We start from the raw sequence: 67,868 nt of genomic DNA on the forward strand, positions 1-67,868 counted from the left end.
AAATGAATAAATGGATATTCGCCACTCTCTGCTGAGGCCCATTCACTTTGTGCTGGTCTTTGATTTGTGGTTAATGAATCACTTTATGGTTTGTTTGAACAGCAGTAAACGATCTCTGACCCACAGAGGACGAATGTGAGTCACAGGCCAGGTGGAAACAACAATCTGTCTTATCTACAGTTTCTTCTGTTCCTTTAAAATAAAGTGAAGCTCACACTGGATACATCTGTATCCTTGGTAAGAATCTCACTTTGTGAGCGCCTGGAAAACCACCAGGCGATGAATAATTTGTCCCTTTGTGAGTGATGATGGTAACAGTGCGGGGGGGCAACAAGTGCTCACCCAAACAAACTGAACATGTTCTCGAGACGCTGAAAGATTCATGCAGCGAGTTTTAAATATTTTATTACAAATTAATTCAAGCTTTTGCACAAGTGAAAGATTTATAACAAGCTCCTTACTTTTAGTGTTATGTAACGTGTTTTTCCTCGATAAGGCTTTGTAAAAACAGGGTTCGGTTAAGTAACAGTACAACAAGTGGCCGAACCAAAATTGCTACCTCTACCAGCACGAGTCAGCTCAGTGTCGCAGCGAGTGCTGAGGCTCAAAGGTCACGCTGCAAACGTTCAGTGCTCTGCTGCGTGACAGTGATCAGCATTAGTGACGACATATTTGGCTTTAGAGTGTATGCAGCAGCAGCAGCGTTTCATATAGACCGAGCACTCTGAGGATTACAACATCATTGTTACTGCTGAGTGACACAGCAAACGTGAAACAGACTGTCCTACTTTCCATGAAACAGCTCATTCTGAGCTTCGCCCCTCCATTATTCACAACCGACTGTACTACGGTTACATCAGCACCGGTGCAGTCACTGGCCTTTAAGCTTTAAAAAATGCCTCCCCGTAATGTTTGCACACAGATACACAGTTACATAGATACATTACTCATGCTAAACATAGACTTTATCCACGGTGACTGTAAATACAGAAGCTTCCCTGACAACCCGTCTCTGCTGCTTTCTGCCCCACATTTATGTGCAAGTCAGTAACTGTAGCACAGCTGCAGCTTCACATCCAGGAGGTCCGTTTGGGAAGGAGGGCGTTCCACAGTTAAAGCAGCTGTCAGAGGCCCCACTAGTGTTCATGGGCCAGTGAGTCCTGACCATTAAATCAAATTAGACAGTACGGAGACACCTCTAACCTCACGAGGACAGCATGAACTACAGGCGTTACCGAAATATAAGCAGGGAATGACGCATAACTGCCCTCCTTCTCTTAACCCTTTGTGTTTACTAAAGATGGACCAATGCTTTGGTTTGGCGTGTCACCTCATGGTTTAAGGCATATTAACTGAGTCATTTCTGTAACTGGGAGACACCTGCTGCTGCCTATCTTGGCCAGGTTTCCCTTGAAAAAGAGGTTTTTAATCTCAGTGGGATCTTCCTGGTTAAATAAAAAAATATATTATGCCTTGACATCTGTTTACAGGTAAAACCCTCATTGGAGCCACATGCAGGCTCCCGGCCCACCACGAGAGACCGGCTGGTGAATAATGTCCTTTCTCAAAAGTCTGCATTATGTTCACTTATGATCGAGTCACACACGGCAAATGTACAACCACAAACTTGTGGATGAAGTATTTTGACAAGGACGTATTCAAAGATGAAAAACAAATGATGTGACGCCGCCCACTCGGGTCTCAAACTGGCATCAGTCGGTACCGAGCGCCACTAAAGCATTGGTCTCACACCTGTGATACAAACCCTGTTTGTGAATCTGTAGCTGTGACACAGCGTGAGGAGAAGCAGCAGCGTGGTATTGCACCATCACTCGTTCCTTCAACGGTTAGTGCAACTTCTGTTCCAGCACTGATGATTGCATTAGTCCACTGACCAAACAGTTATTAGTGTTTCTGTCGTGTGTGTTGGATTGCAGGGGGGGGCTGGTGAAACCACAGCAGTAGCACTGCTAAACAATAAGTCTTAGTGTGTGTTAGGGCTTTTGTTAGGCTGCTGGTTAAAAACACGTTCACTTCCCTTGGCCCCCACTGACACTAACAGAACTGCTGTTGACTATGTCCTCATACTGTGGGGGCGGCTCAGTCTCTATTTGGACGTCCGTGTGGCCCACAGCCTCTTCGTAAGATGGCGGCGGGTCGCCGGCGCTTCCGCGCCCTGACGTAAACTCTGAGCCTGGATACGCTGGGCTGCTGTGGATGCTGAGTTCTGATTGGTCACCGTGGTATTCCCTCCCCCAGTGGTCCATAGAGACCACTGACAAGACGTTGTTGTGATGCGAGAGTCCCATGCTGGGGCTGCGCTGTGAGCGTTTGCGGGAGTGGCAGCGCCACACAGTGATTGCGACGCCGGCGATGATGACCACGACCAGCAGCAGCGGCACAATCAGGTAGAGCGAGTGGATCCCGCCCACCGCCGCCTCCGGGCCTCCAGGCGGACTGCTTTCACGCACATATTCTTCCCAGAACTGCCTCTGCACACAGAACATCCACACTGTCAATAAAACAGCCCAAACGTGCACCCCCCCCCCCCCCCCCCACTGCAAGCGCTTTTTATCCACATTACTGCAACGCAAGGAAACCGACAACAGCACCCAAACAAACAAAAAGAGACCACGTGAGCGCACACATGACCTAGCTCCAGCCTCCACACAATGCTGCACTGGGCTGTTCTTCCTGCTGATCGCAATCACTTTCTGACAAACACCCTCGTTCCGCTCTCGGCACAGGATTTCACTGCTGGACACATGAACGCCACAAAATATCACTTGTAGTTAGAGCGGCTGGCGTGGGTTACTCTCCACCGGTGATGCTGACCTGTGGGATTTAGCTGCAGTGGAAGCCATGTTTTCATGTTTCAAGTTTCCCAAGTGCTTTTAAAAAGGGCGAGCAGTTTCAATTATCCAAACATCCTAGTTTTTTGGATGATCATGTTATTTTACTACCAGGGTCAAAATGATTAGCTCCCCAATGCTAACACGTGTCTTCTTCAGTGAATCTCCCAAGATCCTCCAGACTTGATCACCTTGGCCTAGATCTTCAGGCCCCCCACAGACTGGCACTGGTGTCAGGGCTCCGTGCAGACCAGCTGTTCTTCACCAGGCATGTTTTGGGTTGTTGTCGTGTTGGAAGACATTAGGACCCATGATCGCCCCATGATCGGAAGGTCGGCGGTTCGAATCCACTTAACGGCTACCCTGAGGTACCCCTGAGCAAGGTACCGTCCCTACACACTGCTCCCCGGGCGCCTGCTTAGTGGGCTGCCCACTGCTTCACTGAGTGAATGGGTCAAATGCAGAGAAAAAACAAGTAATTTCCCCATGGGGATCAATAAAGTATCCATTATTATTATTATTATTTCCTTCTTTCTTCGCGATTCCTTCCATCCTGAGACTCTCTGTTTAAAGTGGGCTGAAGCATTCCCACGGCATAATAGTCCCACCCCCGTGTTTCACTGTGGAGCCAGCGCTCTTTGGTTGTACACCTCTCACTTCTCTCTCCAAACATAAGCATCGTCTCTGCTTTCTACTCTGGAAACTCTGTATGCTTTCTCAACTGATAGCTCAGACCCTCGCTGAAGTTTTTATACTGAGTGAAAATAGGAAAATAACCTTCAGTTTTATCCTGATTCTAGAAGCTCTGAGCATTACCAAGTTAAATCACATCATTTCCCAGCAGTGCTTTGTGCGGTGGCACGATAAAAAGGTCTATTTTTCCAGAAGGGCGAATAATACTGACCCCGGTCAAACTAATCTGAAACAGTTCTGTTATTGTGCACAAACATGCTCTGTTGAAGAAGCACCCGGGAAAGACTTTAAATTTCATAGGTGGGCTAATAATTTTGTCCTCATCTATAAGAATCAGGAAAACTTTAAGCTGTTTATTTCCAGCACTCCACAAATGTGCCCCAATGGGAAATGATTTCCTGTTAAAGAAAAACGACGCGTGGTTCATGTTGGAGTTCTGATGTGCACTGTGTGATGCGACACGCCTCCTCATCCTCTCACCGTCTTCTCTTCGTTCTCAAAAGCTTCCCGGGCCTCCTCATAGGTGCAGGTCTCCTCCCGACACTCCCTCTGGATGTTACCCTGCTTTATTTCCTCCAGAAAAAAGTTGGCCCTGCGCAGCCTCCGCAGGACCGAGTGGGCCGCTTCTGCTGGCAGGAACACTGAAACGAGTGGAGGAGGGAGGAAGCAAAGACAGGAGCGAGTAGGGGAAAGAAAAAAATGCATTAATCAACAAGCAGAGACAGGAAAGGAATGAAGATGACAGGAAAGTGAGGGCGAGTCAGCAAGCAGAACAGCATGGGGGAGGAATTTAGACAGCATTGAAAGGGCGGCAAAAAGGAAAGAGATGCTGGGAAAAGAATAATGAGGAAAATGGGGAGAGGAGCGAGGTGGGGACTGAAACAAAGGCAGCCGAGCCGAGCGCTGGTCAGTGCCCACATTTCTACATAAAGACAAAAGCTCCTTTGATTTAGGCATCCGTCCCTCTGCCAAATAAAAGAAACTGGAAGAACGGACTTGAAGAGACAAGGTGGCTCTCTGTTTCTCACACCCAGAATATAAACATAAACTCCCCCAAGGAAACAGTCAGATGCCACAACATGCCCAAATTAACAAGTAACGGCTGTCTGACTCATAACTTCGGGAATGGGATCAGCAAAAGGCTTAAAAGCAGAAAAAAGGACAAAGAGCAAAATCCAAACAGGAATTTCCCCCCGGACAGAATGGGAATTGTTACTGTGTCAACAAGGGGGGGCACTGCAGTGGTTTAGTAGCATGGACAATGAGGAAAATCAACACAATGGAACAGGAAAAACAAGCGAGAGTAGGAAAAAGAGGAATCCGTGTTTCCGTCTCTGCTTGTGGGTAAACTTACCACTCCCCATGATTCCCGCGGGTCTGTTTGGGGGGGTTTATCTGCAGAAAAGCAAACAGGCATTAAGCTTCAGTTTGAACCTGCTGATGGAGTAAGATGACAGTTAACAAGAACTTCCACCTCAGCAGCTACACCCTTCCTTTGGTCCTACTTAAAGACGAGCAGCACGGTTTCCAAGCTCCTTCTCAGACACCACATCTCTGCTGTTCTCACACAGACCGACGTTTTCTAACAGGGACACGGTAAAGGGCGTCGTTACGCCATGACCACGAGACATCCGTGGCTGAAGTGACAGCGACCAATGGCGGCTGCCGTCCAGCGCTCCGCACGGATCCAAAAATAGATGACCATCAGCACAATCATCCATCACAAAGCGCCTCCGCCCCAAACAGCCACCGGGGACACGGCGCTGTGCTAACGGTCTCTATCGGGTTAGGTTAGCTTCGGTGGTGTGTGGCTGAGCGGGTTAGTGTCCTGGCAGGTCGATTAGTGGGCTCACGGAGCCTTCACCTTTAAATTCAATCTGGCCATCAACACAGGATCCAAACAAAGACTTCCCGGGAGAGAGTCCCGCCAAACGCTACGGGCTTCACTGCTTCTCGAAACCGCGTGTTGCTGCAAACACAACGCCTATCGCTGCGACTTACCTTTTTTCGTCCCCAAATATGCGCATTAGCGACCGTTCGTCTCCTCCGCTGCCCGAAAGATTTGTTGTACAAACTGCGCAGGCGCACAAGGTCTGTTTGGTATCGCGGCTTCACGAACTGCCCCGAGTTAAAGAGACACACCGCCGTTAGCACGAAGAATAGCAGGTAAATGTGGAAAAAATAACTAAAGATACATAAATGTAACCAATAATCTAATTATGCAAGTTAGTTCACAAATAGGCCACCCAATAAAAATCAAAGGTCATCGATGAAAGGCGGCAGTTCTTGCTTTCTCCATCCTCCGCAAGGTTAATTAAACGAAGCTAAAATCGTATGTGACAAAAAAACATAAAGAATAATGAAAAATAATGAAACTATTTTGTGAACTTGGAAAACTAGCTCAAATAAAATAAAAGAAAATAAAGAGGAAATATTCGTAGTTTTAGGTAAAACATTTAAATCTTATATCTAACATTTTTCACGTTTCTGATAAGGCTTTGATTGACATGTTTATTGAGAGTTTGGACGTCTAAGACTGAGTCAGCTGCTTAGATCTTTCCGCACGACAATAAAAAGACTGAAACTAACGAAAACCAAACCTACATGCCTTCAAATCACAGACGCTAAAATGAAACTAAGCAGAACAAAAAGTGAAAGAAAATATTTAAATAGAATAAATCGAACCCTTGCTATTGTAACCGTGTGTTCTTGCGTGCCTGACAAAGAAAGGTAAAGGAAAGAAAGACGTCCAAGTCATTAACTTACTCGCTCCAGCTCCTGCAGCCAAATACAAACAGGGGGGGTTAGCTCAGCCCATCACAACTTCCAAGCTAGCCAGAATTATATATTCAGCGTTAACGGCGCCTACAACACATTTGTGGCACACACATACTACACATTTATCTAACAAAAACAGGCACAATGATGACAATAAATGAACTAAAATAACAATCAGAAACATCAGGGTGGCTAAATATACGTTATATGTGTGTTGTACAGTGTTAGGAAAGCAATGACGCCAACCGCTCCCACAGGAGAATTGTAGAGGCCAAAGGGGTACACTGTATTTCAAACCCAGTGGGAGTTTCCCCCCAAAGAGGGACAAAGGACCCCCTGATGGTCCTCTTTGGGGGGAAACTAACACTGGGTTTAAATCTGGGACTCTCCACCAGTTAGAACTGAAGAAGCTTCTCGGATGAGAGGTGAAACGTCTTCAAGCAACTTAAAGAAGTCCAGACGCTTTTCTTTCCAAGCTCCTTAGACTACGATGACCTGGATCACTGAGAACCTTCACAGAGACCTTCTGTTTGGTTTGAGATTTTGGGACGTTAATATTTGCCAAGCTGAGACAAATTTCACTTCAAATCTCAGATAGTGAGGATGATTCTAAAATGCAGATCCAGAAAACCATCCTCTTTCACACACCTAGTCAGTTTTGAAGATTAACAATGGCTAACACTGAGCAGTGCTGATTTTCTAACTCTGGAAAATAACTCAAAATGTTAGAAATATTCCAGTGTTAGAAAATCAGCACTGCTCAGTGTTAGCCATTGTTAATCTTCAAAACTGACTAGGTTACTTTTAAACATATAACACTGTCAACAGTGTTAATTTAACACTCAGAGGTGTGGACCCATATAGACACTCTCCAGTGTTAATTTAACACTGGAGATTTTGCTGTGCAGCGACGTTAGTATTAAAGAATATATTTATCTCTAGCGTTTGCCTGACATTTCATTTTTTGCTCACGTCACCACATTTTCCAATTCCTCGTGGCAGAGGAAGATACAGTTGTTCATTTCACTTTGTTTCCACATGGTTTCCCTCGTGCTCAGTGTTCTGTGTCAGTCATCAGTTCAATCTAAGCATTGATATTTTGTGCCTTAGACGTGCAATCAAATATGCAACTCCGAGCAGTATATTAACACTGATGAGTTATGATGTCGTGTGGTGTGTGTGTGTGTGTGTGTGTCTTACCAAAGTGTAGGTCAAATGTTCCTGCCGGCAAAGTCTTTCAACATCATTACTGATGAAAACAGATTGTAATCAGGAGAGGCTGGATGGGTAAATACACACACACACACACACACACACACACACACACACACACACACACACACACACACACACACACACACACACACACACACACACACACACACACACACACACAGTACAGTACAGACCTGCATATAATATCAATGTACTGGTTCATGAAACTTCAAACGTTGTGTTTTATTTTCAGTTTCCTTTCATGCTAACTGCGGTCTACAACCTAAAACTAACAAGGACTCCAACACAGATGCTGATGGTGCATTTCTAATTAAATGTAGCTATGAAGTTAATTTACTCGTCTACGTCTCTCTCAGGGTGCATTTGTGATCAATATGAATTAATTCCAAGATTCGTCCCTGGGGACAAAAATCACTGAGTTCAATTAGAAAGAACACGAGCAGCCTTCTAACCGTAGCTCTGAGTCTGTGTGAGACAGAATAAAGGTTTGTCTCACAGAGTGTTTAAAGTGATACAGTCGGTGTCTGCGCTGTGATCCACAACCTCGCACTGCTCAAAGCACTCTTGATGATGTCATTGTGTGGAGACGTCCTTAAAGTAGTTTTATCAGCACAGCAGCTCCACCTACCAGCTTCTCTGTTTGGGAAGGGCAGCCAATCAGAACAAAGCTGGCCTAAAGGGAGGATGCTCTTAAAGCCAAAGTGAATGAACAAAAGCCGAGCCCTCATCTTCCACTTCTGGTGACTGCAGAAGATTTGCTGTGGGGTTCACCGTAGCAGATCATCTGCCTCCATCTCACCCTGTCTCTAGTATCCTATACCGTCACACCAACCTTCTGCATGTCCTCCTTCACTACATCCACAAACCTTCTCTGAGGTCTTCCTCTTTTCCTCTTTCCTGGTAGCTTCATCTTCAACATATTTTGTCCAATATATCCACGACCCTTTCTCTACACATGTCCAAACCCTCTCTGCCTTACCTAAGTACACCTCTTCAGCTGCTTGTTAATGCAAATATCCAATGAATTAATCCCATGGGAGCAACATACAGGCATGTAGACATAGAAACGAAAACCTCCTAAAGTTCAAACTGAGCATAAGAATGAGGAAGAACAGAGGATTTAAGTGACTTTGAGCATGACATGGTTGTTGGTGCCAGACGGTCTGCTGGGATTTTTCCCACATAGCAATATCTGGCATTTACAGAGAATGGTCTGTACACGTCACGCGGCTGCAACTGTGTGATGCTATCATGTATGAACCAAAAGCTGCGGGGAATATTTCCAGCATCTTGTTGAATCTATGCCACAAACAATTAAGACTGATTTGAAGGCAAAAAGGGGTCAAACCCAGTACCACCAAGGTGTACCTAATAAAGTGTCCAGTGAGTTTATATTGAATGGTTATATAATGCAATTTGAACAATGATTTCATATAACATAGAGATCACAGACAGCATCTCAGGAATATTCAGCTATGCTTTTTGGACTTCCTGTATCCTACAATAAAACACACCTACTGTCACACTCACACTATGACATGTATTTAGGCATCCAGTGAAAACTGATGATAAATTGTACACAATACTTTAAATTTGTAAAATAACACACAGTTAAAGAATAAAAATTAGTTAATTATTAGCTCAGATTCTTGCACTAACATGCTGCCTTATGGATGCATTGGGCATCCATTGTTGCAAGAATGTAAACTTTCAGAAATTACTTCTTGGCCTATAATCCGTCAAACATATGTCAAACATGCCTCTCGGGAATAACATCAATGCCTTTTGAGCCAGAAAGAACATTCCTATCACCAGGTAGAAGCTGCAGTCAGTTTTTGGAAAAGTGACTTAAGGGAGTGAAAAACTTAACAAAACAACATCGGAAGGCTGCGTCATTAAAAGGTTTTAAGTTGGGGCTTTTATTTGTAAGGTAAAGACCCTACAATGATAAAGAGAAAAGAGAGAAAACTGCACCCAATCAGATGAGCCCCTATGAGCACGCACTTTGGTGACAGTGCGAAGGAAAAACTCCCTTTTAACCGGAAGAAACGTCCAGCACAAGCAGGCTCAGGGCTGTGACGGGTCCCTGGTGAGGGGAGGGAGACAGGACAAAAGACAAGGTGTCGAACAAAGCCAGGGATTAATAACAAAATACAGAGGGGTGTATAAACACACAGGGCGGGGAGAAAAAACACTCATAGCATCATGGGAAGCCTCCAGCAGCCTAGGCCTTCTGCAGAATAACTGAGGGAGAATTCAGGGTCACCTGATGCAGCCCTAAATATATGCTTCATGAAAAATGTTTTTTTAAGCCTAAGAGGGTGTCTGGTGCCCAAATCCAAACTGGGCTAAAGCTTAAGTCTCCCATTCTACTTTTAAATATCCTGGAACCACAAGTAAGCCAACAGTCTGAGAACAAAGCGCTCTACTGGGGTGATAAAGCGCTATAAGGAGGTGTGTGTGGTGGACCCAGGTGCGAACACAGGTGAGGAGACGGGAGTGAACTTAAACTGAAAGCGAGCCTTTATTTGGGCTGATATAGAGGGGAGTAGACAAAACATAACAGGGACAGAGAGGCAACTAACCAGAAACCTAAACTGGAAAAACACTAACACGACTGAAAGGGAAAACTATGATCACTGTGAACAGAATGCTGTGCAGATGCATGGAAACTGTGAACCAAATGGCGTGACGAAACAGACATGAACATGACCTGCACGGAACCTCATCGTGCGGCTGCATGAAAAACAACATAAACCAAATGGCAAACACGAACTGCACAGAATCCTGAAAAACACTTAACTTGACCAGAGGGAAGGTACACAGACTAAATACCCACAGGGGTGATCAGGGGAACACATGAGGAAGAACAGCTGCCACACATGAACCTAATGACAGGACAGGGGCACTAAATGCAATGAGCAAGAACACCAGAGCCTTTCAAAATAAAACAGGAAATATGGAGACAGACATGACACGAACTTGACAACAAGGACCACACAGACATGAAACATGACAGGTAGACAGTACAGGGGGAGATGCCAGAAACAACTAAGACACAAAGGACTAAACTGCAACTTAGAAATTAACTAGATGAGCTAAACTAGAAACCAAATTAATACAAAAGATACATAAAAACTCAAACACTGGGTCACACGACCCAGTACCGTGACATTAAGGTCTGTAACATAAGTACACACAGATTTAACTGATCTCAAATCAAGAGCAGGACCACAACAGCTGGGAGCCCCCAAATATCTGAATATGGAAACATAAATCTGTCTGGTTATCAGTGAGAGCATTAGAACACACACACACACACACACACACACACACACACACACACACACACACACACACACACACACACACACACACACACACACCCTGGCACTAGGACCCAGCAGGTGCAGCCCCGTTATTTTAGAGCTCCGTGGCACGGTTCCGTCGGCAGAGCGCCGGATCCACAGCACACACCGCGGCAGCGTCCTCTGGGCTCAGGACGCAGAGTGAGCGGAGGCTCGCCACCACACTGTGCGCGTTCAAGAGGGAACAACCGCAAGTTATTACTGGTTCAAGGTTGGCGATTTCCCGCATTTGTTTCATTGTTTTTTGCTACTATTTGTTATTTAATGAGTAAGATACTTTAGACATGGCTTCATCCGTGAGCGGCACAGAGGAGGTGCGGGTGACGGCGTTGACGCCCCTGAAGTTGGTGGGACTTGTGTGCGTCTTTCTCGCTCTCTGCCTGGATGTCGGTGCCATGTTGAGCCCGGCGTGGGTCACCGCGGATGATCAGTACTCCCTGTCCTTGTGGGCGTCTTGCTGGAAGCCCGTCAGCTCCGAGGATTGGTCCTGCAACAGCACGCTGGCCACGGGTGAGAAAGACGCTCATGTGCCCGCACAGACACGCTTAACACTGGCGGCTGCTGGCGTGACGTGCCACCATGTTGGCTGAAAGTTTTAAACCAGTTGGGTGTTGTAGTTTTAAGGGATGCTTCACCTTCGAAATCGCAGGGTTGTGGGCGCAGACAGACACCTACATTCATATTCAAATGAAGTGCGATGCACAGCTCTCAGGGATAACAAAGGGTCCCCGCGGAGAGTGCGCTGCTGAACCAATCTGTTCTGTGGGTGAGAATTATAAAACATCACCCCAGAGAGTGCTAGATGTTAATTACTTTATAATTAGCTATTGCCTGTTTAATTTAAAGTGCCGACATTTTCTGCATGAAATAGGATCTAGAACGGTGTGTTGCGCACTGCTGTCCAATTGGGAAATAATCGAGTACAGGAAAAAGTGAAGTCTCACAAGTCTGATGAATAAGACGCGTTGGTTTCTTTCTAGGCCGTTTGACTCTTTTTTGCTTAAAGCGTTTGCTCAGTGCGCCACAGAATGATGTGGGAATGTTGCCTCGCCAGGAGCGGTCCAGCTGGGGTTTCATTTGGCCTTTTGTTGCGATCAAAATGAGCCTTTGTGTGGGTTTCTTCACCGGCCAAGGAGCAGGGGCAGCTCAGAGCAGAGAACTCCCCCGAGATCCAGATGCCTGCAGATTAGTAACCAGGGAAACAAGCTGAAACACTCCAGAAATTTTCTCTATTAGGGAAAAAAAAATATTTATGGAGTCCCCTCACTTAGCTTTTTTTTCTAGAAGCATTTCATATTTCCATCATAGCTACTAATCCACCGAGAGAAAGGAAGAGAGAAGCTGGCTGAACTCTCAGAAAATTGATCCTATCGCTAGTTGAGTGTTTGTAGCGCTGTGCAAAATATCTACTGCATATGTAAAGCAGTGCAACAGCCCTTTATGACATTTCTAACGCACTGGCAGGCTTTCAAGCCACAGTTTGTAGATGACGATCCATCTTGCAACACAATAAAAGCAAAAAAATGTCGAAACTGATCGCACAGAGAAGGTTTGTCATTTTAATTTTCTTGTAAATGTGCCTAAAGCTTACACGGGTTTATCCTGCTGTATCCCTGAGCAGACTGTCTAACATTTCCTGTCTGTGTTTCTGCTGTCTCTGAGCGGCTCCTGCGTGCTGACTGGTGAATTGCATTTTTGTTAGTCTGACAAAATGTTTTCTTTCTGTCTGAGATGAGTAACTGCGGGCCACTCTGGCCCCATTCCTCCTCTGTCAGCGCAGACAAAGTGCACTTTGGTGCCATATAAAGACACGTAGTCTCCGTGTCAGCTCCCAGCAGCAGCAGCATACCACAGTAAATGCACACAGTGAACTTCCCATTTCCTCAGGCTCGTGCTTGGCTAGGGCTTATTGATTTGAATCCCAGTAATCAGTTTCTAACCACCCCCTCCCCTCATCAACCCGCGATATTTCCTTGGTGTCATGCTTCGGGCATTAAATAGATCCTGTTAGTCTGAAACAGCAGCTCAGATGTTTTGAACTTGTTCTGCACAAAGTTCTCTTTAAACCGTAATAATGTGCTGTAAGGTAGACATCAAGTATGGCCTCATTACGTGCTCTAGTGTTTGTGCAGATGCATATAGGTTATCCTGTCTGCGTGTTTCTCTCTCAGACAGACACGCACACACATGTAGTCAGGAGCTGCCGGTGGTCAAGTATAAATGCTACAGACTCCACATAGAGCCAGGAATGCAGCAGCAGCAGTGTGTTCATGCCAGGGTGGTGCGAGATCAGGATATCAATGTGGAGCCAGAGTGTGAGCACGTCCAGCTCAGTGAGATGCAGTGATGGCGAAGCGTATTAATAATGTAATATGTTAGCTATCCCATTCTGGGGGCCTGCTTCCTCTTTACGGGAGGTCACAGAACTGTGCAGGCCACATACCGGCTCTGTGGGACAGAGCCTCAGCTCAGCGACACAGAGGACACGAACCTGGAGCCTCCGATTGAAGATGGTGCTTCTTCAAACAGGCCTTCATCCTGCTGCCTTGAGAGAGTGAGGCTGAGATTGTGTGACAGTGCGAGAGAGAGAGACACTCGAGGCACTTCTGTGACACAGATCTTCCACAGTTGTCTGAGACAAAGCAACTGAATCGGGGGCCTTGAAGGATTTATTTGCTTAACACTTCAGCAGTTCCTGACATCCGTACAGAGGACCATAATTAATGCTCAGATTGGATCTTGTGTACTGTATCTCCTTTTCCATCTGTTATCGTGCGGGGCTCAGATTAATAGTTTGGCACTTCCTGCTCGTCAAAGCCTTTAAGCACCCTAACTCTGGCTGTGTCTCTCGCACAGCGAACAGGATCCGTTCCAATTCTGAGATGAGATGACTTTCTGCATCCTGCTGTTTTCATGATAAAGTTGCGCGCCGGCTGGGCTGCGGGCACCAAAATGACCCAGGAAAGATACAGTATCTCAACAGCGATGGGTCTGTGACAGCTGCGGGTCAAGTCAGTGTAACCCTCCCTCTTTGCTGAGAGGCAGCAGCAGCGAGGGGGTCGCTGTGGTTGTGAAAGCAGGGAGGCTGAAGGAAAAGTGGTGCTCTGCTTTTTGTGGGCTCGCTCCAGCATCCTGTGGTGACAGGACCCATTTTTTAAACTCTAAATCCTGAGCCATATTTGGTCAGAAGTGGTTGATGTTTGTTTATATTTGAGCGGCTTGGCCCCTCCAATAAAATTTCCCTCCAACAAGAGTGGGAACTGTATTTTAAGCAGCTTATGTTCCGTCACTTTCTTCTGCTGTTTTAATGATTTTCTGCCTCAGCAGAGAGGAAGTATTCTCAGCCATGCTTAATCTTTTTTTATTTCCCAGACTCCGTAATAAACAATACCTCGTACACGTACTAAAAACAGACTAAATAAACTTTAGTCAGTCACTGTAAACTTTTCCACACTCTGTAATACTGAGCCGCGTATACAGAGCCCAATCCCCTTTATGCTTTGATGTTTACCTTTTTCCACCCACCGTACTTTAAATGATTTCCTCCTGTGTAATCAAATGCTTCATCATAATATCCTCCTCCTGTTTCCGCAAGTAAACAGTAAAGCAATGAAAGAGACCCCTAATCTCTAAACAATAACGTATATTGTCTCTCAACAGTCAGTTGGTGTCCCGTGGCTAATTTAGACTAAGAAAAACTGTTTTCTCAAGAAAAAGGCAAGGCATCTAAAAAAGAAGAAGAAGCCTACGATCGTATTTTTCTGCCTTTCACAGCTGCGTCTGTTTGGGGCAGACAACTATTTCCACTCAAGTGTGGATGGGATGCTGAGGATGCTGCTGAGCAGTCATCAGCCGACAGGGATATACTCATTGTCAGAGTCACCTTTCTGTTCCATTGGGATCCATTACTGGACTGTTGGAAATGTGCACGTGTAACCAGGCGCGTGTTCGTGCCAGAAAAAGGCCTGTGCTCAGTTTGAGGGTTTGCATTCCTCATCTGCACCCCGCCAACGGGTCCCCGGTGGCTCAGAAATGTTCCGAGCCATCGCCGCCATCGCTCAGCCTCCGAACCACAAATAGTTTGTGTTTACACTGTGGCAATTCACCACCAGTGTTATTTACTTTTGAGGGACTGAGTATTGCACTGTTACTGTGGCTAACCACTGCAGCCTGTGACCTATTCTGCTGCCTCTGTCTTCTTCCCTTTATCCGTCCTCATCTTGTCTCTCCGCTTCCCCCCTCCTGTCAGCAGCGCCGACACGGCTCTCCAGAGTAACCTTTTTTTAGCTACCTGTGTCACTCTCTGTTTCAGTGTGATTTCACGGTTTTCCTCCCTCCCCCTCTCCCTCCTTTCTGCCCCTGTGTTTGTGCTCGTCTCAGACTGGCAGATCGCCACCCTGGCTCTGCTGTTGGGGGGAGCAGCCCTCACGCTGCTCGCCTTCCTCGTGGCGCTGTTCTCCCTGTGCTTTGGCTCCAGGAGTCGCTGCTACAAGCCTGTGGCCGTCATGCTTTTCTCTGCAGGTATGTAAAGAAAATACATTTTCATCGAATGTGCACAGGAAGACCCCAACTTTAATGATGCATCTTGTGTCTGAACTGTCTGTTTTTCTTGCAGTTGTGCTCCAAGTGTGCAGCTTGGTTCTCTTCCCCATCAAGTTCATAGAGACGGTCAGTCTGAGGATCTACCATGAATTTAACTGGGGCTACGGCCTGGCATGGGGATCCACCATCTTCTCTTTCGGAGGCGCCCTCCTCTACTGCCTCAACCCCAAAAACTATGAAGACTACTACTGAAAAGACAAGAGGAGAAACCTGGGACCTCACCCAGCTAGTGTCCACATTAGTAATAGCACCTCTGTTACACATCGCACAACCAGACCAGAAATAGGAAAAAAAATGCTCATTAAAAATTTCAGGACTGGAAAGGAGCTCTTGTATTTGATACTGTGAACTTGTCTGAAATGCTGTCCTTGCTCATTGGACTGAAGCCCTGAGGTCTCTTAGGAGGGTTGGCAGCGAATCCAGTCATATAAAGAAGCGAGGCACTTTCATTTGGGAGCGAATGCCACCGGTCAGATAATCCTGCGTCCCCTTTAAGTGTAACTCCAGTAGGTCTTAGTTCTGGACACAAGGTGTGTTGTGAACAGATGGATTCGCTGGCCCCATACCCGGAGGAATTGATGGACTAATTAGCCAATCAGAGAAGAGAAGGAGATGTAGAGAGGAAGACATTCTTTTGAAGTGATATCCTGAGGATGACAAACTGAGGAGGCACACCTAAAGAATGCAACATGCCACATTTCCCCAGAGACGCAACAATAACTGGAGGCTGGCCAAGCTTTCTTCTGCTGCCAGCAGACTTTAATATATCGGAGAAAGCATGTCACGGAGCTCCCTGGACTCACTGCATTTGTCCTGTCCTGCTTGTGTCTATTATAACTGGGTCAATAAACAAACAGAAGCTACCTAAGACAGCTAACACCTTCCAAACGGGTGGAAGTAACACAATCCTAGTTAATGACTCACGAGTGTCTTCTACACAAAACCTGATTTACAAGATGCGATCAAGAAGTTCTGAGAACAAAACTATAAAAAAAATCCAAAGCATTGCCTGAATTTAATTTGGTCATCTAACGTTCAAAGTTACCTTTTACCCGCGACACGCCCACAAAGCTTCCAGCACAGCTGTTATTTTTAGATCGCTCCCTGGAATTCCAAGTATCCATGACCACAGACTGCAAACATTAGCTTCTGTTTTCTTCCTGTTAAAAGGGAGTTTTTCCTTCCCACTGTTGCCAAAGTGCTGCTCATAGGGGGTCATATGATTGTTGGGTTTTTCTCTGTATCTATGAAGCGCCTTGAGGCGACTTATGTTGTGATTTGGCGCTATATAAATAAAATTGAATTGAATTGTTTGAACCTGAGCCCTCCGTAGGGAGGACAGTCGCTGGTTTAAGATGTCCAGCTACAGGAGTCGAGCTGAAGAGGTTCCTCAGCATTTCCCAGGATAAACTGGAGGAGGTGGCTGGGCTGTGGAGGTCTGGGCATCCTTGCTTAGGCTGCTGCCCGGCCCCGGATCATAGCTTTTACACTATGGAAGATCCAGCATCAGTGTCAGAGGGCGATCTAAAAGTAGCGGCCGATCGTGAGATCACCTGAAGTCTTGGCTTTAGTAAACCTGCTGTGAGAACCTTTCAAATACCCCCAGTCATACCTTCTTTTTCAGGAAACTGCATCATAAATAAAATAATAAAGCTTGTTAGTTACAAGCACAGCAGTAGGAAGGTAGAGGGCAAATGACCACGTCTGCTGAGCGAGTGTGCATGATCATACCACCCAGCATGTGCTCACAGACCTACCCGTGTGATGCCTCCTTATCTTCCCTCTCAGTAGGAAATGAAACGCTCTCAACAGGCACCATTAAAAATACATCTGCTTCCCTAGACTGTAGCTGAAAAAGGCAACAGACTCGGTTTTAGCGTCTGAGCGAAGGTGCACGCCAGAGTGAGACGTGCTGTGTACGAGTGAAACGAGGACCGCGAGGTAGACGACCTACGGCGGCGTGCTGTGGTAACGGGCGTCTTCTTAAAGCTCCTTTATAGCGTTCATGAACTCCCTCCTGCAACATCAAAGTAAATGAATGTGTGCATGCATTTACAATTCCCACTGGTCTGATAAACACAATAAACATGTAGTAGAAAATAAATCAATCGTGCGTGTTTCATTTGGGAAGGAGAGAAACTCTGCACCTGCGCAGGATCAAGTCACATAGAATCAGCTCTTTTATTAAGTACAGCAAGTTGAGGCATTTGCACAGGAAATCAACATCTGTTGAACACATAATACAGGGTGGTAATAATATGCATAAAAGTACCAGGAACATACTCGTATGCAAGTGTCTTTAGTGTTCTTTCAGTGAGCTCTCATACAGAGCCAGATACAGTGTAAAGTCTACATTTCGCATTAGTCACAACTTATATACTCATTGCTTTCATTGTTCCACTGTCAGAATGGGGGAGCTGGAGGTCCTGGATAAAACAAGTGTCTCCATTTGTACTTCGGGAATGGGCACAGTGTAAACAGGGCAGTCATTAGTTCTGCATGGAATGGTCGCCAGGTAAACCACAGCTCCTCCTCCTCAATCCTTAAAGCGCTCTGACATCTCTGAAGCCTGCTGCGCCCGCCGTCTGAGCCGCAGTATGCTCTTACATGTCTGCCGCCGGAAGCTCCAGCCCTCCGTGGTCATTATCCATCAAAGAAAACAAAGGTCAAAGTGCACAGGAGTAGGGGACCAGAGCAGGACGAGAGGGATAAGTGGCTCTTCCTCAGCAGGTAGGAGGGGACGTATACTGATTGATGGGATGAGACCTCTACACAGATTCTGCAGACTGTAGAGGGGCGGGGCTTATAGTATCCAGGGATTTGCAAGGGATGAGGCAGGAGTGGAGATACAGCACAGTGCGTAAGCTCAGGTGTAGCGTGGCATCTCGCACTGTTCACAGCGGTTTAGTGCAGGGTGGTTGAGGAAGGTGCAGCTTTCACAGTTCCACTGGGCGCCTTCAAAGTCCTCGTCCGTCTGGGGCACCCGCTTCGAGGCCTGTGTCCCTTCTGACAAAAAGAAAGAAGCTCATTCACGTGGTAAAACATGCGCATCAGTAATGAAAGGCTGCAACTCAGAGCTGCATTAAAACGAATGCAGGTAATCATTCAAATGGTAAAAATGGTAAATGGCCTGTATTTGTATAGCGCTTTTCTAGTCCCTAAGGACCCCAAAGCGCTTTACACATCCAGTCATCCACCCATTCACACACTGGTGATGGCAGCTACATTGTAGCCACAGCCACCCTGGGGCGCACTGACAGAGGCGAGGCTGCCGGACACTGGCGCCACCGGGCCCTCTGACCACCACCAGTAGGCAACGGGTGAAGTGTCTCGCCCAAGGACACAACGACCGAGACTGCCCAAGCCGGGGCTCGAACCGGCAACTGTCCGATTACAAGGCGAACTCCCAACTCTTGAGCCACGATCGCCCAAGGGTGAAACCTGACAGAAACATGCATTTACTAAACCGCAGAGCGAATCTTACATCTCTGTCCGAGGTCCTGCTACACTCAGCAGCTGAGCAACAGGTGCATCGTCTGGCCCTGAAGGTTTTTCTCTACATCAGATATTATGATGCTAGATGAACTGCTTCTCATACAGCACCTTCCTACTCTACTCCTTTTGTCTACGCTAAACTATCATTTTATCGAATGTGAGTGAAGCAGCTCTGGGATCAGTATCTGCTATCAAACTGGAGAAGCTAAGAAACCACCAACTTTCCAATTAGTGGATGTCCTGCACTACAGCCAGTTCTACTTTTCGGTGGGTAGTGTGGGAAGTGCCGCATGTTTGTTTTGGCCAACTTTAACTCCAGATGCTCGAAAGGGTTTCAGTGAGGCGATCGTGTAAGCTGTGGGGCCACCACAGCACCTTAGAAAAGCTACACAGCATTTTAATTTCACAACAGTGAAATCAGATTTTTATCCACTAAAGTTCAGTTGAGTCTGATATAATGTCGACACGTTGCCTAGCAACTAACTAACCTAAACTGACCTGATTTTAACGTTTATCTTCCTAAAATCCTTTTTTATAAAAGACTTTTGTTTTAATCTTAAGGCAACAAAAACTCGTTTATAGTTGAATTACACACCTATCGCATCATGATGCTGCCGAGCAACCACATGTTTAAACGGACACATTTTTATGCATCTGCAGCACTTTATAAAAAGCTCTGTGTCATTTAATTTCACAGCTGTCAGCATGAACAGACCAAACAGTAAGAATTAAGACCAAAGTGAGACAAAGATCTGAATGAAGCCTCAAATCTGCACCTTGGTAAAATATTAAAATGTCTCTGACTTCTGCAGAAGTGCTTACCTTTCTTTCCAGATGTGGGTGGCACCACAGGACCAGGCTGAATATTGTCATAAAAGTTGTTCATTGCTTTGGGGTCAAACTTCCCTGCAGAGATCAGACAGAAAGCTTTAGTTTGTTTTAAAGAGAGCCTGTTTCAGCCAGAACTGTCAGAGACACTTCAAAGCTTTGTGTGGGAATGCATTTGTGTGCGAGTGATGCGTACATACCTCTAGACTGCAGTAGATCTGTTTCCTTCAGTGTACAGTCAATATCAATTTGAAGCTGTCGGTTCTGACTGCGTAGTCGGGTCATCTCCTCAGGCTGCAGACAGTAAGCACACGAGCCGGTCTGATTAGCCCACTCCCACACTCGCACTCCACTTTCATATGTATTAGCAGTGAAATCAAACCAGTCTTAACACCAGCTTGACCGTCTCAGTGATTTTCTAATACTCCTTAAATATGGTGTTTTTACAGGCAACATATCACCACAAAGTGGTGGCAATATACCTTAACACCACAAAAAGCCATTCACTGCAGGTGTTGGACCGGTGAGGCGTGTGCAGCGGGTGAGATTAGATAATACTGCACAAACAGGACAAACATGCACAGACAAGTCCTTCAGCACATCAACGAAAATGAAGTCAAGTGAAAACTCTGCAAGGTAAGCAGCAGCCACGAAGGTCTTGGGAGAATAATCAAGCAGTTCCCAGTGAATAAAATAATAATCAATAAAATCAGTGATCATTTCACAGCTTGCCTTTATAGCTTTGGTCAGCGAAGCAGCACACAAAGACTGACATGTAAGACAAGCACACGTTCAGGCCTTACTCGGGGGATAAGACTGGTGGAGTTGACTCGTCGGAAGCGTCTTTGAAGGGCATCGTATTCCATGTTGTTGACGTCACCCTTCAGCTGCTCGAGTTTCTGCTGCTCCAGCCGCAGCTCCTTCATCAGACGCTCCATCCTCGCCCGCTGGTGGAGCAGGAGAGCTGAAGGGAAACGCACCAAACACAAAAAGGCTTTTTTTAAAAAGAAAAGAAAAGCTGCAATGCTCTGCTGCGACTCCAATCTGCTATAAGCCTGAAAGTGGTGCAGGTAGAGGGCGTGGGGAAGACTACAATCACATGAGAGCAGTGTCATGTGTACTTAACACGTGCAAAAGACCAACATGCAGCCTTAAATTAAAAAAAGAAAAGAAAAAGGCTGACAATCACCTTTTCTCATCACAACACGCAGACAACCAAACATACTTAAAGATGACAATCAAGCACAAAGCAGTAAAAAAATATCACAAGGCTGAAGGTGCAGCTGCAACCACACTGTCCAAACAATGAGCAGCAGAAGTTGTCACGCTGCTTAATAAACCCATGACAGGCGAGATCTTAAGTATTGCAAAGCATAACATACATAAAATGATATGAATATTGAAATATAAGATTTTGATGGACAAACCAAAACAAGAAGCCCTTACCTTGCGTGTAGGCATAGTCATCAGAGCCCGAGCTGGAACGTCTGGGCATTGGCTGAAACTGACTGGTGATAGTCCCCGGTAGAGCGGAGATGGGCAGGATGGGTGCAGGGGCGGCGTTGTGCGCCCCTTGGTCTACTATGTTGAGAATAGGCTCGGCTTCAGTGACGGGTGGTGAGCTCGGGGGCCTCTGAGCCTGGCCTCCTGGGGACACTTTGATTTTGAACGTATAGGCTGACTGCCCCGGTTGAGGGGACGAGGCGGGCCGAGGTCTTCCCTGCATGTACACCCCAGGGTGGTACGACTGCGGACCTGCACTCATTGCAATGCCCCTCGAAGGGGAGCTGGGCGAAGAACTGGTAGACATGTAAAGTTGTCCCTGGGGGTGAGGAGTGTGCACAGGTGAATTGCTGCGAGGCCGCGGACCCTCCAGAGTAATCTCTATCTGGTTCTTAAGGAGGTTCTTTGTTTGGTACGGCCTGTAAACAGGAGGCTGTTGCTGGGGCGGCTGCTGGTGATGGTAGGGCATGCTGGGAAGAGTTGGGGAGCTAATAGGGAGGAAGACATACTGCTGGTGCTGGGGCTGGTGCTGGGGTTGCAGCTGGGGTTGCAGCTGGGGTTGCGGTTGGGGCTGCGCCTGGACCTGATGCTGTGGGGAGCTGTAAGGTGAGCCGTATGTGGGAGTGCTGTAAGGGGACTGCTGATGTTGATAGACAGGTGCACCTGAGGAGGACCAGGGTGCTGGCTGCGGGCTTTGAGATGGCGAGGGTCGAATGTACAGGCTTGGGTTGGTGTTGTTTGCGTAGTGTCCAGGAGGGATCTGCAGAGCTTGTGGGACGTTGGGTATGCTTTGCGAAAGAGTGACTGTTATAGGGTTCATGGTGTAATGTGAAACAGAAGAGTATGTGGGAGACATGCCTGGCATTGTGGGTGGAGGGGTGGGAGTACTGGCCGAGCGGCTCTGATCATTCATGAAAAAAGGATTGTATCCAGGGGAAGGAGCCATGGCGGCAGGAGCTGACAGCGGTTCGGGGTAGTTGGGTCGCTGCGGATCGATGTGACTGTCACTGGTGCTGTGCACTAGGGAGCGCCCTACTCCTCCTGCTCCTCCATTTGATTTGCTTGCATCTGAACCTGGGTAGCCCAAGCTAATGTGTAGCATGTGATTTCGGTTCAGCCGCCCCTCCTCTGGACTGGGATGGAAATCACCATACAGGTATCTGTTACTCTCCTGAGCCAGCAGATGGCAGCAGAGATCCAGGTTATTGTTGTTCTGAGGCAGAAAGGAGTGTGATTAATAGGTATCATGTTCTGATCATAAATATCTTCTGCAATGTTTTTACGATGCAAGAATTAGTGCAAACACATGATGCACTAATACATATATTATAACAAGTCTCAATCCAAATAGCAGCTTTCAATATGTACCTGCAGAAGGCACTGTGACACTACCCCCTCTGGGATCTCTGGGAAACGCTGCTTGAGGTCCTGCAGGATGTGGTAGTCGAGCTGAGAGCCTCCCTGCGCCATCCTGAGCCAAAACAGAGAGTCAACGAGCCCAGAGCTGCAAATGTCGAAATAACCGATCTCGTCTCATCCCCTGATGACAAACAAAGCAAACAAATAATTGAACGTGGAAATTCCTGCAATGATCCCATCAGGACGGTCGGCCTGCCAAATGACAGTCACACACCCTATGTGTCAGCAGTAATCTTAACGCACGTATCAATTAAACAGTCACTGTGCGGCATGTCATGTTGCTTATTTAACCGAATACAGTTAATCCGTGAATGGAAGACACAGACGAAACGAAAACATGGATTATTGTGCCATTTATTCCCATTAGCACACGCGTGCTAAGTAAGGAGGTGGCTGTCAGTCTGTTGTTTGTTTGCCATACTGTTGCACCAAGCAACGACGACATACCAATGCTAGCTAGCAGGCTAGTTATCAGCATCAATTAGCCTCCGTACATCACTCACATAAACAACCGCACCTGTGCACCCTAAAAGACAATCCTGCCACTCCTGGAAGACGCTCCGATGTCACCTGTCACTAACGCAGCGTCATAAACCCCTAAACCAACAATGCGTTTAAACCAGGCTAACTTAATTCAACAGCCTGTCAGCTAAATATGCTAATGCTAACCCTAGCTCGGTCCGGCTGGCTGGTCAGCTGCTGTCACAAGCCCGGGTGTTGATGGATTAGCTAGCTAACTATGCTAAAGCCAGCCAACGTTAGCCACTAAAACGGCTCCATGGCTCTTACCACACGTTAAGAGTCCCCTTCATGTCTCGGGCTGTAGCGGAGTCCCGAGGGATAGCTGTGATACTTCTGAAAAGGTGCGCCGACGTTTCCCGGTTCTTTGTTTGGGCTAAATAACTTATGCTTTTGCATTCCAGCGTCAGGCCCGTGCCGCTGAAGTGCAGAAGTACTAACAGATCAGCCCGTCTATCGCGATAATGTCAGATTTTCCCGGACCAGGAAGTTGTTTATTCGACGTGATGGGCGCTGTCAATAGTGCGCATGTGTGGAGCGTGCGCGCTAAACTGCTTTCAGTATTTTGTCTCGGCACAGGGGCACAAATGCTTGTGAATAACAATGTATTTCCTGTAAATACTGAGCCAGTCCCCCCCGACACACACACACACACACACACACACACACACACACACACACACACACACACACACACACACACATACATTTTCATACAGATATATAAATAGATTCTATCTTTTTATTTTTATTTTTTGCATATTTGTCACACTCGGGCAAATAACAATAGACAGTTTAAATTATTACGGGAAAAAAAGCCATCCAAACCTACCTGGCCCTGTGTCAAAAAGCTTTCCACACAGGGCTAAAACAATGTCTAAGAACTGCAGGCCTCACCTGTTAAGTTATTGTTAGTGTTGATGATTCAACAATAAGGAAGACAGAGTGGGCAAAAACGGAAAGAGCCACTATTAACCAAAAAGAAGACAAAGGCTCGTCTCACATTTTCCAAAAAAAAACATCTTGATGATCCCCAAGACTCTTGGAAAAATAATCTGCGGACTGACGAGACAAAAACTGAGCTTTTTGGAAGGTTTTTCATAAACAGACCATCGTAGCTAGTCTGTTAGTATGATGGTCTGAGCTGCTTTGCTGCTTCAGGACCTGGACGACTGCACACTGTAATTGATGGAATCGTGACTTCTGCTCTCTATTAGAATATCCAGCCATCAGCTCATGCCCAGAAGGTTTAGTGAGACCTTCTATGATGTATAGTTCAGAGATGGCAGCACTGACAACAAGACAGAAGAAGGAGCTGGAGGTGGCAGAGTTAAAGATTTTTGGCCTGAGGGACCAGAACGGACAAGATTAGAAATGAGTACATCAGAGTGGAAGCTCAGGATGACCAGCTTGGAGACAAAATGAGAAAGGAAAAGCTGAGATGGTCTGGACATGTGCAGAGGAGGGACAATGGATACGTTGGAGAAAGGATCTTGAATATGGAGCTGCCAGGCAGCAGGAAAAGAGAAAGACCACAGAGAAGATTCATGGATGTACTGAAGCAGAGCAGGCAGAGGGTTGATGTGTTGGAACCCAAAAGAAGAAGATACTTTAACTCTGGAAGCTGAAAACATGTCAGATGTCACATTTTAGTGAAATAAAGGTAGGTGGGGTATAAGAAAATTGTACTTTTTTCTACAAAAATCACACACACACACACACAAACATATATTTGTCATCATTTTATGACAACAAACATCACATTCATTTAGCTTATTTTCAATCGATATTTCCACTAGTCCACACCCACACGTCCACTGGCTCTGTGCCCAGCAGCGCCCAGCCCACAGTCTGAAATCCACTGTTTATGATTAATGTTTGACTTTCTTACAGCACTACCAATAAAGCATAAACACACCTGTAGACACATGTTTCACAACATTATGGAAATAAAAGAAACAAGGGTGTTAGTATTCAAAGCTCAAATAAAGTAACAAAAAAACCCAAAATTCAGCAACAGTCAAAGAAAATCTTAATGTTCTCTCCATAAAATCACTTAATTTCACATTTCAGTGAGACTGAAAGGCTCTGATTCTAAAGTGAAGTAACGTGTTTTGTTACTTAATAACTGGTTCAGCCACAGTGACACAAACCGACGACATCAATGCAAACACATACACACAGGCTTTTAATGAAGGGGCTTCAGGTCAACACATCATAATGAGTTTCTTAGTTTGCTCAGGTCGTTGAACAACCTTTAAACTGAAGCATAAAGACATCAAGTGCAGAATAATGAATATTTATAATTAGTCACCAGCTCACATGATATATTTCTTGCCTTTCATTTTACGGTCAGGACTGTTACAGGTATTTTCCCTTTGTTTCCACTAGGGGGCAGTGAGAGACGCTCGTATTCTGCATCCACGCTGACAGGAAGGCGCCTCGATGAAGGTCCGGAAAAGAAAAATGTACACAAGGTTTAATTTGTTTAACAGCACAGGAGGATAAACCAGCTTTCCTCATGATTTCAGGTAATAAATGTACACAAGCCCCGGGCCATGAGACCAGCTGCTGACTGATGCACGATTACATATAAATCTGCCCTTGTTAATATTGTGTCCAGTCATGGGTAGTACCATAATAACCGTCCCTCGGAGGGCTGTCACCAAGCCAGTGGTGCAGAGTGGAAGCCAGTGCCTGTTATCAGATAACTGGAATATTTTAACTTTGGGCTGTTTTGAATCATTATTACGGAAATGTTCTAAGTCCCTACTTTAACACAGAAGAGCCAAATAAAACCACATTGATCTCATGTTTGTATGTAACATTAACCCAAATTAGTTATAATGTAGTTCAAGAGAGAAACTGTTAAAAACAACAACAACAAAACAAACACGGATGCTAACAAGCATTCATTCTGATTATTTTGATTTAGACACACGGGGGCACGAGCTGAACAACAGTCTGCTTGTTCTTCTGAAAACAGCACAAACATCTGTTCATGTCTCAGCTGATGAAGGGTTGTTCTGTTCTTTCCGGACCACCTAATTTGATCTCATTTAACTATGTAGGCTGGAGAAAAGGCAGAGGCATCACAGAGTTCATGTCCTACAGTGCATTGCCAAGTCTGGCCAGAACACAGCAATTTCTTCTAAAAATGCAATCATCCAGCTCAACCTGCAGATTAGTACTGCTCTGGGCCCGAGCAGGCTGTTGCTCATGATCACACTTTGTTACTTTCCATTTGCCTTTTAACTCTTTCCAAAGCACAACTTTGTATCATGATTGCATGCCACTGGACTGGCCTGTCTGCTCAGGAGGAAGGATTGCTTCACAGTCCGACATGGCTGAGCTTCATCATGACCAAGTGTCAGGAATATATTTTATATGAGGCGTGGATGGAAGAATCAGAGGGTCGCTGAAATGTGTTTTAACTGGTCCAAGTCCTGCTTGTGTGAATCAGCCTGTTTATAAGTAACTTAAATGAAAAGAGACATAAAAGATTTGATGAGTTTTTTTCCTTTTGCTGAGCTCATGAGCGTGTCACGTAGCGCCGGCCTTTTCTATTGACTGCTTGGTTATGTGGTTTGAAATTTGCTCATAAGTTATGTGTACCTTTGCTAGAGGTGTGGACAGGTGTGTCCATTCAGCAGCACATGGCGCAGTTTTGACCCGGTGAGCCACTTTACAGGGGTTTCAGCGTGGGGGCGCGGGCTGTACCACCATGAAATATCCACAGGGGAGTCTGAGTTGTTGTGCTGCAGCAGCTGATGCTAAGGCCCAGTCTGACTCAGGTTAGCTGTCCTTGCAGTGCTGATTAGTTTCCACAGCTGTGGTGCTATTTAAAGCAGTCCCCTTGTTGTCCCTAATACCCCACCGGACTCGGAAACAGAGGAGGACCACGACCCCAGTGCCCCGAGAGCTCACTGAACAGTACCCCTGACCAGCTAATGCTTTAATCTGGGCAGGAAGTTCATGTGATCATTCAAATGCAAACATCAGTCAAAGTCGAGACGCAGATACAACAATCCAAAGTTCGATGCCTGCTTGAAGACGTGTAGTGACCTTGGCAAACTTTCTGTGTTTATTATCTACACTGTGCACTTTTGATGAATTGTGTGCACCGAACGAGTTAACACAACAGCTTAGTCTTAATGTTGTTTCCTCAAAGGACTCCTCGAGCTTTCTTTCTTTTCCAGAGGCACTGTGACTCTCATGTTTCACTTAGAAGTGCAACACTAGCCCGAGTTTTAGCTCTTCAGTTTGGGAGGGGGGGGGTCCAAAATATCAACACCTCTCACATAGTCACAGTGTAATTGCTAGAATCATGAAGCTTTCCTACATTTTTGGCATGTCCAAAAAGTAGATATGACCAAAGCTTTGACAAATGAGCAGCATGATCAGCAGAGCCTTTTGTGCACAGCCTCTCAAAAACTGTCTGCAACATTCCTGGGCCCGTATCCCTAAAGAATCTTTGTGCAAAAAGTGGCTCCTAGCGGCCAAATTCTAAGAAAATTCTCAGAGTCATGACCTTTTCTTAGAATTTCCCCTAAAAGTGACACGACAATCCCAGTTAATATAAAAGCTATTCCTCAAGATTCCTAGCGCTTAAAAGGGCTCCTAAGGCGAGATCTGCTAAGAGCAGGGAAGAGGACTTTTAGTGGCTTAGGAGTTCCCCTAAGCAGCTGCACAAAATGGCCAACAGAAGAGGCAGGAGAGATGTCCTGCAAACACTGGATGACAGGGAATTATTGAGACGCTACAGATTGGATCGTGCAGGAATCATGTTTGTGGTGGATCTCCTTAGAGATGCAATTACTTCACCAACTCGACGCTACAACGCTATTACACCGGAGACGAAAGTAATCACAACCCCGAGGTATTTGGCAACTGGGAAAATGCAACAATGCAGCAGTGATGACTTGGGTCTGCAATCACAGACATTGCTAAAAGCTGAGCCGTGTTACCCTCGTTAAGACCACACTGGACTTGTAACGTTGTGATTTCTACTTCATTAAGGACAGCCTCTTGAGATAGGCCATCTTGTTTTCAACAGGGTCCATATGGGAGTGAAAGTACAAAATATGCCAGCTAGGATATTAATATGAGCAAATAAGACACGAATCATTATTTGAACAGGGTGTAATGAGTTTAAGTTTTCACATATTTTAGATTCTACTGGCTATAACCCCTACAGCTTACTATTCATTTTCCAGATATTTTCTTGAATGTGAAATATTATTTACAATTACAGTCAGCATAAGATTAGAGTATATAATATGTTTATTGATTTGAGGGTACATCCTTTGCTCATTATCACCAAAAGCTCATTTCCATCAAACTTGTAGGATCAACCAATCACGGCTTTTGAAATGATGACTCATACCTAGCAACGGGGTCAACCACACCTCCTCACTAAGATAGGATTTTCCATCCATTCCTTGCTCAGAGTTCACTGAAAATGTTCTGGAATCACTTCTAAGCTAAAACTCCTGGCAAGGAATTTTTAGGTTAAGTTAGGAGCTCTCTGAGAGGATTCTCAGAATCCTTAGGGATACGGGCCCTGGAGTGCTTGAATGGGGACTTAACTTTGTGCACTTTCTGCCGGATGCCTGTGTGGTCAGTGAGTCAGCAGCTGTGCATGGGGGCATTAGAGCGGGCTGTCTGCAGCCAGGTTTCTATTTACATCCATCTACAGTGAGAGAAACACTTTGTCACCTCAGTTTAAAGAAGAAGGCTTATCAGCACTACCGTGGAGCTGTTATTCAGTTATTTGACTTAAGATAAGTTAAACAGATGCCTGGTTCCTGAGCGCATGTGACACACTGAACAACTGGATTTGTGTTGGCACAACAATGTCAGCACCAACTGTCACTGCATAGCATACTGACAGCAACATCTAGGTCATTTTAGAAAAAAGGAAAGGGCAAGCTGCTGTCCCTCTGAACTGATAAGTCCTGAATCTGCGCTGAACTGGATAACGAGCAGATAATTATAATCTGTCTGCATTTAGACTCCAGTTCTACCAAACAGTCCAAACGAGCTGCTCTTATCTCAGCAGTGCGTCCTTGGTTAACAACAACAACAATAATAATGATGATGATGATGATGATGCTCATTTTGTTCATTCTAAAAACAAAACAAAAACGTTAATCAGACAAATTAATAAAAACCAAAAATGATAACCTATCCATCTGTTGTCATTGGTATAAAATCAGCAATAATTAGCTCGCTAATTACACTTTTGTAACGATCTTTTCATAAATACATAAATAATAATCTGACAAAAGTAACGCTGAGTCTGCAGCCAGAAATCCTCCAAAACAATTACTGTATTTATTTTATTAAAAACAAAGGCTTCGAGCTGTGAATAAATGACCGGGATAGGGCCGTGCGCCGGTGCGCGTGCATGTGTGTGGGAGCGCGTGCGGGGCTGAACAGCTGAACCTGCAGCAGGCGCGCGCGGAATGCAGTGTCCGGTAGAAAGTAACGGTACTTTTAAGGAAACTGCTCACCAACAGGCAACCAGCAACCAGAAGCCAGTCGAGTGGGTGGAAGCGATCGCTCCTCGCATTGTTCCGCTTGGTCTCACTTTAGGTTTTGTGGCTTCCCAGAGGAATAAGAAAGAAAATCAATCAAAGCAGGAGGACGAAAGCACTGAAGAGGTAAAGTCTGGTTTCATAATTCTGTAGCACGAGGGGGATTGGAAAAGACCAAAGTGTGTGGTTTTAGATTATTTACCTACACCCTGAATTAGGATTAACCAGCTCTTTGGTTACTGCGGGTTTAGCCATGCTCATTGGTGTCGCTCTAGCTTCACTGCTTAATAATAGTTTTAAACGTGACTGAGGTTAGAATCAGGCTTTTATGGCATGATTTTGCCAGCTGTGCACAGAAATCACACTAGCGTTTGTTTAAATATTGAGAGTATTTATTACAAAGCAGGTTCTTTTTATTTATCAGCAGCAATAGAGTTATAATGGATTTCTTTCAAAATCCCTCTAAATTGGAATTTAAACAGTCAGAATATGGCGTGAAGATCCACAAAGGGCAACAAACACTGTCACTGTCTGACTTTGGCATTCACCTCTTAAAACGAGGGTGGAAAATCAAATCAGCCGTCCCTAAATCAAGCTACAACCTACCCTGGCTCCAGCAGTGTGTTGTAGGCCTAAAATTGATAACTATAATTGCTTCAATTAGCCACTCTCTGCTATAATGTAAAAGTGCTTCGAATACTTCTGAAGTCGGGCTGAACCCACCTGTGAGGCCTACAGTGATCCGCCTCAGTGCGTTGACTGTTGGTTCAATGGCAGAGCTTCTGATTAGCTGTGCCGGGTCACAGTGAGATCTTCATGTCTGAGTCTGAAAGGTATTTGGGGACGCTGATACACAGCAACAGTTTTAGTGTGGGGTGACTAACAGTCCAAACAGCTCTCATTCATCCAGTTGTCCTGCTCTCAGTTTGGCCATTTTGTCGAGGGTCTGTGGGGCGACATGTGGGTGCCAGCTCGAGCTGTGTCCAACTGCCTATCAGTCATCAGAAATAGTCACGATCACATGCCCTAGAGCCACAAGTGGGCTATAAATAGGGGCCGGCAAGCTTCCATTGCACTCTTTCTCCAGATACTGAGTAACAGCTCTGTTTGCAGTGGTAAAAATGTGACAGTGCAGACAGACAGTAACTGTGAAATGTAGCAAAACGACAGTAAAGTGCTACGCTGATATTCAGCTAAAGGATGGAAAATCAAATTAGGCAAAGATAGAAATGGCATTAAAATGATTGATTCAAAACACAGATTAATAAAAAAAAAACTTTAAAATTAGGATTTTAATCATGTAAAATTAATGTAGTCTGCCATGTTGTCGGCCAAAGGGAGCACTTATGTGCGGCACTACATGGCAAAGGTTAACAAACTCAGCATGTATCTGTCAGTTTAGTTTTAAGCTTTTATTCTGCTGTGATGAGTGAGTTGTGTCTTTGTGTGTTTAACAGCAGATTCTTAAAAACACGTTTGGTGGAATAAAAAAGCAAGGTTGGCTGGTCATCAGTGTTTGAACCGTGACTTGTGTGCTTTGCAGGTGAAGAACTTTAAACAGAGTGTGTTTGTCGGCCTGTCACTGTGGTACAAACATGACTGAGGTGGCAGCTGTAGATGCCCACGACGTGGAAGATAAAGAAAGCGATGTGACAGCCAATGACGTCGAGGGTAGAGGTGAGAGAGCATCCACAGAAGATCAGAAACCTCGTGGCAGGAATGAAACGGCGAGCAATGAGACCGACAAGACACACGTGAACGGCTTGGAGCACAAAGAAAAGAAAGGGCGAAACGAGAGCTCGGGAGATGTTAATGGTGTTTCACAGAAGGAGGAGGACGAGGAGGAGGAAGAGCCTGAAACAAATGAAGACCAGAACATTTCTGATGTGGCATTCAAAAAAGAGGTGAGATGGAAAACACTGGCAGCATCTTTACATTTCTGGTACCATTTTTTCCCACAGTTACATCAACGAACTCATCATTTTTTCGACTGTTAAACCACAGAAACTCCTCAGATCCAGAAAGCTGGTGGCAAGAAGCTACGTGCCAAAGCTCAACAAAGACAAGGAGAACGTGACGAGCAAATTTGAGTCCATGCAGAAGGCCAGGGAGGAGCGCAGCAGGCAGAGGAACAGGGAGGAGCAGCAGAAGAGGAAGGAGCAATACATCAAGGAGAGAGAGTGGCATCGCAGGAAGCAGCAGGTCAAAGGCTGATAACCCCACTAACCTCCCACTGTGATCTGCATGGCATGATGAGGCATGGCGCCGTGACAGAGACTGCGGTTTGTGAGAGAACTCGATTTTTACACTGCACCGACACATCTGTCACATCTGTCACATCTCATGTATTAACCTGCTAAACGTTGTAGATATGAGCCCATGTTCAGTCAAACTGGCCTGTGCTTGTTGTTAAAGTGACCTTTTGTAAAAAGCCATCTTTAACCATATTAATATGCACTGAACAACTTTCTCACCACTACTTTAAATTCAGAATTCACCATATGTCAAATATCCAGCGGGTCACGTGATAGTGAAGCAGCATGAACGATGCCCGAAACGTCTGAATCCAGTGATCAACTAATCAGATTAGTCCACGATGGTAAATTGCTTTAAATTGATTTAATATATCACCAAAACGTCATTAATCCATTAGAAAAAAGCAGACATCAGTCCCACTGAGAAGGTCAGAGATCAAGAATTCCAGGGTTCAGCTTTTCTTCCTACTCGACTGCAGTGAAATACAGGCAGTGATACGGTGTTGTGTGATTATCAGGCACTCAGACAAAACGCCCTTCCTGTGTACTGCTGTGCCGTAGCTGGCCAGGCTCGGACACCTGCACTCATCCCCTATCTGTTCAACAACACGACGGGCCAATCAGAGGCCTGCTGCAAGCCACATGACCCTGCTATTAGCAGGGATTAGGCTCGTGTTCTTGCTGGGACCAGCATGGCTCCTGAGTGGCAAAGGAGATGATCCCAGCTAAACCGTAACCTCACCTCGTCACACTTTCTATCTGCTCGATCACAGATAAAAGAACTGCTTGCTTCCAGTGATGAGGAAGAGGAGGTGAAGCCAGCGAAGGTGGAAAAATCTTACGTCCCCAAAATCAAAGGTAAGGGATGGTAATGAGCGATGACTATCCAGGAGGAAGACGAGGCTTAAGGCTTGTGTCTCGCTTTGTGAAATCCTCAGGTAGCGTGAAGGGGAAGTTTGCAGAAATGGAAAAACAAAGACAGGAGGAGGAGAGGAAGAGGATGGAGGAAGAGAGGAAGAAGAGGGAGGCCCAGGATAAGCTGGAGAAAGCCAAAATCCAGAAAGAACTGGCTCAAAAAGCCGCTGAGGTCAGTGAACCTGGGCTCAAGCAAAAACAAAGTGTGTTTTGGTGTTTGAGAGGCTGCGATGAACCAGTGTGGTTACCACTGTAATGGTTAATCCTCAGCTGCCTCTCGGATGAGTTGTAATGGGCATTTGAGGTCCAAAGAGTTGGCACAGACTGGATGTAGGTCTGAATCCACCAGTAGCATTGCTAACATGACCAGTCTGTGAACTGCTGGCACACATTTAACCTCACTATGCAGGAAAACGATTCAAGCTAAATCAGACAGAGATTTCCAATTAGTCCACTTTCAGGCTTCTTATACATTCAGACGGTGCAGTTCTTGGAAATGGTTACGTCAGTGATCTCGTGCCAAATAGGCAATTACAAGCAGCAGTGCACTACTTCTTTGCCCTGATTCTGCTGCTGTAGCAAAGCAATAAGGTTCACAATGCTGTCTGAAAATGGGGCTTTTATATGGATCCTGTTCAGTGTGAAACTTTGAATGTGGCTGCAAAGCTCTGCCTTAGTCATCACTAATAACACTGAGCCTGAAAGAGCAGGAGCGTAACACTGTTGCTTTCACTGAAACACAATCGGAAAAAAACAAACCCAAAAGATGTTTTCTCCTCAAACTTGAAACAATAACTTTTGCTTATTCAAATATCTCGCTGAATCTGTACCAGTGAACAGATTCCATTGTACTTTGTACGTTACGTTACACAATTACGTGTATCTGGGACCCTGATTATGGTAAAGATCAGATCATGAAGTCAAATCAGTTTCTTCAAAGCGTGTCTAAAAAGCTACTCTGACCCCTGACTGCTGCTTTAACCGTTTCCTTTGTGCCTCGTTGACCACATAAGACAATGACGCTTCAGATCACACCATTAAAAAGAGCCTGTTCACATATAGGAATGCACTGATCTGGAAACAGCTGGAACAGAGCTGCCAGGTGTAGACAGCAGATGACTGGCAGCTGTTTCCCACACCTCCCACAGACAGAATTAGCTCGAGCCTTCCCTGCTGCGACTGCTGCTATCTTAGACTGACACCCGTACACTGACCTACTGCGAACTGCAGTCGCTCCCTACCCACACACAGTCCCAGTGAACGTGGGAGGTTTGCTCTCTCAGTGCTGCAGACAACACACATAATAGTAATAATAATATCATATCTGACTCGTCACATTTGCTTTAATATAAACTGTGATGATATTGTTGTTGTGAATTCTCTAGACCGTGATTATCGGCTGTTTTAACTTTTTAGGAAGGAGATGACACAATCCTGGTGCGTGTGGTCCCGGCGAAGCCGTCACGACCTCCCGGCAAAATCAAAGTGAATTTTGAAGACATGGAGAAGAATCGAGAGGAGGAGCTAAAAAGGAAGGCAGAAGAGGAGAAAAAAAGACGCTACGACGAAAACAAGCGCTCCTTCCGGGAAGTGAAGAGACGCTCAGTTAATCAACAGGTAAATGAAGATGTCAATGTGAACGCAGTGTTAACAGGAGATATTGTGTTTTACAGCCACAGGTCTGCTTTCTTGCTTTCTTTTGCTTTAGGATGAAGAGGAGAAAGCTTCCGATAAGGTTCAAGTCACTCCTGGAAAGCTGAAACTGACCTTTGAGGAGCTGGAGAAAGAAAGGCAGGAGCAGAGGAGGAAGCAAGCGGAGGAGGAAGCCAAACGCCGCCTGCTAGAGGAGAAGAAAGCTTTTGAGGAGGCCAGGCTGGGAATGGTACACATGACTGCAAAACAGCAAGCATAGCTTTTGTACATGTGCGATTCACTGGCAGATCTCATGAAGGCAACAAGTGCGCTTCAGCAGCTTTAGCATTCCCATAGTTGCTGTACATCTGCATGTCGCTTTGCAACCCTCCTCTGGTACCGCCCTCAAGCTTAGGGCGTTACCAGAGAAACCACACATACATATCTACAGACGGATATAACAACCTTCCTTCTGACTGCCAGCATCTTCCAGTGTACAGTTACTTCAAGCAAGATATAAATCACGAGCCATGTGAAAATATTTCAGAAGTCCTCCTGGGATTAACATCTCATAAAAACAACTTTAGGGGATTTGTGTTTGCGCTTCCAAATCACTTTTGTGTTGTGAAGATGGCCTAATCACGTTTGCGATATGTTTGTGTCCCATCAGGAAGAAGACGAGGAAAGCACAGGACAGGAAGACAAGGAGGAGTTTCGCCCAGGAAAACTGAGACTGAGCTTTGAAGAGCTGGAGAGACAAAGGGTAGAGGAAGAGCGCAAGAAAGCAGAGGAAGAGGCCAAGAGACGGATGGAGGAGGAGAGAAGAGCTTTTGCTGAAGCCAGGAAAAGCATGGTCAATATTAAATCTGCATTTAATACAAAACCTTTCTCTCAGAGTGGATACATATCTGTTGATTATATCAATGAATTTGTTTGCCTTAAAAGTGTAGATTGAACTTTTGTGCGTGAGGAAGCGATCATCTGCCAACTGAACGTTACACTCTAGTCAGCAGCTGGTTGGCCTGGTTAGTGAAACAAACTAGTCTGGATAATTATCGAGCTTTCTGTGCAGAGCTGCCTTTACTGTGTGTACAGGCGCTGAGATCAACTGCTTTTTAAAACCAGGCAGACATTAATGTGGTCTTTGCACCGTTGGGTTTTCACTCAGCTTGTAGACGAGGATGACGAGGTGCTGATGGCCTTGCTGAACCTGGAGGGCAGTGAGCCTGGGAAGATATGTGTCAGCTTTGAGGAGCTGGAACGCCAGAGGAGAGAGGAAGAGCAGAAAAGGGCAGAGGAGGAGGCTAAGAGGAGACTGGAGGAGGAAAAGAGGCTGTTTGCTGAGGCCCGCAAGAGCATGGTAAACGTCCATCACTTGGTGACAAAAGCGTTGCACAGTCTGCATGTATTGGACTGATCACTAATGTGTTACTGCTTTTTTGTGCTGTTAAAGCCTCAAGTTGATTTGCTGCTGCTTTGCTGCTCAGCTCTCTTGTTACAGAGCAGGAAAACATGCATGAAAAGCAGTTTTACGATATTTGTAAAACAATCAAACACAGTTTCATTCAGCATCAGTGGATTAAGCCAACACCTTCTTTAAGTGACCCTGCAGAAGTGTTGCCTGTAATAGATTCATGCTGCACATCAGTAATGATGGGCTACAACTGCACTGCTGTTTCCTTGTCTCAATTATTTCTTCAAGAGCCCTGGTCTGGATCAGGAAAAGTCTGCATTTGGAGATGAAACAGTAAGAGATTTTCAGTTTCAGATATAGTATAAATTATTTTTACTCCAAGAGTCTTATTATCAATGTGTTCCCTACACATACAAGGACACAGTGGCCTCCAGACGATGCATCTTGTTTTTTTTGCATGCAGCTGTTTATCTAATGTTTGTAATGCTTTAGATTTGCACTTGCTTTTGCAAATTGAAGATGTTACTGCTGCAGGATTTCATTAAACATTAAAATACTGAAACACTTTTGTGGGTGCTTGTGTGTTTAGGTACTAGATGAGGACGAAGGGATGGTAAAGAGCGAGTCTCAGGAAGCCCTGCACCCCAGGAAACTGGAGATCAACTTTGAAGAGCTGCTGAAAGAGAAGGAGGAAGCTGAGAGGAGACGCAAGGCAGAGGAGCGCAAAAAGAAAATGGAGCAAGAGAAGCAGGAATTCGAACAACTCAGACAAGAGATGGGCGAGGTCAGTCTCGAACAGCTGAAAATATCAGACAGCAGCCAGTCGAGTCGACAGCGTGTTTTACAGAAAAATGTGACTAAATGTTTAAAGTTGTGTTCCACATATCGTTACAGGAAGAAATAAATGAAAGCTCGGATGTTGTAAGCAAAGAGTACGAAGAGCTCACTAAGCTCAAGAGAACCGGCTCCATTCAGGCCAAAAGCCTCAAGTCCAAGTTTGAGAAGATCAAGCAGCTGACTGAGGAGGAGATTCAGAAGAAGATCGAGACGGAGAGAGCCAAGAGGAAGGCCATCGATGATGAAATTAAGGAGAGAGAAGCTGAGCGGTTCCAGGAGGTAAGAGCACTTTATAGCACATGTGGTTTTTTTTCATATCAATGGAAGATGATCTCGGCAGCATGTATTACAAGTTTTTGTTTTTTCCGGAGGATGAGGACCAGGAAACGACTCCAGCGAGGGCCGAAGAGTCACCGTTCAAACAGAAAGTGGACATGCGAGCCCGCTTTGAGCAGATGGCCAAAGCAAGAGAGGAGGAGGAACGGAGGCGGATAGAGGAGCAGAAACTGCAGAGGATGCAGTTTGAGCAGCAGGAGATTGATGCCGCGCTCCAAAAAGTAAATCTTCCATTTTCATGACAAACTGCACCGAGATAACAAACGAACAACTTTTTGTGATTGTTTTGTCCTCTGTTTGCAGAAGGATGACGACGTGGAGGACGAGGGCAGCATCATTAACGGCTCTGCGGCTTACGAAGATGAGGAGGATCACGCCAGGTCAGGGGCCCCGTGGTTTAAAAAGCCCCTCAAAAACCAGTCGGTGGTAGATTCTGAGCCAGTTCGGTTCACCGTAAAGATCACCGGGGAACCAAAGCCAGAGGTGACCTGGTGGTTTGAGGGAGAGGTGCTTCAAGATTGTGAGGACTATCAGTACATAGAGAGAGGAGAGACATACTGCCTCTACCTGCCGGAGACCTTCCCCGAGGACGAGGGAGAGTACATGTGCAAGGCCGTGAACAGCAGAGGCACGGCAGCAAGTACCTGCATCCTCACAATAGAAAGTAAGACCACCTTGGTGTGATTGCATGCCCGTCTGGATATGAACCTCTCTTCACGAAGTGGATCGCATGCTCCTCTTCCTCGTAGACTCTGCCAGACGGCGAGTTGGATAACCGTCCTTCTGTTTCTTTCTTGCAGCTTACGACTACTGATGCCGCCTCGTGATCTAGAGAGTTTCCCTCTGTCTCTCACTCCTTTTGTAAAACGTCGTCCCTCCTGGCATTGTCAAACAGAGGGAAGGAAATAGCAGTATGCTTGGCATTCCTAAGGGAGGGACACATAACACACATATGCAAAAAACAAAGACAAGATGTTGTTTACGTATTGCTCAAATGTAAAGCTGCACTCCCCTCTAGGATGGAAGATGATACCTGTGCCAAAAACACGTGGTTCTTGTTCCCACGACAAGGGCTGCACCAAAACTTCAAAACGATCTCTCCTGCGCGGCCCTGACAATACTCGTCATACCAGCACATTTCCTGCATTGCTCTGGTACTGTTCTGTAAATATCACACGTTTTGGTCCATAAATGGCAAATGTTAAGCTTGAGGTATTGAAATGTTAAATGTAAGATGTGCATTCACTTAAAGAACAGCAGTTATATCGACGATTTAGAGGCAGCCACATGTTGCAGGAACAAAACAGCTGCATCCCTGAGTTTTACTTGCAGCCTCTACAGATGAATTTTTCATGCACCAACCATTTTTGTGTTAAATGTACTACACTTAAAGTTGTCGAGGATTGATAATGAATATAAAAGTAGACATGTCCGATTATTTGTCGTATATTATAAATAGAAAAAAAACCTTTTAATAAAATGAACACAAAGAACTGCATTGTTGATTTCTTTCACTGTTACAACCTTTGCAGCAACAAACTGCAACCTGTTGCCTGAAAGGACGGACTGTCCCGTCACGAATGAGTAACCACAAGCTACACCTGAGGAAACCCATCATCACTCCACAAACACTAGCATCCCAGTGTAGCATGCATCCATAGTACAGCACAATGAATGGAGCTGTATGCCATGGAAATGCAGTGGGTGGTAATTTATCAAAATGAAAAGTTCCCCATAAAAACCATGAAAATGTTCGAATACTCAGAATGATCCGTTAAGACATGGACAGCGCACCATGGCTCCAAACCGTCTGAGGTGGACATCTTTTTGTCCAACACAGAGCTGTGCAGAGAAAACATACAACAATAAAGACATGCACATAATAAAAGAACATTATACATGTTCATAAGAAAAGACTGTGGGAAGGAAACTGCAAATACATAAATGTAACCTTTCTAGAATGAAATGCCAGAATAGGTTCATTGCTTTTTTCTATAAGTTTTATTTTAAGGCAGCAAAGTATTTAAAATGTCTTGTGACCTGACATTGTAAGTATTGTGTTCAAATGCAATCAAAGGGCCTTGTAACTACAGGATAACACTGCTGAGTAAACTGCAACACGCTGTGAACACAGGATGAAGCAGTTTCAAGAAGGAGGCCGCACAAAGTTTTCCTCCCTTACAAAGACATGTTTGGATCCCATCCTTGGTTGACTACACATTAGAGCAGGGGTGTCAAACTCAAACACACAGTGGGCCAAAATTCAAAACTGGAACAAAGTCGCGGGCTAACGTTAATATTTATTGAAATATATTTATTCCTCCAGATATAAGAATGAATCTTTTCTTATGGACACGTTTTGCTGAAAAACTGAATATGGAACAAGCCGAGCTTAATACTAAACAATATATATATTAGCTGTATAATACCAGTGGGCCAGCTCTAATAGTAATTTGGTATGGCTTCGCGGGCCAAATGTAATTAGGCTGCGGGCCAAATTTGGCCCGCGGGCCAGAGTTTGACACCTATGCCTTAGACAAAGCAGGCAACTGCCCTCGAACCGCATCGTCGCACTGCCCGTTCATCAGCTGCACTTGATGAGAACTGCACCTCTTTAGTTGTTGTTCTGTCACAAAACGTAGGTATTAGTTTTGTTATTTTTCTTTATCTGCATCTCTACATTTGTATTCAGAACACGTTCAGCTGAAACATGATTTCAATACAGTTTGTGTTCAGACTTGAGGAGTTACACAGCAGGAACAGGGCCTGTGGTCATAATGTTCAACCAAGGAGCAAGTTCCTCAAAAAGAGGTTTATAGTCTTAGCAATTTACACACTGTCAGTTTAAAAACATGCATTTGATGTATTTTCTTTTTTAATCATTCCACATATTTGGAGGGTCTACGCCTGTGGTTTGGCGGCCCCTCTAGCCCTCCTTGCTCTGGGCGAGGTTGTGCTAGCATAAGCTTAGGCTAATACTTCTGTATACAGTGCTGCTGCTCATTGCATCCTGCACTTTGCAGGAGGAACTACGTCACTGTCAGACTGATGGAAAAGCTTTTTGTTAATTCTTGCAAGAACACTCTCACTCTTATAATCTGAGAGGAAGATGAGAGCCAGGCCCCTCAGCTTTTCCTCATAGTACTTTCAGACACATGGTTTAGATACAGGGTCACATGCAAGTCAACAATATTTCTCTGCACAGCAATTATTTCATGGTCAGTCTGTTCCTTTGTCGTAGAACACATTGTTCTAGAACACATTGTTCCTCGTGCACAGCAAAGAAAAGATTCAGAGGTCTACAGATGTTGCAAAATGCAGCTGCTTGCATTTTAACAAGAACTGGGAAATTAGAGCACATTACCCTGTTCTGAGATCACTGGCTACCTCGTCAGGTTCGAGCAGATTTTAAGGTCCTGCTGCTCACCTACGCGGCTCTAAATGGATCGGCACCTTCATACCTCTCCGACCTTTTACACCTTTATGTTCCATCTCGTGCGCTCCGATCTCAGGACTCTGGCCTTCTAAAGGTTCCTAGAGCCAGAAAAAAGACAGTTGGAGAGCTTTTACCTTTCGTGCCCAGTTTCTGTGGAACAGCCTCCCTCAAGATATTAGGCAGACCTGCACTGTGGAGGTTTTTAAAACTAAGTCGAAGACATGTTTGTTCACCCTATCCTACAGGTCTTAATTCTTTGCCTTTTAGTTTTTTAATTCTTACTGTTTTTACTTGTACTGCTATTTATCTCTTTTATTTATTCATCTTCTTACTGTCAAATAGCTGTACAGCACTTTGTTTGAAGGCACTTTATAAATAAAGTTATTATTATTATTATTATTATCTAAACAATATCAAGAAGATCAAAATACATGAGTATAAAGGGTAATAATACCTCACATGGAAAGCCATGAACTATGGAGGAAACGTAGAACACACAGCGTGAGGACACGTATGACAACAATGTGAGAAAGAACAGAGGAAGACTGAAGACGTAAACACACACATGAGGTAAGAGCAGAGTGGAAACATCTGGGGAACACAGCTGAACAGAACCCACAAAAGAACCAAAGCTAGCAAAGCAGAACATCACACACGAGACGAAGGACCATCGACGGCTGGGAAAAAGGATCACAAAGGGAATCAACTTAATATGACTGAACTCGGAAGATTAACCAGAACCCAAACAGACTGCAAATAAAATATAATAAACGCAAAAGAAAAGCTACAACCAAGTTCATATGTAAAGGAGCTAAACCAAACACAAAGCTATAGATCGCCAATACTTGGTGTCATCATGGCCACCATCTGCCCATCATGGGTACCTCTGTATACAAAATTATATCATCTATGCAATCTACCTTAATCAGTGCTGTAATAATAATTCTCTGAATCAGTCCTTGAAGACATGGCACACAGCAACAACCAGTAATGGTCAGCTGCTGCACATCACTTAGTTGGAGCTTGGCCCAGTCTGGTTGGAGCAGGGTGATTTTTCACTCTTTGGTTCCAATGCAGTTGAAAGGTTGGAAGGGCAGAGCACATCGTACACCCTTGCTGTCTTCCTCAGCATCACATAGAAATCTTTCTAACCTTGTACCAGCCCTCCTGTTTGTTTAGGCATAGCATGGCCCATGGCTCAATAAGGCTCTCTACAGTTAAATGTGGCTATGTTATCTCAAAGTAGTTCCCAGTGCATCAGACGTCATCTCTTTGTGTGTGGCTTGCTTCCCATTTTGATCTGTTGATCATTTAAATCAGGTCGGGTATCTGTGTTTATAATATAAGGTACAATGTAGTTCTGATAGTTGTTGCTAAGTTGTCTTAAATGGCATAATTATGTCTTGGTTTTTCTGCAAAGATCAGAAGTTATTGAGGATCGGGTTGCAGAAGTTCCCTGCACTTCAATGACTTAACAAGCAAGCTTCTCGTTCACTAACCTGATGGCTCGCTTTCCCTTTGCACTTGGAATTACACTTAAGTCTGATTTTATCATCAAACATTTTCCTGGTAAATTTATTGGATAAGATTCAGATAACACAAATGTTGTCGGACAGGTCTTTTGAATTTGTGGTCAGTGGGAGTAATAAGGTATCCAGCAATGGTCCCAAGGCCTCCCACAATTTGCAGGTTCCTTATTTTTGGCAAAGGGCTGGGATGTAGGATCTGACTTGAAGGAGCGGAATGTCAGATAAATCCAAAGGTGACACCACTTTAATAAAAACCAAGGCAATGGAGACCCCGATCGATGTGCTGAAAGAGCTTTTTCTTTTATTCTTGCAAGAAGAAGCAAAATTGTGATAGTCTGAGAGGACGCTGAAGAGCAGTCCTGTCAGCTTGTTTGAACCGTGGGTTTCCCAGCATAGTTTCATAGCACTTTCAGACACATGGATTAGATACAAGGTCACATAAAGCTCTAAGATATTTTTCTGCAAACACGATTATTTCATGGGCAGTCTGTTCCTTTTGGCTTCTCTCATCTCCAAGCACACATTGTTCCTCTTTGTTGGCAGGGTGGTGTGGTAATTGAAATAGTGTGATTGTAAACTGTCACTGATTTCTCCAAACTTAACAGTCACGGAGGGGAAATGATCATGAATCAAATATTTAAAAAATCACAGTGGTGATGTATTTAAATGAAGGATGAAACATCATTTCAGCAGCAGCTCCTGAGCTGTTTGTTGTCCGTAACAATTTATTATCTGTGGTGCATCTCTGTGGTATTTAGATATGAAATCATCCCAGACTGGTTTCTTGAACATGAGTGACTTCACTGTACTCACATGGTTTCCACAGTAACCACATCTCAATCTATAGAGCCGCTTTGGGATGTGGTGCAACAGGAGATTTGCATCATGTGTAGTGAACAAATCACTACACAAATTGAACGAACGTAATTAAAAAAAAAAAAAGGGGGGGGGGGGGCGAATCCAGTGCTACCGAGCTGTACCGGATAGAAGCTGTACCCACAAACCTGAGAGAAGGGCACCAAGGCTAAAGTAGCCCAGGGCTTCAAAAAAGCTCGAAGCGTCCGTGAACGACTAGCTTTGCCATGGTAACGCAGCCGTACAGGGTCAGAAAGGGCCGCAGTTTCGCGGAGCTGTAGCCCCCGCGAGGACACCCCACGACACCGAGTGGAGATTGCATGTTTTTCACCCTGTTTGAACCTAAACTGTACCCAGCTATGATTTATTAAGACCTTAACAATAAGCAGCTAACTCAGCTCTTCAGTGCTGTCGGCGCAGCATCCCGCTGCTGTTTGCTAACACCATGGCCGCTTCTCGTTGATCATGTATGCTAACACGGACAGACTCGTCCTCGGCATGGTCCCTTCAGTCGAAGAGGTGTCTTCGTCCCTTGTACGGGAGTATTTGAGTCGTAAGGTGAGTCGGCTAACGTGTGGTAATTCAGACTGATAGCCCATCATAGCGTTTCTGTGCAAACCGCTAACACTGCTAGCTAGCCAGCTGCAGCTCCGCTGCGAGCTTGTGTCGATGCGATTCTGGTCCAGCGAGCGTGTCTGTAAGCAGCCCTGCTTTATTTAAAATAAGAAAACGTGCATGTAGTCGTAGCAGCAGTGCACGAGGGAGAGCATGCGACCAAGATGCAAGCTTTCGCAATATGAGGGGAAATAAATAGACTAATTCCCAGTTTGTTTGTTTTTTTGTTGGAAATGTTGTTCAGGGGCTGAAGAGGACTATTGCCTGCATGGATGAGGAGCATCCACGCACAGAGGCCAGTATCAACAACAGGTCGGAGCTGAGGCAGATTCTCAGCATTGAGCATCTCTACAGGAAGAACAAGGTAAGCGTTAAAGCTGCAAGGTGACTGCTGTGGTGCGCAACAGGTAACGTGTGTAGCTGATCTCTCTGTCACTGCAGCTTCAAAATAACCCTCTGAAAACATTACTGGAGGTTATTGTAAAGCATCTCATTGAACAAGTAAAGAATGAGAAACCAGTGAGCAGTGAGGTTTCCCCACGGAGAGCCCAAACTAGTTCGATGGATAATGGAGGAGAGGAGGACCGCAGCCCGGCTTCTGTTCCAAGCAAACAGACCAGATCGAGGTATTTTACAGGCAGCGTTTGTGATTATTTTCTACTGATTTTACTTTCTTTTTTGTAATAATGTGCTTAAATGAATATGCTGTTGTCTTTCACAGGCTTGATATAACAGCAACATTCCCTTCTCAAGCTACAAATGCTTCACTGATGCCAGCAAACGATAGAAAGTCCAGTAATAATCAGACAGGTTTCCGGGGTCCTGACTTAGGAGTTCAACAAGACCATCCAGCGATGGATTCCCTCCAAGACAAGAAGAGCTTAATCCAAAAAGAACCAGAAAAAACCACCTCTGAGACCACCCAAAGGAGCAGAACTAATCGCATTAGGAGAGGCATATTGGTTGGACCGGTACCCCAGGTACTAAAGCTTTTATGCCTAAAAACACATGTGATCGCGTGCTCATCTGCTGTTAATCCTCCACTTTCTCCTTTCAGGAATCAAACAGAAAACGTAACAGTCGAAAGGTGTCCCAGCCGCTACTCAGAGGAGAAGAGGAAACCAGACCCACTCAGGATGGACGTTTGGTGACTGGAAGTTTACAAGGCAGCAGAAGTGAAATCGGCTCAGCTGACCGTGTACGAGCGGGGCGCGAGGCGCTGAGCGTTTCACAGAGAACACCGAGTGAAAACAGCTTTGAGCGAGTGAGACTGAGCATGGTGACGACAGCAAAGTAAAATAGCTTTAAGCTGTTTGACTCCACATAATAAGTAATGGCCTCATGCTCACTGCTTTCCCAGGCTTTGTTCTCAATATTTACACGTTGTTTTCTTTTTTAGAGCAAAGACCAGGCCAAGTGTGGCTGATCTGGATGCGTCTGCGATGGTCTTGGGTAAGTGCTGTGCAGTACAGGGCTGTTAAAAAGTGCTTGTCCCTTTCTGATTATTGATTTCTTGATTTCTTTTGCATATTTGTCACACCTAAGCATTCAGAAAACCAAACAAATTTTAACCTTAGAGCGTGATAACCCGAGTAAATGCAAAGCGCAGATTTTAAAAGTTATCCAAACCTTCTTTATTCATAAATTACCCGTGGTTAATTCATTTTCGGGAAAGCTGAGGTGGATGTCAGCAGCCACACCCTGACTCTCCCTGATGAGTTAGTAGCATTAGTTAGATGGCTGCCTCGCTGCTTTAAGACCCGAATGACTTGCTGTAATTGATGGAACCACAAATTCTGCTCTCTGCTATAAAATCCAGAAGGAGAAGGTTTAATCATACGTTTGTTTGTGAAGCTCAAGTGCACAAAGCCCTGAAGCACACACCGGCAGCAAAACAAACAATCATACTTTTGGAATGACCTTAAACAAAAAGGGGCTTGCAAAAAAAAGCCCCCATTGTGACTGGATCAAAGCAAATCTGCCAAAAAACGGGTCCAAAATTCCTGTTGGTGGCACAAGCAGTTATTAGTTTAAGGTTTGGATAATCTTTTCCCATTAAAAGTGAACTCATTGTTTAAAAACGGCGTTGGGCTGTCTTCATCTAGTATTAAAGTTTATTTTAGGGCAAATACTTTCTGTATGTGCGGTCCGGGGCTTCACTGATTGTTTCTCGCCCTTTGAAAACAAATCGGTGCCTAACTTTTGATTTTCAAGGATATATTTGTGTTAATTATTTAGATGACATCGAGGATTATGATGACGATCTGCGAGAACTCTGCGACGCCCCTCTGCGGGGAACCTTACCCGAACACAGCCTCGCCGGTCGCCCGATGGACCAGGGCACTGCCACGGTGGGTGATTTACACCAGGGTTTCTCTCAAGCTGCTGCGCAGACTTTCTGCAGTTGCCTTTGATTATGTCTTTGTTTTCCGTTTATTCCCTCTAGGAATTAAAAACACTTCTTCTTGGATCCAGCCTAAATTGTTTCAATATTGAGTGGAGGAATCAGGGTTTCACATTCTCAGACACGCATGACCTCCGATATGGGATTGTGCAGAGAAAGGTGATTTCAATCAAGCCGGATGCTTAAATTGTTTTTATTTTCACAGGCTTTATTTAATTGTGGCTTTGAATTTTTTAAGGGAGGTCCTTGTGGAGTTCTGGCGTCTGTTCAAGCCTTTGTTCTTAAGAAACTGCTGTTTGAAAGCACTGAGAGCTGTACCACGGGCCTGCAGTAAGTCACCCTTTAGTTCATGGCATGAACCTGCGAGCACTTTATTCCAGTTACTTCACACGGGGGAATGATGTTCAGCAAGTGACTTCTGTATTTCAGTTTCAACCGTACTATCACCAGAGAGCTTCTCGCTCAGATGAGATTTTTTTCCCCCTTCAGGAGATTAAGACCGTCCAACAGCATCAGGAGAAAGTGTCTCGTTTTGGCTCTGGCTGAGATCTTGTGGAGGGCTGGCGAGGAAAAGCAAGCCACAGTTGCAATGTGAGATCTCCAGTTTTACTGATGCACACAGCCGTTTTATTGGTGTTGTATCTGCAGATATTGTGCAGATGTTAGGAACTGCGTTGGTGTGAGTCTGCTCTCGCGTCGCTACGTTTATGAAGGTGTTGCTGTGGTTTTGTTGTTTGGAAACAGAAATTCAGGGAGAAATCAGTTCACCCCAGCTCGACCCTACAGATCTGAGGGGGTGCTTGAAAAGGTACACATTTTTATATTTGCACTGAAGCTAATCAGAATGAATGTAAGATAACTGGTGAGGTTCATGAAATGATATTTGTCAAACTTACGTAAGATTCAGAGCCGTAACCGTAACTTTGTTCTGTTGACGTTTTACGACTTGTCTTTGTTCTAGATCACCTGTTTGACTGTGGAGAACCTCAAAGATCTGGAGTTGATCCTTGAGCAGCATGTTGAGCAAGTGAGAGAAGCACATTTCTTCTCCTTTTCCCTCTCGAGGGCACAAACGTTTATCCTCCACTTTCCTTTTTATCTGTTTTTCCCCACAGTTTGAACCTGGGATGTTGGGCTGCGTGCTGCTGACTGTGTCTGCTGTTCTCTCGCGGTCCATTCAAAAGTACTTTTTTAAAAACATCTTTTATGCAGAACAAAGTAGCTGGAACCAGACTGTGAAACAACTATGATGTGGTTCTTCTTTCTTTAGAGTACAGGAAGATATGGATGTGCCCACCACCACGCTGATTGGAGCCCATGGGTACTGCACACAGGTATTGTGCTAGTTGGATATAAGAAGATTCATTAGCTTCAGCTTCTAAGCTGCTTTTAAAGCTGTCACAGTGTTGTTGTGTTTCTGGGCTGTGAATCTGCAGTGATGGTGCGACATCAGGTGTCTTTGAAGTGTAGCTTGGAAGATTCGCCTCTAGGTGTCACTAAATCCTAAACAATACTCTTTAACTGAACAGTGAAAAAGCAATGAACCCCTCGGCCGAGGCCGCTCGCTCTCTGCGCCGTTTGCTGTCAGAGGAACATTTCTTCATTTTGTCTTTGTTGTTTTTAAACATACGTGTTGACAGTACGCGCCACGCTGTCTAAGCTTTACAGGAGGTAACAGAAACACGACGCAGTAATAACTGTGTGTTTTCTCACCAGGAGCTGGTCAACCTGTTGCTGTGTGGCAGAGCAGTTTCCAATGTGTTCGATGATGACGTGGAGCTGGACTCGGGCAACGGCAACATGACTCTGCTCAAAGGAATCAAAGGTCACTGCGACGTCGGCCTGCTGTCCTTGTTTGAACATTATAACATCTGTAAGGTGAGAAACACCGAGCCTCTAACAGACCACATCCCAGTTTGATTCATGTTACACCGACAAGCCCTGACTTCAGGCCCATTGTTCACTCTGATGATGGGAGCATCGCCACAAGTATATTCTTAAACTATTATAGAATCTATATGATATTCAAGTAAACGTATGTGCCGCAGCATTTGGAAACCAGTACTCAAAAATCTTCATTTTTAACTGGATTTTTCGTAATAACTGGTAGCGTGTTGGTAAATGAGTGAACTCCTGACCAGTTGGTCCCCGTCCACGCAGACGGGAAGGCCACCAGCATTATTCTGGGGCTGAATTTCACACACTGTCTGGTCAGGTCACACCCTGAGGTGAGCAGGGTTTTCCTCTCATAGTTGAAAAGTTTGAATAAGGGGGATATGGGTTTGCGTCACGGCTCAGCTGTTTTTGTGCACACCCGGGACACCAAAAGCTCCAGAAACACCCAAATCCTTCAAAGCTGTTGTAGTTGTTTCTTTGGCCGGTGCAGAGCTTCCAAACTCATGAAGTCTTGGAGCACCATCTGTGTCTGACTTCACTCCTCTGCTGCTCTGCTGGGCGACCTGTTACGTCGACTCTGTCGTAGTTCGCTTCGTTGGCGTCTTACACACGAGACGTCTTTACATCAGGTCGTCGGGAATAAATGGTTAAGATGGGTTTGGCTTACGTACAGAGCAGTAATGCCTGCGTTGCTTTCAGTACACGTATTGCATCACTCAGTGATTCTGTATGGCTGATGTGATCAAAGACAATTGGTTTTCTCCTTCTAAGGTAGGAGCTTACCTGAAGACGCCACGCTACCCCATCTGGGTGGTGTGCAGTGAAAGCCACTTCAGCGTGCTGTTTGGCCTGCAGAGGGAGCTGTTGACCAACGAGGGCGGCGGCACGGAGTTCGACCTCTACTATTTCGATGGACTGGCCAACCAGCAGGAGGAGATCCGCCTCACTGTTTGTACGTAGCATCGTTTATCTGATTGTCTTTGTCTGCAGCCCCGTGTGTCCAGTCTGTCTTCTTACAACCCCCGGGCCTCGGACCGGTACCGGTCCGTGAGTCGTTTGGTACCGTGCCGCGAGAGTAGAGGCTCGGGTGTGAAATGTCTGGTTTTCAGGGTTTTATCGGTTTTCAGCGTTATTTTGTCATCGTTTTTATCGTGTACTCGGTTTTCCTGGGTCTTTCCACGTGTGTTATGAATAAATCTTCTTTTTTTCGGTACCGGTACTAGTTTTATTTTGTTGTATTTATCCGCGACACCTTAAAGGCCGGTCCGTGAAAATATTGTCGGGCATAAACCGGTCCGTGGCGCAAAAAAGGTTGGAGACCGCTGCCTTACATGACGTCTAAAATGTGTTGGGTTAATCGTGACCTGTTTTCAGTCAGATTTTTCAAGTCGTTGCTTCTGAGTGTTCCTAAAGCTGCGAAATAAAAATGTTTTTACTTTTAGCGGTCGGCAGATTGTCCCAGAGCAGTCAGGAGGTGGATACTGACCTCACTCCTCCTCTGGAGCTCTGCATCCGAACAAGGTGAGAGCCGTCATACAGACAGATCCCTGAAACAACCATAAAATGTTTCGACGTGTTTTGCTTTTCCTTTTAATCCTGTAACGAGTTCTGAAGCTGTAATAGACGAGTCTGCTCTTCTTGCAGGTGGAAGGATGCATGTGTCAGCTGGAATGACACGGAGCCTATTCTCTGAGCGATCATCTGTTTTCAGTTTGCTTTTGTTATTCTGCTGGTTTATTTCACGTCGGTTTTATTACGTACGAACTTGACAGTGGATACAGAAAAGTGCGATCGAAAGGTTCAGAGCCTGAGCCCGTAAGAAAGTGAAAACTGTGACCCGTTTAAATTTGGCCGCCGTCCTTTTCCAAGTAGTTGCTTTGTTCCTCTTCTCCTGCCATGCCTGACACATTCCCTGGAAGTCAGCTTTTTAATGGATATATATTTATTTATTTTGAATGCCCAAAGTGCTGCTTCTGAGGTCCGCAGTTAAACTTTTAGAGGCACATCTGGCGCTGGTCACAAAAATACGTGCACTCCTGATGTTGGTTGTGCAACATGTCTCTGAATAATGACTCCGCGTGTTTTTATTATTTACTTTTTCATTTGTTTTCATTCAACAGGGATGATTTACAGACTACTGCCAGTAAATGCCCTTTAGTAAAATGAAGCCGGGGCGGTCCACGAAGAGCCGCAGAGCTCGCCATAATTTGCAGGTTTTGTCCTCAGTTGGCTTTGAAGGTAACAAAGTCACAGAAACATAAAAACGGAGCCGAGAACAGGGAAAGGAAACACTTTGATGTTGACACATTTTGTTCAGGCCAAAACGTTTCCTAATAATAAAGACGTTCTTAACATGACGTTTTTATTTCTGATGGCAGCGTGTGAGCTGATGCACACGACCACGACGTGCTCCATCCACACGTAACGGGAACACTCCCAGAACCTTTCGATTGCACTTCTTGCGTTGCTGTTTTGTCCGTCTGAGACGAAGCGTTGTGCAGACACATGGAAAGCTGTCGGCCGCCATCGTGTCGTCTGTCACAGCCTGATTCTGCTGCCCGCACATTTACCATATTTTGGGGAATAGTTGGTCTTCTAAAGTTTGGCAATAAGAACATGTGAATATTTTAGATGTGTTGCTGCAGGACAGTGTTCACCACAGTGGCCTTCTGCTGTCAGCTGGTCCTTTTAACATAAAAGCATCGTATCCACATTTTACACTAAATTAATTTGATTTCTCTGCTGATAAATATTTGGTAAATGGACTCAAAGCGCTCTATACAAAATATATGTAACATGTTATTATTTTAAGGACTTGTGACACATATAATCTAGATGAACTTTTAGTGAGTGTGACATTCCTCATCATTGCCTTGATGCTTGTTCACGTTGGACAAACCACCTGTGTGGACAATAAAATAATTGAATACCTCAGCTGTCTCCATGCTTGATGTTTTCTACACTAAGCACTGTGCCCTCCTGCTGCCTGCCATCCTGATGGAAACTGCAGAACACCGAGTATGTACTGAATACTGCAGTGCAGTAACTTTGTTATGTAAGCTGCTCTTTGTTGTCTGTATCTTGGTAATCAGAAAAGACCATGAACATGGCCTTAAGGGTCAGACTGGGACAGGAAAATCCACGGATACTTCACCGCCGCCCAGGTGACACACATACAAAGACAACAGCTTTAATGGAACTACTGGGTTGATGCTCTGTTTCAAGAGCAAGTCTGTAATAGCAGGTCACCGCTGTGAGAGCATGTACTTATTGTTTTTAAAGAGAAATAAAGGAGCAGTCCTGAACACAAAGCCACTTCAGTCAGTGTTAGCTGCTGACTGCTCGACAGGCAGCCGAAGCTAAAACTATACCGAGCTTCATCTTTACATTTATCCATCAAATGCATCCAGAAACGTTTTGGACCCAACTCATAGGAATGCTCTTCAGCATGTAAATGAGACTCATCACCTCTTAGAGCAAATGATAAAAATTCAACCACTCAGGAACAAAGGGCTAAATCGTGTTTTTTACACGCCTGTTTAACTGTTGTTTTGTTTTAGGTAATGATTAAATGTATTTTGGGTTTATTGTTTATTAAATAAATGGTTTTTTGTACCGTTTTAGAGCACCTTCATTCAGACATACAACCCAGAGAGCTCACAGGACAATATTATAAAAGTATAATAATAATAATTAGAAAGGCTTCATGCACCGTTCACCACAAAGTGAATTCCGATTTAAAGGTTATACAGCAAATATTCTTTACATTTATCAAACATTTCGTTAAAAGTTTTGTTTAAAGCTGTTAAACAAACCAAGGAATCCTTAGTTATGATACAGGCAGCCAGGCTGCTGGGATTCCCATGATGCACTGTGTTTCTTCGCATGTTTATACACCACTTTAATTCAGTTATTAGTTCTTCTCTGGCTCTCTTCTCAACGCTGCTTCGTCCCTGTTCTATTTTAAATATGAATAGATTTATCCAGACATTCACGTCATTTTCATGGATAGTAGCTATAAATGACTAGTGGGCAATAAATTAAAATAATCCAGTTCTATGAGGAAACTCTACGGTCTGGAAGCCCATAAAGAAACTCTTGCATTCCTGTCAATTGAGTCGCTTGTCATGAAGCCTCTTGCAGAGCTATGGGAACTGCCTGCAGGAATTAAAGTGGATGGACCCCGGGCACCTTTCTTTTCCATAACGGGGTGCTCAAATATAAATAAAATGTAGATGAAAAACAGGCTGCACAAGCAAACCTCAGAGGGACATGACCACAAGGATTTCTGCTAGTGCTCTGTTCATCGGGGGGATTCTCATTAAAAGAGATGGACATGTGCACCCACAGTTTATGGTTGTAAGGTAGCCTGTGGCTATTGCCATGTTGTTTTCTGTTGTCTGAAATAACAGTCTTTGGATGAGAGGAGAGCTGGAAAGCTGGAGCCAATAGACAAACCAGTGACAAAATGCATGTCCACAATTAATGCCAGACTGACCAGATCTGCCTCCTCTTTGCAAAGTTGTTGCCAGCAAAGTTAGCGTCCATGGGCAGGTTAGCTTTGTTAGAAATCACTGAACTCTCACATCCAGATGCAAAGTCTTTTAAGTAGTTCAGGCAGTTCTCAGGTAGCCAGACCAATAAACCCGCTGAGTCTGTTAAAAACAAACAAAAGAAAGTATCTGAGTACATTTACAATTGAAACGTGTCTGTGCGTCTGTGTGCAACAGCTCATAAACATGTCCTGCGCAGTACTGGAGGCAAAGAGTCGTGACTTATGAGATGAATCGTTATCAGTTTTTAAAGTCACATTTTATTGACCATTAAATCAGTGTGATTTTCACTTTTCTCAATAATCAGTTAACACAGCAGAGCTCTCTAAGATCGTGCTTTTCTCTGTCTGCCTCTAAAACTGTGTTTGAAGCCCCGTCTCGGATGAAAACAGCGATCAGGACTCGATCGTTTCTAAATGACTTGCAACACAATGTTCCCTGGAATAAAAAAGCTTCCCTCACCCTCTCACATGTTCCCAAAGTCATCCAGCTGGCTGGGCCGGACTCGGCACGGCTATAAAACTTCAAACCCGCATGGAGCCGTTATTTTTTCCATGCACAGGTTGAGAAGAGTTTGTAATTATATGATAGATGAATTGCTAAATAAATGAAAGCATCTTGTGGAAAATGACGTGTTTATCGTCGGTTGTCTGTGGCTCTGGCATGAATTCAAAACACAGTAAAATCCCCAGAAACATTACTCTAAACGATATTCCACGTGCACAAATCACTTTCATTGATGTCGCTGATGTTCTGTGATGTGAAGCATTTATTTTTAACGATCATGAAAAAGGACGGTTTATGTAATTTCTCCACTTAATGGGAACAAACTGACCGTAAATTAACTCTTAACTATATGTCACGTCTGGGTGAAAAAAAAGATGCCTTGAAGTTAATCGGTGCGTTCAGACCTAACCGTGGCAGCACACTCAGTGTGGGGCATGCAGAGGGGGTGGCAGGAAGACAGCTCCAACACCTCCAGGACACGCGATCAAAGAGGCTGGCGCACAGACAGCTGCGGCGGCGCACTTCTCATCAAATCACACGGCACGGCACGGACCGGCCCAGGCTGCGCAGGGGTCACAGAATCCCCAAACAATCTTTTTATAAACACACAAAAGAACAACAGGTGTTTTCTTCACATCACTCAAACCCACAACGGCTCTTTCAGCACGATGGAAAAAGCCACGAAGGAACTGGACTGTGATGATGAAGATGACAATGCAGTCGTCTTTCAGCTGTCAGATTCCCGATGAAGGATGTATTATCTGAATTGACATTATTGGTGACTCATGTAGGATTTGTGCATTTCGCAAAAGACATGAGAAGAGAGATGAATTAATCATGAGACATGAAGTGAATCAATGAACCCTCGACAGCAATTTTACAGTCATCAAGACGACTGCGATCACTATAAATAAGGCGGTTTGACTGAATGAAGCCTTGGGGTCCAAGCATTTGGATCAAAGTGTTCTTCTGTGGATGGGGCAGGGCTTGGATATTTACGTCATAAGAGCCCATATTTAGGTTTTAGCATGAAATATGTTAGTAAGTGCCAAATGGCTAACAAAACTGCAGGAATGGGAGCATTGCATCCACTTGGTGAGCTGGTATCACATCCGAACAAGGCCCGAAGTTTACAGCAACGTGTCCTCCAGCCTCCATCTAAACATGGCTCCATGAACACGTTTCTCCTCACTGGTCTTGAGCTCTGATGGAGCTCGGTACCGCCTGACAGGAAGGAAATGGCATGGCTTTGGTCTCTATTTGCTATTTATTACAGCAGCATTTCTCAGAGGCACCAGAGGAAGGATTTGGTGCTTGTGTGTAATTGTATTAACGCCCTCCCACATACTGTCCCCTGTGCATCTTCTGTCTCCTCTCCTAATCTGTGCTGTTTGTCTCCAGATAAGTGATATCCTCCTCAGATTAGGATCCGGTGTCCCTGCTCTGCCTGCCCGAAGGGAAAGGGATCCCCAGTGTATCCCGTGGGGTGCGAGCAGTATTTTTAGCTTCCTAATCCTTTTATAGTTTGGGCTGAAAACATCACCCTTTTGCCTAATTGGTCCAGTTCATTACCGCACAGTACGCCACAGAGGAAGTGCTTCATCTGGATCCTTTCGGCTATTTGGTTTTGCAATATGCTGGTTTTTGGTGGGGCATAAATTTCTGAGCCGGATTCGTCTGTTCCTAAGCAACTTTGATTTGTGGAAGGGAGGCTATCACCGATTTTATTGCCCTGCAGCACAAGGACATCTCCTATCATGCTGGAAACATTGCACTGATAGGATCTGTACATCATCAGCACTAAAAAACAACCCAACCCGCCCCCCACGCACATATTTTCAACGGAGTTTAAGTTCACAACCCTTTGAACTGATGTCCGCTGCAGATGATTTTTTAACGATCCCACAACAGGCCAAACTTTGTTGAATAATGCATGATCCCTTGTAAGAAACACTTTCCTGCTAAGTCTGCAGAGACATACTGACGTGAGAACAGAGCTGTTGTAATCTTTGGCTTAGGGTATGTTTTCTTAGCTTATCAGCATCCTCACGTGTACGTGGGTCATTTATTTCACTCCCCAAATAAAAACAGCAATCACTGTCACTGTTCTCAGAGCACAAATGTACGACATGAAAAAGAGAAATAGATTTCTGACCTTTTTATTTTGTCAGCAGTTTAAAGCGCTCTGTACTGTAACCACAGCCAAGTTGACCCCCGTCCCCGAAATTCACAGTGAATTCAATTAAAAGAAAACACGAGAGAACCTCTGGAAGAAAAAAAACACACATTTCTTTCTTTCCTGGCACAAAGTCAGACGAGTTGGAGACTACGCTCAGTTCAGCCTGTTAACTGATACAGCAGGTGGCCTGAGGCTTGAATACAAAGCACATTTCAATCAGTGAATTTTGATGATCGTGAACAAACTTTCTTCAAACGGTTTTCTTTCCCTGCTTGATTGCACTTGTAAACTGCAAGAAACTTTCGCCAGAGCCAATTTGTCAAGTCTTCCGCACGGTACACAGATGTTTTCAAAGCCCACCATCAGCCATCGTGCAGCTAATTTAGATTCTCCCTATCAACAGCTACAACTCTGAAAAATGCCTTTCACGTGTGACTACTTGAGGAGTTCATCAAACCTTTGCTGAGCTTATCCAAAGCTGGTTCTTTGGAGCTCGGGTTGCTCAACATCCCGTCGAGTCCAAGATATCTGACAGCTAAGATTGAGTGTGTGATTGCCAGAGACAAGCAGAGGAATCTGCCAGAAATTTTGCAACAAGCTCCAGTTAGAGGAGAGAGTTTAGTAATGGTGGTCCCTGTTCAGAGAGCGTCAGAAAGGTGCTGAAAACTGAAAGAAGAAGAAATACTCGGGCCAGAAGGAGCATAAAGACCCACTGGCTGTGGCTTTCCCACAGCATAACAGCTGTAATGAAACGCAGTCTCGTTCAGGACACCGAACGGTGTTTCCTCTGCAAACTGGAGAGGCTGGCTTAATCCTGAGCTCATCACACTGCTCTCCACCAGCTTCCCCTCATCTTCAATGATGGCGACATGCTGTGCTTCAGTATTCTTTATTGTTCAGTACTGCAGTGCATTATCACCATTGCTCTTATTCCATATATTCTCAATGTCAGCCACATCCTTTAGTTCACTCCAGTGCCAAATAAAATGTAATGAAGTCAATGACAGAGCGTAACATCAGTATAACAGTGGGAGTCTTATATATGGATGAGAAGAAGCTTCTTCCTCATCCATAACTGTAATAACCAAAAAAGAATCAAATTTTGAATGACTGTGAAATTATTATATACATTCCTTCTCAATAAATAGGTGCATTTAATATTAAATTAATATTTCTTTACAGATACATGGTATATACAGGTACATCCATTCAAAAACAACCAACGGCGTCCGTCGATGACAGCGAGAACAACAGAAAGTAGAAACACTAGAAACACAACCACGTTCTCATGACTGCTGTGGGTTTGAAGGCACTTCCTTGGCACCACGTCGATCCTTCTTCTGTTATTCTGGGACCTGCAATCAAAAGAAAATACAAAACCTTGATGAGGATGAACCGTCACTCCTTCCTGCATCCTTTCAGACTGCATGTTTGCTTGTGGCTCCCAGAGTTTGTAGAATGGGAGGCAGAGCGTCTTCTGTGGAAGCAGCTCCCACTGTGGATCCAGGAGATAGATGAAGGCACCCCCAGCGTACATGCAAGTTCAGGCTTTTCCTTACAGTTAGGATCAGGTGACCCTGAGGCATCCTTTAGTTCAGCTGGAACAGGCTCCTTTTCTCACATATCTATACTATTGCTAATATATATTGTAATATATCTATATCACTAAAGCACTTCTGGATGGATGCAAACTGCATTTCGTTGCCCTGTACCTGTGCATGTGCAATGACAATAAAGTTGAATTCTATTCTATTCTATTCTATTTTCAGACCCCACGTGTTTGTGCACCACTGCTGCACGCCATTACACTGCTTCTTCTTCTTCCTGTCTCCCACGCTCTATTTCTTTTCTATTTGCAAACGTGATGGTTTTCAGAAGCTCCTCTGCTAACAGTTAACGACTGCTAGGCTAGCTACAGTAGATTTGTTCATTACTAAAATTTTGCAAATCAGATTTTCCCTGCAAGGCAAACAGAAGAAGGCTAAGACGCCCCCGCAAAGCAGGAACTGTATTTAGAAAACTAAAACTAGAAAACTAATTATACTTCCACGTTCACCTCCAAATGCAAATTTTTGTTGTTTTCCACTCAACGATGTAATTCTGCTAACATCTCTATTAAGAAATGACCAGAATGACGACATAACGAATCCTTTAATATTCCCTCTGATTGTTACATTTGTCAGATTTCGCCGACAGGATCTTATTATCTGATTCACTTGAGAAACTGAATACCTGGGATGTGTCAGCCTCTTCAAATTTATAATCACCAACTCCACTACAGAAAAATCCAATGAACCAAGATGACCACTTGTAGAGATGAACTGTAAGAGCAATCACTCTCCAGCTAATTTCCTGTACTGAATGTGTGCGTTTACGCTGCAGCATTTAGACAGCAGTGAACCCTTCAGACCTGCTGTCACAGAAGATCAATTTTAAAAAGGCCTGACAACGACAGCGTCGTAAATTACTCCACTGATGTCCGTCCTCTGTCCTGAGAGCGGTCGTATTAATAGATTTAGTGTGAGGAAGTACACGAGTGGCGTTTCTCCCACGAACGTCGGGAAGCAGTGACGTTCATGGAAAAAGACTATATACACACACACACACACACACACACACACACACACACACACACATACATACATATATATATATATATATATGTATGTATATATATATATGTATGTTATGTATGTATTTTTACTTTAACCCCTCTGTTGTTGTGGATGCAGGAGACCACGGGTGAAGTCTTATTATCTCTGTGTGCCATTTCCTCACATGTGCTTGACAACATGAATTACATGCTCTAATGTGCATGTTTGGCATAAAGAGAACTGAATGTATAAAATCTGCATCTCTGTTCTTTCTGACTCTCACTCCACTACAGACCTAAATTTAAACCCTGTTCTGACAGGCTAGCATGTCATCAAAGCATACAGTCTTCTTATGTAAAGAAATGTTGAATTTAACATTTCTACTTACGTGAAAAATCCCCCCCCCCCAGCTCTGTATCACACATTCAATTAAACTGACCAAAAGCAACAAAGACCTCTGAATTAATATTTCTGTCTTCTTTAACCTCGTTTATTGTCTATTCAGAGGATGATGACAACAAATGATGACAGTCAGGAAAGCAGGAAAAACTTACATGCAATATCTAGGACTGCATGCAGAGTGGACTCATCGCTAATCGTGTTAGCAATCTCGCACATCGTTTGTAATCTGGGGAGAAAAACATGATGTTAATATAACGCCTCCCTGGTAACCATATCAGTAAAAAACAAACATGAAACGTTTTGATTTGTGGTAAAAATAGTAACGTAGACATGAGGTCTCAGGTTCACAGTGAAATACTTGTTAAACCATGTTCTGCTGTGGCATCTATAGTAAAGTATACTTAACTTACTGGTAAAAGATAAAAAGCCAATTATATGTATGTATGTCTGTGTATATATATACATACACATACATATATAAAAAGAAATAGACCTAAGAGAAGGTTCTGAGCGCTGCTGCCACATGATAACTCCTGAAATACAAACAGAGTCCCGTTTTCTGACCCTGACATCTGTAATATCTGCGTGACATGAACTGCGTCCCACAATCCTCTGGGCCAACCCAGCATCCTGTATGTGATCCATTGGCCAGCATTGTCTCACTATTGTCAGGCTTTAAATAAACTTCCTTAACCTCGGGACAATCCTGATTATGTGATGTAGTTTGATGCCTGTTTGACTCGGTCACATGTGTGAAAGGCATCAGGAAGAGGAGGAGCTTCTCACTCTAATTTATTGTGTGACAAACGCACACCACCCAGCATTACCGTCTGCACTCACTGATGTCTGTGGACGGTTTCCTCATAATTCCCATATCATTAATATCCCAGAAGGAAGACCGGGATTTTCATAATACATCACCAAATTGTCTTAACAACAGAATCAAATAATAAAACATCGTGTTTGAGCTTTGAAATCCCTGCAGCGCGTTAGCTCTGTTTACTTTTACTAGAAACCCTCGGCGTTATCGTGTACAGCTCAAGTGTCAAACTTGTTTTATTTCAATGCTGCGTGTGCGCAGGTTTGATCTCAGAAGTAAGAACGATTGCATAAGAACTTAAAAACACACTCACAGTTTTTTTACATAACGTGAACGATTCATTTCCAGTGTAGCTGCGATTTCTGCAGTCAGTCTTGTAAATCACACAGTTTAGTGTGGTACTGCAGGCCGTGGGTCACATCGCTGTCACAGAGAAGGCTGACAGTGATTCAGGCTTCTGTTTGGACGGCCGCTCTGATATGATCCCCTATTCATTAGGGGTGGGGGAAAAATCGATACTGTGTAGCATCGTGATATTTTGTTTGCTAATAATGTATCGATGCAGGGACGGCACAAATCGATATTTTGTTACAGAAAAAGTTTGTGCTCTGACTTCAGAGCACGTTGATCCTTTTTCTGAGCAACAATCCTGACGCTGTCCAAATGTGTTTAACTGTTTTTTGGCAGAAATAAACATGACAGTTTACTTATTTTAATTTAAGACATGTTTTATTTTAATTACGTTTAAAACTTTTTTATTTAATGTAAAATTATATTTTGTTTTAATTTACTTTCAAATTCTTCAGTTGCTGAAGGGGCTGCATAGTTTTCATATTACATAGTTCAGAATAGCTGTAATTGTACCAGATGGTTTCAGTTAAGTTGGACTAGACTGTAATACAAACCGTTCAGTTTGTCAACAATAAAACTGAAATGAGAGAAAGACTGAGTGTGAGACTTTGATATTAGATAAAATTAATATTGATGAAGTTTACCTTTATGTACAGAATCTGAATATCGCAAAATATTTTAAAAAATTGCAATAATATCGTATCGTGCGTTAAGTATTGTGATAATATCGTATCGTGGGATGTTTGGTGATTCCCACCTCTACTATCTATGCTTCTGGCATAAATACAGATACGATATCCCTCAATCACTACAGTTTTTACTCCCTAAATGTTAGCCAGCGGTGGTGTATATCCCCCTCATCCACAAATCAAAATGACTTTATAATTTAAGAACAGTTTAAAGCAATAAAGTTTGTCTTATTAAGCACAGAGTTTAGCACTCATAAACTGAACTCGGATCAGGTTTGACTGGTAGTTGATTTAAATGTCATAGTGTGACAACTCCAACCCAAACAAACTGTTAAGACGTTACAGTAAACCCGTAAAAGCAGGTTTTGAGGAAGCGCAGAGATCATCGAGCACATCAGCAGAAACAGAACAGGAGAAGAAGTCATACATACATGCTGGTGTCGAGCAGTCCCTCGTGTTGTGATAAACTCTATGAAAGTGTGTTTTGCACTCCGATGAGAACTTGACTGGTCCTGCTTAACAGAAAAAGGTCTCATCAGATAAAGCAATCATTTTTGAATCTTATTTGCAGGTGTAATTAAGCTTACAGTTAATGTGAACAGACATGTGCTAACTAAAGCTGGACCTGGCCTTAGTGTGCAGGGGAATCGAGTCTTCAATTAGAAGCACATCTAACATTTAAGCTTCCAGATTTTCACATCACTCATGAACCCTGCACATAGTTCCTGAGACAAATAATCAGCTTAATGTGCCGCTGCCTTCAGCTTAATACTGTCAGCTTCAGACCATGTGCTGTTTCTCAGCACTGCTGCCCTACAAGCAACCCTTTCTTAACTTACTGCAGCCCCCAGTGTTCGTGATGTTTTCTATGACCTGAGCAGACTGCATGCTGGCTTGGAAAGAAAAGGATTTTTTCACAGGGGCAAAAGGAGGAATTTGCACTGGATTAGTGCCATCAATGCTGGGACAGTTAGTTGTCAGAAACAAACGGTCTTGCATTAGAGACAGAGTTTGTGCTCCTAGTGTCGTCTTTGGTTTCTTACCTCCAAAATGCTCAATGATTTTCTCTTTCATGTTTGCATCTCTGGAAAAGATTTCTGGAAAAGAAACTCACTGTTAGCTTCTCACCATCTGAGCAAAGTTATGCATGAACCACAGTGACGGAGGGATCGTCAGTGTTAACAGTCTCCCTCCTGCATCCTGCATTATGTTTCAAGAATCTCAGCAGTGTCGCTGCTTTACGTGACGATGCACAGCTGCTTTGCATTATTAATAACTTTGAAATGTTTTTGGATTTTACTGCACACGTCCCAACTGCAGAATCATAAATGAACATTATTCATTCTCTATTAAGTTCCTCAGATGTGCACCAAATGTAGTTTTTCTCCAACTGATTGACACACTCGTGTTTTTGTCCACGGTTTGCACTCTGAGGAAATTTTGTGTATTCATAAAGACACCAAGGACCTCTGTTTGTATTAACTGTCCATCCAGGCAACACAATGGCCATGCTTACAGGCTAAAGAGATTATTTTATGGGAGTTTAATGCCCATCAGAAGAAGTAAGTAGCTACATTAACCCTCCAGCAAGAGATTTGTGCAATGCTCTACGGGGGGATAAATATGGAAGAAAATCACTTAGATGCACTAAGAAAAATCACAGAGAATATTACAAAATTAATTTAGGAAGACGGACAGAAGACAACCCATAAGAGCAACACGGGTCAGGTTTTCAGGGTCTACATATGTGGAGGATTAGTGAATGTGTCGACACTGTTTTTAGCTGCCAGTCCTAAACTGTAACAATGTAACAGATAAAACCAGCTAGAAAATAAGTGCCTGGCTTCATGGCGTGTTTCTTGAAACAACCGTAGCTGTAGAGGAAGAGGTGAGTGTGCCGCACACATCAGTGGATTTATCGATGTTTCTCTTTCCTCCTCGTTGTGTTCAAAACATCCATCCTTGCGTGACCACAAATCTTTGGTAGCGTTGCACGCACCGCTTGCTAATGTGCTGCTTTTTATATCCTCAAAAGATGAATTCCATCCAGTCAGTGGTCTGAAAGGTACTTTTCCAACTGCATGAGCTGGAGCCAAGATTTTAAGCTGTATAACGCCTGCACAACATCTCTACGACAGGATCTAATTGATAGTGGTTTTGGACACAGTCTGATATTGGAAATAAACAGCACATTATGTTAACTTAGCCCTTAATATACTCCCACACATACCAGTGAGGCACAGCCCTCGACTACTCTCTGAGTCTGTTAAAGCGATAAAAACAGTTGCATAAAAGGATTTTCTGGATTCCTTTTCTTTATCACATTCGAGCGCACCTTCTTTGCCAGGTTTTAGATATTTGAAGAGTTGCAGCATTAATGCAGATTTACTGAAATGTCTGAGACGACTCAGTTTTAGTAAAAATCCTGTTAAATGTCGCAAGGGCAACATTCAGTAACATGCTCTGGATAGTCTTCCCAGATAAATAAAGTCCAGTGTTTATAGTCTCCTCATACAGGCTCTTCATTCCATAACGGTCAAAACAGTATTTTAGTTAGAGTATCACTGATGCAATGCCGTGTACGTGACACAGCACAACCAGTCTGCTTTATCTGCTCTGTCTGCAGACGTGAATGTGACCGGAGATGCTTTCCAGGACACTACAGCGCCTGTGTGCATGTTGGGCGCTCATCACTCACGTTAAAGAGTCCAATCATACTGAATGACTCATTCACAAGTTTAGCATCACCATGCCCCTCCTACCTTAATCAGCCTATCCACATCTCCATCTGTCCAACAGTCAGTTAAACACGTGTTGAAGAAACATGGTCAGAAAACAGGTCTTCAAAATGAAGCACACCTGCATTGTGTTCATGGAAACCACTTTAAATTTAGCTGGACACTTGAGGCCAGACGGATGTGGATGCTGACCTCTCTGAGCACCAGTGACACACAAAATTACAAAATTTAACTCGAACAAACCAGTTTCCATTCAGCTAAAAGAAGCTCTTGAATAAGGCGTGCAGCACTGCCCAGAACACTGACAGCTGTCCCCAACTGTAAAATGGGGATTATGCCTTCATCATCAGAACCTAAAAATAAATCTTATCAGCTTACCTGAGAGTCTACTGTTATCCAGCCTAGGGACATAGAAAGGCTTTTCCCGGGAGGAGAACTTCATGTCTTGTGCTGAAGTGAAGAGTCCACTGCTACAGCGCCTGGAGATGGGTTTCTCCCGTTGCTGGCTGTCTCTGATAACCTGTAAGATTAGATCCAACAGGGTCCTTCGTTCTTTCTGCTTGTCCTCCTTGCTGTCCATACACTGACCCGAAGTGATGAGCAGAAAGAAGATAGTGAGCAGTACGTGCCATTTCCTTTCCACCTGCATGACTTTACTGTCTGAAAGCATGAGCAGACGGGTTTTGTTACACGAAAGTCATTACACGAAAAGAAATGCCTCATTTGTTTGACTGGACTGACCAAAAACACACTTGGACAGTTTGCATTATGATTTACATGAAGGGACGAATCAGCACTGATATTTGAAGTCCTTCACATTTTCATTATTACAGCAAAATTAATAAAATCTGCATGTTGGAGATAAAATAGGTAACTTCTAAAAAATCTCCACTTTCCCCTTGTTTAATACAAGAGTAACGCAAATGCATTTAATTGAACTTCAAACTTACTAGTTTAGGAGTTAAAGATGCTTATGTCCTGGAGGGTGGACACAGTTGTCTTCAGCAAATTCTTCCGATCCGATAGGAGAGAAAGCCAACAGACTGTGCTCACCACCGTCTTTCTTGAAATAATGCGTTCCTATTTATACGAGGAGCCACCTTCTTGAAGGTAATACAATCGATTTTGAGTGGGTGGTAAAGCAATGTTGACATCTTTGGTGTAATTTCTTCCAGTGGCACTCGCTCACTTAGGCATGAGCCACTCCTTTACGCACCAAAAACATCACTAGTTGTAGTTGAACGGGACAGGCTACTTGCAAATAAAAACGACCCTCTTATAGATGCAATAATGGGCGAAGATCTGAAAAAGTCCCCCGTGCACTATAACTTCCATTAAAAAAGAAAGAAAAAAACCCGACAAAGACCGTGGCGCGGAAGCGCACGAGTGTCCACTTTTCCAAAAAGAGCGACTTGTTGGATGTTGGGTGCAGAGAAGTGAAGAATCTGTGGGCATGTGAGCTTCTAGCTGACCTGTCAGCGTGCCGATGTTTTTGCTCACCGATGTCCAAGTCTTGTGACCGCCTAAGCGCCGCAGATATTGCGCCTCCTGGAGCAGCCATCCGGCTTTTTCCCACACATGCTGAACAGAGTCATGTCCGTGTATAACTCTAAAACTTTACCTACAGGTGTGGCAGTGTTACGGAGTGGTGTAATTAGTGGGTCGCTACATTTCAGATGCATCTGATACAGACACACCTGCTGACTCAGCTGCTGGAACTGTGGCTCCAATCCAGTTTAAAATACAAAGTTTGTATGAGTGTAACAATGAGGCAAATCTATTAATGCGTGAAGTCTTCAGATTGATTCATTGTTTCATGTGTAATCAGTTATTAACAGGCTTCTATTTGTGCTTACAGAGATCCACGTTTGCACTTTGCATGCATTCACGTCACCTAGTTGCGTAAAGAGCTCATGTGGAAGCTTTAGATGTGCATTTCGTCATTCGATGTTTATTGGTGGTTTAAAAAGCACAGGAGGAGGAAGATGACATTACTGTTTTTATTGTTGTTGTTGGTGTAGATGTTTATATGTTTTTATATTAATTGTGGAGAAGAAGCACTGTGCGTCAGGTGTTGGTCCCCATCGCTTAGCTTTACCTGAACATAACCACTGTCTTCTGGGGCGCTCAGCTGGAGCCCAAAGGTATCTTGACACCTTTGGAGGGTATGCGGAGCGAAACACGACTTTCAACGCGGACAGACTTCCTGTGTTACTGTTACTATGGAAACAGACCACGCACTGAAGGCTGAGCTAACGTTAGCTGTAGCTAACCTTGGTTTAGTTTCGGCTCCGTGGGACCTTTCTTTGGTTAGAGACACGTTTTCTATCTAAATATGTCGCAAAGGTAACCTGTTCAAAAGCCACGTGCTTGTTGTTGTGGAGTGTTTAATGTTTGCTTGTTGTGCGTAAAACGTGAAAATATCTGTGCCCAGTAAGTCAAACTAAAGAAAGTATCACAGCAGGGATATTTCAAATTTAGCAGCATATTTGATCACAGAATAAATAAAGGGTCTTATTATTATTGTCAATCCCAATGAGTAATGAGACTCCAGCTGAATAGCAGCGCTGACACGTGTGCTGGTTTCTGCTCTTTAAATATTTAGCTTTGTTGTTATTCGCATTTGCAAGTCATGATCGTTTATTCTTGTTATTCTTTGAACAATCACTAACCTGCATTATGTACCTTTCAGGATTCTCACTCACAGACTGTTCGTTCTGGCACAAACTCATCAGATTGCTTCCACTTTTTCAGGACATACAACCAGCTGTGGGCAGATGCCCAGTTAGAGCTGAGCTGTCTGCTAGAAGAAGAACTACCAGCTGAGCCCCCGGGCCCTGAAAAAGACAGAGTCGTTTTCTTCCAGCGTCTGGCCGTGCTTTTTGTGCGCTACACCCAAATCTTCAGACAGCTGGAGAAAGCCTATGACCTGGTGGTCCACCCTCAGAAGAGGAGATTTATTCACTCAGCTCTTGAAAGTGTGATGGGAAGAGTGTTAGAGCTGAAAAATGAAATGGTGGAGAAAGAGTTTTCAGAGTACCACTACATGGATGATGTGCTTCATGATTTGAAGCTCATACCTGTACGTTTGATTTCTGAGTTCAAGATAAAACCAAAATAAGCTTCTGCACACCGGCGCCCAGGGCCAACATAGTAACCACTGTTTACTCTGATGTCCTGTTAGGCCGACCTCGAGATCCCCATCCCTCGCTACTTTCACAGTGAACGCAGCAAAGAGGTGCAGCAAAGAAAGGCCATGCTGACTGACATCCTGAAAATGGCGGAGGTCACTGAAACTCCTGAGGTGAGTGGAAAAGCAGCCAAATCTTTTAAAGCCCTGAAACTTTCTCGCTTAATTTGTTCCTGTCATTTTGTTACACGCTTATGCAACAACTGTTACATTTAATGAGCCGGCGTCATGCAGAAGGTGTTCCCGTACTTTTGTCTGTTCTATTTTTGTCCCCACAGCCTGTAATGGCCAAGAAGATGAGTCAAGAGGAGGCAGTGAAGATTATTCAAGTGGCAGAGCGGGCACGACAAGGACGTGAAAGGGCAAAGTTCAACATGAAAAACTTAAATATGAACACCATGTACAGGATCAAGGAACCTGGAGCAGAAAGTGCTGAATCCGCTGCAGTCTGCATCCAAAAGGTCCATCGTTACTCACACACCACGTGTCACGTGCCATCTTCTTTTTCTGTGCAAGCACTCGTTCATGCTCACAGGTACAATTGAATGTACTCGCAGGTGTGGAAGGGCTACGTGCAGAGGAAGAGGACAAAAACTGCCAGAGAGGAGGAGATGATTCTTCTGGGAATGGTGGGTAAAATGCGGCTTCATCAAGATACTTTTTAATGTTTATAAGGAAACACTAGAGTGCTGAATTTTTGTTCTAGAATATGGATCCAAAGTATGAGGAGCCACGCCCTGCGGAAATGACGGCCCAGGCCATCGCGGCTTCCACACGAGTAAAACAGATGGAGCACGAGGAGGCTTACCAAAAGGCCACAGTGGATGTCATGAACCAACTACGGGATGTGGAAGGGGACGACATGAGCAAAAGCATGAAGGTGCAAATTCAGCAGTGGTTCACTGAGTGCCGGTAAGCTGGCAGAGAGTTTGTTTCCATGATTTTTCCCTCTGGTCACGGAGCTTTTTCACACTTGGTGGGTTTAGTTTCACGTTTGAATCTTCGATGTTTTAGCAATGCTACAGGAACATTTCCAGACTACCCAGATGAAGAAGATGGAGGTTCTGCCCTCATTTTTGCTGAAAAGACCCCTCAGCAGGTAGAATCCAGTCTGATTTAAAGGTTTTATTCGTGCTTTAATATTGTTCGTAAACAGTGGCGTTGGTGGGTTTTTTAGTTGTTGGAAGAATTTGCTGCAAAAGAAGAAGAAGAGGCCAACGCCAAAGCTAAAGGAAAAGAAGAAAAGAAGGAAAAGGGGAAAAGTGACAAGAGGAAGGAAGACGAGGAGGTGGGGAGACACCGCTGTTTTTAATTTAGTAGAACAATCTGTAAAATGATTATTACTGTATCTTAGATAAGAATATAGCAAAATATTGAGCTCAATCAAAGCAAAACCAAACGCTTCACTTTGTGTTCATCGCTGTAACTGCATCACGATCAGGTGGAGGAGGCAGGGCTGAAGATGCTGCCCTCTGCATTTCTGCTGGACCTCGAAGTTGAAAGTAAAATCTACGCAGGTACGGTCCAGCGCCAAACACTGACAGTTTGTTTAAATGTTAAAAACCTTTAACACTAAAACTCGTGATTCACATCCAGTTTGCAACAAAGCGTAAAGGTTTTTGTTTGTTTTGGCCAATCATGAGTCTTTGTGAGTATCACAGTTTATCCTGATGCATGCTGAGTCATGCAGGTAAGTAACTCTGTAAGTTCTGTTCATCTGGACGTTTTCAGTTTCGTCACTCATCCAGGTGACTTCTTCAGCCTCCAAGTGACGAGCCGCTTCCCCCACGCTGCGTCCTGATGAGCAGCGCCAACCTTTCACGCGCATACTTAGAGTCTGCATCTTTGTCATCCTCAGACTTTTGGCACAATCGCAGCGAGTACGGAAA

General features: G+C 44.4%; 7 protein-coding genes across 14 annotated transcripts in view; 4 read left to right on the top strand and 3 right to left on the bottom strand.

Annotated features, from left to right (window-relative positions):
* Positions 1-389: 389 nt before the first annotated feature.
* On the bottom strand, positions 390-5,738 carry prrg1 (proline rich Gla (G-carboxyglutamic acid) 1). 2 transcript variants are annotated; one of them, XM_026158982.1, is made up of 4 exons: positions 5,547-5,738; positions 4,900-4,940; positions 4,026-4,186; positions 390-2,492 (listed from the first exon to the last, which is right to left on the bottom strand). In XM_026158982.1, exons 2-4 carry the CDS (start codon positions 4,907-4,909, stop codon positions 2,031-2,033), a joined length of 633 nt encoding a protein of 210 aa, XP_026014767.1. In that variant the 5' UTR covers positions 4,910-4,940; positions 5,547-5,738; the 3' UTR covers positions 390-2,030. The 2 variants fall into 2 exon arrangements, with proteins under 2 accessions (XP_026014767.1, XP_026014768.1); XM_026158983.1 differs by lacking the exon at positions 5,547-5,738 and adding an exon at positions 5,020-5,540.
* A 5,200-nt stretch (positions 5,739-10,938) lies between these two features.
* tmem47 (transmembrane protein 47) lies at positions 10,939-16,722 on the top strand. Its single transcript, XM_026159963.1, has 3 exons — positions 10,939-11,437; positions 15,308-15,448; positions 15,543-16,722. Exons 1-3 carry the CDS (start codon positions 11,212-11,214, stop codon positions 15,719-15,721), a joined length of 546 nt encoding a protein of 181 aa, XP_026015748.1. The 5' UTR covers positions 10,939-11,211; the 3' UTR covers positions 15,722-16,722.
* Positions 16,723-17,686: 964 nt separating this feature from the next.
* tab3 (TGF-beta activated kinase 1 (MAP3K7) binding protein 3) lies at positions 17,687-23,824 on the bottom strand. The gene is made up of 7 exons (XM_026159665.1): positions 23,564-23,824; positions 22,724-22,895; positions 21,299-22,568; positions 20,656-20,816; positions 20,053-20,146; positions 19,847-19,930; positions 17,687-18,535 (listed from the first exon to the last, which is right to left on the bottom strand). Exons 2-7 carry the CDS (start codon positions 22,823-22,825, stop codon positions 18,396-18,398), a joined length of 1,851 nt encoding a protein of 616 aa, XP_026015450.1. The 5' UTR covers positions 22,826-22,895; positions 23,564-23,824; the 3' UTR covers positions 17,687-18,395.
* Positions 23,825-29,778: 5,954 nt separating this feature from the next.
* Positions 29,779-38,714, top strand: nexn (nexilin (F actin binding protein)). 4 transcript variants are annotated; one of them, XM_026159535.1, is made up of 15 exons: positions 29,780-29,958; positions 31,376-31,736; positions 31,837-32,034; positions 32,861-32,945; positions 33,026-33,174; positions 34,419-34,619; positions 34,711-34,884; positions 35,305-35,487; positions 35,803-35,994; positions 36,337-36,381; positions 36,638-36,832; positions 36,943-37,164; positions 37,257-37,442; positions 37,525-37,885; positions 38,022-38,714. In XM_026159535.1, exons 2-15 carry the CDS (start codon positions 31,428-31,430, stop codon positions 38,033-38,035), a joined length of 2,514 nt encoding a protein of 837 aa, XP_026015320.1. In that variant the 5' UTR covers positions 29,780-29,958; positions 31,376-31,427; the 3' UTR covers positions 38,036-38,714. The 4 variants fall into 4 exon arrangements, with proteins under 4 accessions (XP_026015319.1, XP_026015320.1, XP_026015321.1 ...); XM_026159534.1 differs by having other exon boundaries at positions 29,779-29,958; positions 37,525-38,714; XM_026159536.1 differs by lacking the exon at positions 36,337-36,381 and having other exon boundaries at positions 37,525-38,714.
* A 4,355-nt stretch (positions 38,715-43,069) lies between these two features.
* mindy4 (MINDY lysine 48 deubiquitinase 4) lies at positions 43,070-50,890 on the top strand. Of its 2 annotated transcripts, XM_026159479.1 has the most exons (18): positions 43,070-43,599; positions 43,901-44,020; positions 44,098-44,282; positions 44,378-44,636; positions 44,714-44,949; positions 45,056-45,108; positions 45,895-46,007; positions 46,103-46,219; positions 46,299-46,390; positions 46,550-46,651; positions 46,805-46,868; positions 47,022-47,087; positions 47,176-47,243; positions 47,331-47,394; positions 47,777-47,938; positions 48,728-48,908; positions 49,399-49,477; positions 49,601-50,890. In XM_026159479.1, the coding sequence occupies exons 1-18, from the start codon at positions 43,507-43,509 to the stop codon at positions 49,647-49,649; spliced, it is 2,103 nt and encodes a 700-aa protein (XP_026015264.1). In that variant the 5' UTR covers positions 43,070-43,506; the 3' UTR covers positions 49,650-50,890. The 2 variants fall into 2 exon arrangements, with proteins under 2 accessions (XP_026015264.1, XP_026015266.1); XM_026159481.1 differs by lacking the exons at positions 49,399-49,477; positions 49,601-50,890 and having other exon boundaries at positions 48,732-48,811.
* Positions 50,891-56,068: 5,178 nt separating this feature from the next.
* alkal1 (ALK and LTK ligand 1) lies at positions 56,069-64,681 on the bottom strand. 3 transcript variants are annotated; one of them, XM_026159362.1, is made up of 6 exons: positions 63,740-64,600; positions 63,168-63,449; positions 61,095-61,148; positions 60,483-60,563; positions 58,344-58,417; positions 56,069-56,550 (listed from the first exon to the last, which is right to left on the bottom strand). In XM_026159362.1, exons 2-5 carry the CDS (start codon positions 63,436-63,438, stop codon positions 58,353-58,355), a joined length of 471 nt encoding a protein of 156 aa, XP_026015147.1. In that variant the 5' UTR covers positions 63,439-63,449; positions 63,740-64,600; the 3' UTR covers positions 56,069-56,550; positions 58,344-58,352. The 3 variants fall into 3 exon arrangements, with proteins under 3 accessions (XP_026015147.1, XP_026015145.1, XP_026015146.1); XM_026159360.1 differs by lacking the exon at positions 58,344-58,417 and having other exon boundaries at positions 60,483-60,566; positions 63,740-64,681; XM_026159361.1 differs by lacking the exon at positions 58,344-58,417 and having other exon boundaries at positions 63,740-64,615.
* Positions 64,682-65,018: 337 nt separating this feature from the next.
* The window catches only part of LOC113016492 (dynein regulatory complex protein 11), a 5,924-nt gene continuing 3,074 nt past the window's right edge, over positions 65,019-67,868 (top strand). The window contains exons 1-10 of the mRNA XM_026159358.1: positions 65,019-65,135; positions 65,544-65,871; positions 65,974-66,093; positions 66,258-66,440; positions 66,537-66,608; positions 66,686-66,891; positions 66,994-67,078; positions 67,157-67,267; positions 67,421-67,496; positions 67,838-67,868. The exon at positions 67,838-67,868 is cut by the window's right edge and continues 76 nt beyond it. Of these exons, the coding sequence (XP_026015143.1) occupies positions 65,125-65,135; positions 65,544-65,871; positions 65,974-66,093; positions 66,258-66,440; positions 66,537-66,608; positions 66,686-66,891; positions 66,994-67,078; positions 67,157-67,267; positions 67,421-67,496; positions 67,838-67,868 (1,223 nt within the window). The 5' untranslated portion in view covers positions 65,019-65,124. The remainder of the gene's footprint in view (positions 65,136-65,543; positions 65,872-65,973; positions 66,094-66,257; positions 66,441-66,536; positions 66,609-66,685; positions 66,892-66,993; positions 67,079-67,156; positions 67,268-67,420; positions 67,497-67,837) is intronic.

This window comes from Astatotilapia calliptera, chromosome 23 (genome assembly GCF_900246225.1).
Source record: "Astatotilapia calliptera chromosome 23, fAstCal1.2, whole genome shotgun sequence".
In the NCBI taxonomy this organism is placed as follows: domain Eukaryota; kingdom Metazoa; phylum Chordata; class Actinopteri; order Cichliformes; family Cichlidae; genus Astatotilapia; species Astatotilapia calliptera.

Excerpts from the sequence above, each read along its gene's own strand:
- prrg1 (XM_026158982.1), bottom strand. Across the intron at positions 2,493-4,025 it reads TTGAGAACGAAGAGAAGACG|AGGCAGTTCTGGGAAGAATA; the intron begins GTGAGAGGATGA and ends TTCTGTGTGCAG.
- nexn (XM_026159534.1), top strand. The coding sequence starts at position 31,428 with ATGACTGAGGTGGCAGCTGTAGATGCCCACGACGTGGAAGATAAAGAA. Across the intron at positions 33,175-34,418 it reads TGGCTCAAAAAGCCGCTGAG|GAAGGAGATGACACAATCCT; the intron begins GTCAGTGAACCT and ends TTAACTTTTTAG. Across the intron at positions 37,443-37,524 it reads TTGATGCCGCGCTCCAAAAA|AAGGATGACGACGTGGAGGA; the intron begins GTAAATCTTCCA and ends CTCTGTTTGCAG.
- tmem47 (XM_026159963.1), top strand. The coding sequence starts at position 11,212 with ATGGCTTCATCCGTGAGCGGCACAGAGGAGGTGCGGGTGACGGCGTTG. Across the intron at positions 11,438-15,307 it reads CAACAGCACGCTGGCCACGG|ACTGGCAGATCGCCACCCTG; the intron begins GTGAGAAAGACG and ends TGCTCGTCTCAG. Across the intron at positions 15,449-15,542 it reads CGTCATGCTTTTCTCTGCAG|TTGTGCTCCAAGTGTGCAGC; the intron begins GTATGTAAAGAA and ends TTTTTCTTGCAG.
- mindy4 (XM_026159479.1), top strand. The coding sequence starts at position 43,507 with ATGTATGCTAACACGGACAGACTCGTCCTCGGCATGGTCCCTTCAGTC. Across the intron at positions 44,021-44,097 it reads ATCTCTACAGGAAGAACAAG|CTTCAAAATAACCCTCTGAA; the intron begins GTAAGCGTTAAA and ends CTGTCACTGCAG. Across the intron at positions 46,220-46,298 it reads ATGGGATTGTGCAGAGAAAG|GGAGGTCCTTGTGGAGTTCT; the intron begins GTGATTTCAATC and ends GAATTTTTTAAG.
- alkal1 (XM_026159360.1), bottom strand. The coding sequence starts at position 63,438 with ATGCAGGTGGAAAGGAAATGGCACGTACTGCTCACTATCTTCTTTCTG. Across the intron at positions 61,149-63,167 it reads GGATAACAGTAGACTCTCAG|AAATCTTTTCCAGAGATGCA; the intron begins GTAAGCTGATAA and ends TTTCTTTTCCAG. Across the intron at positions 60,567-61,094 it reads AATCATTGAGCATTTTGGAG|CAGGACCAGTCAAGTTCTCA; the intron begins GTAAGAAACCAA and ends TTTTCTGTTAAG.
- tab3 (XM_026159665.1), bottom strand. The coding sequence starts at position 22,825 with ATGGCGCAGGGAGGCTCTCAGCTCGACTACCACATCCTGCAGGACCTC. Across the intron at positions 20,147-20,655 it reads CCACCAGTCTTATCCCCCGA|CCTGAGGAGATGACCCGACT; the intron begins GTAAGGCCTGAA and ends TACTGTCTGCAG. Across the intron at positions 18,536-19,846 it reads ACCCACATCTGGAAAGAAAG|AAGGGACACAGGCCTCGAAG; the intron begins GTAAGCACTTCT and ends TCTTTTTGTCAG.